Here is a 71,830-nt window from a genome sequence, read left to right on the forward strand (position 1 = left end):
ACCCTGTGGTCGGCCAGAGTTGCTTTTTCTTACACGTTTGGAAGCGAAACAATTCAAAATTCCTAAAAAGTAGCATCGAAGCGATTTTCCAAAATAAAACGCTCCTGAAATAATCTGACTGTGCTATATTACTTCTGATCGTGTTACCTTGAAAGATCAGCTCAGACTCACTCGGTCATTTAATTACTTTCCGAGCTAATATGCACGGAAACTAAAAAATACATACCATGTGATTTCTTTTAAAAGAGATAGCCTGACTCGCATGAATATTTTAAACCCCTCGATTGGTTTTGTTAGTTTTCAAATAGATTATCTTTAGAAATCGGAAATAATATTTCTCAAGTTTAAAAGCTGGCTAACTCTTGATTTTTCAGTACTCTGTGCCCCTTTTCTGATTACATGGTAACCGAGACAACTGAAATTACACAAAAAATTTTAAACTCTCCTATTTTCCTAGAGAGAGGAAGTGCTAGGTATTTGTATTAATGCCTAAACAATATTGAAGCCTCAATCAAAAGTGGTTCTGTCCAGAGCAAATAAATGATCGTCTTAAGAAGGTAATAAATAAAAAGCGATGCCCGTGTTTAGTGTCTCAGGGCAACTTGAAAACAGCTCCGCTTTCAGAGAGTTAAATTTGTCCTTTTTACCGTCAACTGCAACTTTTGCCTTCCCTTTGAAAGGACAACAAAAAGATTTCACGCGCAACTTGGCCTGAACAAAAGGACCTCACGCCAGTTTCTCTTTTGTGGGGTGACAACGGGAGGAGAGAAAAACTTTATTTTAAGCATACACGAATTGTACTTTTGGAAACCCACTGTTAAAAGGAAACGCGACTGCGGATCCACACAGCGTGAAACCGACGCTACAGGGCTTTGGGGGAGAGAAATCGTAGGACAGGTACGGAAGGAAGGCCGGTGAGCATAAAACTCATCTTCGTTCTCAGGCTAACAAGTTGCTTTATACAAGCGCAACGTTCTTGTAGAGGAAGCTGTGTTCCTGTGAGAGCCGTGCTCCAGGCTCCTCGCTTCCCCACTATTCGCCCAGAAAAAAAAAAAAAGAAGAAGAAGAAGAAGCCCTCTGATCTCTGCAGTTTCCAATCCTCAAATTCCCCTTCACTTTTTGGAATTTCATTTTCTCCAACCGTTAATTTTTATCTCCCACCAGCTTCTGCACTGGGAGCAGCCGCGAAAACAGAACCGAAGGGTGGCCCCAGAGAAGGTTGTGTGGTGGGCCCCGAATTCGGGGGAAGAAAGATATCCTGGGCAATCCCAGCACTCAACTACGGCGACAGTCACCTTCTGTCCGTCTCAGAGGCCCAGGCTCTTACTTCCGCCCAAACTCCTCCCGCGAGGGGTCGGGAAACCGGGAGAGGGCAAGAAGGGAAGACGGAAATGTGTGTGTGCGCGTGTGTGTGTGTGTGCGCGTGTGTGTGTGTCCTTGAGAGCACAAAACTCCAACAATCTCCTGTCTGTGGGAATGGAGGGGGAACGATCAAGGTCTGCAGACCTAGTCCCAGTCTTTCTTTAAAACTAGGCAGGTGGACGCTCTAGCAACTTAGACCTGCGGAGTTCGGGATTCTGGCTGTCGCTGCTCTTCCAGACCCGCAGCCCCGGGAGCAGGTGCTAACTCTCTTCCGGCAGGGGGTCTCCTCTTCCTTCTCCCCGCCCCCAAGCCCGCCCACTCCCCGCGCCCGACTACTGAGGCTGTGGTGGGTTTTGCCCCAGCCCAGCCACGGCGCTGGACTGGCCCCGCAGCCATGCTCCCCACCCTCGAATCCAGGCACTGCTCTGGGGGCCCCGAGAGAACGCTCCCCCAGCTGCCAGAACTCTTGTGGCTTCATTTTTCTTTTCCTAAGAGGCCAGCTGAGTGTGGGAAGAACACTAACACACTCCAAGTGCTCCTCCACCCCGGCGCAGAGTGTCGACCAAAAAGTTAAGGGCCGTCCCTGGCAGCTTACAAGTAAAACTGGCTTTTCCTTTTTTAACCAGATCGACGCAGGGGAGACGAGAGTTCAAGTAAAAGGACCCGTTTTGCCTCACCACCTAAAACACTTAGGGGGAAAAAAACAAACAAACACCTTTCCTAGATTTAACTGGAATCTGCAGAGTGTCAGAGAATTTCTGAGCTGAGAGGCACAAGGGAGTTAGTGGTGCTGGGCTTCGGTTTTAGTTTTCTTCTCCCTGTGCTCAGCCTGCGCTTTCGGGCAGAATAAAATTGAAGCTAATGGAGATATCAAACAGAGCCACAATTCCGAAGACTCCTTTTTCCGCCACAAGCACCCACCGTCCATCTGCAAGTGTAATCACAGAGACTTGCGGTGTCTTCATCACTATAGGCTCCGGAAGAAAGGGGGGGGGGGGAGGAGAAATTTCTCCGTCGTTAAAAGGAACCCTCTATTATCACCATTATGATTTGTGTATAGCAACATAAGAATTTCCCCCCTCCTCTTAAAATTCTCCCACAATATTGAGACAGCATTTGTTGTACGATTCATACAAACGCTTGAGGCCTTTCTGGAAAACCATTACCATTCAATGGCTAGAAAATTGCTCTCCTTCCTTTAAAAAAAAAAAAAAAAAAGACAGGCTCAGCAGCAGCTACCACGGACAACAAAAACTTTCTCCTGCATAATCCTCGCCCACGGAATGACAAAGAAATGATATTGACTTACCCCTGAACGGATGAAGTGTTTGATAAGGGGGGGACTTTTCTGAAGATTTCTTTTCGGGAGCTGCACAGACAGCTGCAATTCATGGGCGACACTGATTGCCAGAAACGCTATGGATTGGCATGGGGTCTGCAGCTCACAGATCCTGATCAATACCCCTACACTCACACGCCAGATGGTTTGGGGAAGGACAAAAATAAAATAGTCCAAATCAACCCACCATTATGTCTTTTTGTATTGCTCTGATAAACCTAGTTGCAACACAAATGTGTTCTGTCCAACACAAAACCTTCCTCAGCATTTTGAACATTTGGGTAGAAATAAACAGCCCCCCCTCTTCTTGGGATTTGGGCTGTGGTTACTGTTTTTAGTAAAAACAAAGCTGTTGGGCCCCTTGTCCAGATTGGGTTTACTTGTAGTCTGTTTATTTTAATGTGGGGTTTTTTTGGTGAATAATTTATAGGGTCTCTTTTAATTGAATGTTCACCTTTCTCTCCCTCTCAGAGCCTAAAAAAAATTTTTTAATGTGAAAACACATACGAAAAGCTCTGACAGTAAAAATGTCCAGTCTATTCCCATAATTGTTAACTAAAGTTGTTTCTTTTATAACGCACTAGCTTACATTTGTTGTCAGAGCTGCATTTTATTTACAGACTTCTTCTTACTCATTTAAGTGTCTGATTTTGAAGAAAATTGGACCTGGGGATGTGATATGTTAAGAAATGGATATCCTAATCCGGATATAATGGCTGGTACAACCGTCCACGTTTTAATAGTCACGAACTAGCACTCCTGCTACCAGATTTCTGCACAGTCTATTTGTGAATCAAATGCTGAGGAGAGGAGGGAAGAGGAGCGTAACTTCAAATTAAAAAAAAATTCTGAGTTACACAACTTCTGAAGGTTAGAGTACGTGTGCTAAACAAGGGACAGTCAGAAAGCAACTCTTCCTTTTATTAGAGAAAGAAACATCAAAGATATTTTGAAACACGCTTGAAAATCTTATTAAAACTGATATTCTTAAAATTATCTTCGGGTAGAAAATAAATTTTTTTTCCTTTTTAGAAAGAATGGGAAAGGGCATGCAAGACTAATTTAGTAAAAATTAAGATGCTGACTAAACATGCACATTAATTTTCCTTTTAAATGGGTTTTAGGTTGAAATACAAAACCTCAAACCATCATTAAGAAAAACAACGTGAAAAATCTGCTTTAATCTAGCCCAATGAAATTATACACAAAGAAGCCAATACGATTTCATGATTTCCCTGAGATCGCCAATATTGATCGAGGGAAGGGGGAGGGATGGTGGGAGAGAGGGAGGAGGGAGAGAGGCAGGGAACAAGGCAGCGAGAATATGCAACTCACCTTTCAACTCTCCAGCACGTGACTGCTCCCAGGCACACCAAAATGCAATTCCCAGGAGCAGATTTATCTTGGTAGCCTGGTAAATGAGCTTATCATTTTGAAAAATTATTTTAATGGAAATCTACATATTCAGGTTTCTGTATGGAGGCAATGCCTACTCGAGGTCCCAGCCCGGGGTCATTGGCCACTCCTTGAGCTTGGAGCCGGAGCAGGGAAGGCTATGTTCAGCTTTGGGTCCCATCAGACGGACTCTTGCCCCAGCCTTGCTCCTCTCTTGCCCTATTTCAGTCTCTGAGCACTCCTAGACCAACAAGAGGTTGCACTCTTGTGAACTTTTGTTCAACTCGGTAAGTTTTCAAACATTAACTGTTGCAAATAATCCCAAATGTCCAGCTGCCATTTGGGGAGTGAAAAGAGAGACAGTAAGAGAAGGTTGAGGGGGAGAGGAAAGACAGAGAAACAAAAAAAAGCAGTTATTTTTACCTGTCTAAATTCGTGACATTCAAGATGTGAGCAGCTAGAAAAGTATGTCTAGCAAAGTAGAGGACCGTCCACTTTCTTACCCAGGCTTTGATATCACAGAGCAGAAGCTACTTGAAAGAATGATGGGCAAGGTATTGGACAGACCTCAATAAAGTTGATCTATGAATAACGTCACTGTACATTCATGTGACAGGATGGTGTGGGAGGCGGTGGATTTTTTTTTTTTTTTTTTTTTTTTTTTTTTTTTTTTTGCTCTGTAGCTAGAAGGGAAAGGAGGGCAGCCGCAAAAGGTCACCAAGACTAAGAACTATTTTCCAAATGAATCAAACCTTTCTCTAGTACCAGGAAGACACATACAGTATCTCAGGCTGTGTCCTTGTTTTCTTATCAAGTTTTCTCTAACAGCTGGAAGTGGTTGGAGGGGGCTGTCTTAAGGAGACCCCCTGCTCTTCTTTTGACAGCTGATCAAAAGAAAATAGGTCACGCTTCTCAAACTTATGTCCACCCTGTCCTTAATTACTGTCTCTTTAAACAAAGGCAACATCTGCGCAACCTCAGCTAGCTTGAATCTTCGGAGGCAAACAGAGCGCAACCTGCCTTAAAAGAATCTGTTACTTTTAAGGGTTTCAATGCCCGGTAGCTCCCTGTCTTCAGCCACCCCTCCACCCCCACCCAGGCCTCGGAAATCTCCACCTTCTTTCTCCGCAGCTCCACTTCCAGTCCCCGACCCAGGATTACCAAACAACGGAAATTCTGGATAGACGAAGGTGCACTTTTGAAAGCTGCGGCTTTCGAGCGTTTTAAAAGTCGCCAGGATTCTTGTCTTTTCAGAAACAAGTTTTGGATACACAGATAACGGGCGAGAGTCCGTGTCATCTACCCACAGCCGTAACCTGAGGTGTTCCTTTCTAGGGATTCGAGAGAAGCGCGCGCGCGCGCGCGTGTGTGTGTGTGTGTGTGTGTCTGTGTGTGTGTGTGTGTGTGTGTGTGTGTGTGTCCGCCCGCGCGCGCGCGCGCGCCCGCGTGCGCGCGTTAGGAAAAAAATCTGCGGGTGTCGTCCCGCAAGGTTTACGTACTCCCTGCTCCCAGGAGTTTGCTCACTATAGGCATCGGCAACAATCTTGCCGCACCGCCCCCCCCCCACTTCTTTCCAAGTCGCTAATGGGGGGAGCATTTGGTCATCTTGAAACCTCAGCTCCTAGAGTTCTAGTTTTGTTTTGCAATCTAACAGGGCCCTTCTGAAGCCTCATAACTGGGAGATTTATGGGCTCGCCGGGTAATTAAATGATGTTATTGTGTTAACTTTGCTTGGATTACGGTGGCCCGCGCCGCCTGTGGGCTTGCGAAGCTGACCGCAGCTCCTAGGCGGCGAGGGCGCTGGGGTTCCTTTAGCCCAGTAGATTATGCACGCCCGGGTCTCGGGAATCTACCCAGCATTAGAATACTTAAGCGCCTGCATTTTGAAAGCCTAAACTACTGCCCCCCAGCTAGAGACGCTTGAGGAAGTGGCTTGCAGGGAGACTTGGGTTTGTTTTTAAGCCAGTACGTTCTGGCTTTCTAGCCTCCAGAAAAGCTTTGGGGTGAGGCAAGGAGAACTAAAGCAATGCCCTTTTCTCCAGATCGCAGCTGCTCAAGAGGGACACAGCGAAGCATCTTTAGCATAATTTCTTTCCCTCGCTCGCACTCTCGCCTCTCTCTCCCCACTACCCCCTCTTCCCCTCCCTCCCTCTCCTTGACGTTCGATTCTAGTGGCAAAGGAGGAAAAAAAGGCACAGAGCCGTCAGCCAAACCTGAAAAGCACAGCCCCGCCCCCTCCTCAGCCATTGGCAGCCGCAGTCGGGAGGCCCGCCCCCCAGGGCAGCCGCGTACTTGGAGTGGCTGTTCGCCGCGCCCATCGGGCGCGGCCCCGCCCCGGGTCCGAGAGGCTAGGTTGGCTGCCCCGGCGAGCGGCAGAGCCCTTCTGGACAGCTCCCGCTCACCCAAACAGAAGACGTCGGCGCCGGAGCGGGCTCGGACATGGCGAGGCAGCGCGCCGGCCCGAGCGGTGGGGCCCGGTGATCCCTCCCTCCCTCCCCGCCCCCTCCCCCTTCCCGCACGCACGCCCCGTCCGCCCCCACCCCGCCCCCACCCCGGGCGCGCCCGCCTGCCCGCCCGCAGCCCGGGGCGCACACCCGCACGCACGCTCCCCCTCCACACACTCACGCACTCCCGCGCCCTCCCCCCGCTCCCGCGACCGAGCTCCGCCACGCGCGCCTTGCCAGCCCGCCGGCCGCCCCCGCCGCCCCCGCCGCCCCCGGGCCCCGATGGACTGAATGAAGGCTGCCTACACCGCCTATCGATGCCTCACCAAAGACCTAGAAGGCTGCGCCATGAACCCGGAGCTGACAATGGAAAGTCTGGGCACTTTGCACGGGCCGGCCGGCGGCGGCAGCGGCGGGGGCGGTGGCGGGGGCGGCGGGGGCGGCGGCGGGGGCCCGAGCCATGAGCAGGAGCTGCTGGCCAGCCCCAGCCCCCACCACGCGGGCCGCGGCGCTGCTGGCTCGCTGCGGGGCCCGCCGCCGCCGCCAACGGCGCACCAGGAGCTGGGCACGGCGGCAGCGGCAGCGGCGGCGGCATCGCGCTCGGCCATGGTCACTAGCATGGCCTCGATCCTGGACGGCGGCGACTACCGGCCCGAGCTCTCCATCCCGCTCCATCACGCCATGAGCATGTCTTGCGACTCGTCCCCGCCCGGCATGGGCATGAGCAACACCTACACCACGCTGACGCCGCTCCAGCCGCTGCCGCCCATCTCCACCGTGTCGGACAAGTTCCACCACCCGCACCCGCACCACCACCCGCACCACCACCACCACCACCACCACCAGCGCCTGTCGGGCAACGTCAGCGGCAGCTTCACCCTCATGCGCGACGAGCGCGGGCTCCCGGCCATGAACAACCTCTACAGCCCCTACAAGGAGATGCCCGGCATGAGCCAGAGCCTGTCCCCGCTGGCCGCCACGCCGCTGGGCAACGGGCTGGGCGGCCTCCACAACGCGCAGCAGAGCCTGCCCAACTACGGGCCGCCGGGCCACGACAAAATGCTCAGCCCCAACTTCGACGCGCACCACACTGCCATGCTGACCCGCGGTGAGCAGCACCTGTCCCGCGGCCTGGGCACCCCGCCTGCGGCCATGATGTCGCACCTCAACGGCCTGCACCACCCCGGCCATGCTCAGTCCCACGGGCCGGTGCTGGCGCCCAGCCGCGAGCGGCCACCCTCGTCCTCGTCTGGCTCGCAGGTTGCCACATCGGGTCAGCTGGAGGAGATCAACACCAAAGAGGTGGCCCAGCGCATCACCGCCGAGCTGAAGCGCTACAGCATCCCACAAGCGATCTTCGCGCAGAGGGTGCTGTGCCGGTCTCAGGGGACTCTCTCCGACCTGCTCCGGAACCCAAAACCGTGGAGTAAACTCAAATCTGGCAGGGAGACCTTTCGCAGGATGTGGAAGTGGCTGCAGGAGCCCGAGTTCCAGCGTATGTCCGCCTTACGCCTGGCAGGTAAGCACAGAGGGTCTCCTGGAGCCAGGCTGCTGTGGAGAGGGCTCCGGGGTTCTTGTGGCCCCAAGTCAGCGCGCCTAGTCTCGGTTCTTTCCTCCTCTTCACTACGCACTTCCTATTTTCTCTCGAATTTCTTTCTTCTACTGTCATTTCCTCTTTCTCCTCCCTTCTTCCATTTCTGTTCTTTTTCTTGTGCATTTTCTTAACTTCTCTCCCCCCCTCCTGTCTTCCAGCTTTCATTGACCGACCCCCCCCACCACCACCACGTGTCATTCACCCTCCCCTGAATGTGCCAATTTTACCCTCCATTTCTGACCTTCTCTAGTTGTGGGACAAGGGACGGGGGGGGTGTGCAGTGTTCACTAGGGGCCTTCTCTTTACAAGACTCCCAGAGACTGAGGATTGGCCTTTTTCAAAGCCCTGTGCACTTGAACTCTTGTTGAGACAATACATTTCAGTTTTCCAGGCTGCCCGGTCTCACTATTTGGAGGCAGTTGAGGGGTTTTGCTCTTCAGAATGGAAAAAAAGTCTGCGTTCTCGTCCTACCCATCATAGCAGGAAAACTTCTTTAGTTATTAGCAGGAGTCACAATCTTGACCGCTGGGGAACGGGTGGCTAGGTTACAACAGCGCTTCCCAAGCGCAGCTCGGGCCTTGGGGTTGGCGTGGGGAGTTTGTGACCGAAAGAGCCGGCTTCGGCCAGTTCCCACGTCTCTGCCTACAGAAAGGGGAGGGTGGAAGGACGAAGGGTGGGACTAACACATTCGCCTCTACCAGGATTTGGGAGAAAAAACAAGAATGCAGAGCTCCCTGACGAACTCGCGGGCCAATGTTGCCCGGCTCCCAGCTTTTGCTGGGATTTGCCAAGGTTTGGCTTGGCTTGGAGAGAAGCTAGGCGCTCCTGAAGAGAGGTGCTGAAAAATTAAGATGCAGGTTAGTTAATGCATCTTGGCCACCGGCTACAGGCTCCGCCTTTGCATTAAGCGGACGCTGATTGTGCGCTGTAGCGCGGCTGCGGGGAGGGCTGGCGGCCCGCGGGAGGGGATGGGTCGACGCGCTGGTTACATTGTTCTGGTGCGGGCTTGGTTCTTTGTGCCTCCTCTAGCGGCCGAGCCGCGAGGTACAGCCCTCTATTGTTCTAGGAGCAAGGATACCTCCTGTGTGGGCGGCGGGAGCGAGAGAGAAGGACGCAGCAGTGGCTGCGACTGGCACAGAGTTGCGCGCTTTTGTGCGCACAGACCCAGCGCGGTGCGCGTGGCAATTGCGCTGCCCCCCTCCCCCCAGGACCTAGCCGCCGTCCCAGAGAGGCAGAGGTTCACCGCGCCCCACTGGGGTGGACACAGAGTACCCTACTGCAAGTCCGGATGGGCAGTTTCTCTTGGACTGGGCCCATCTCTCCAGATCGGTGGGCCACCAAAGGGGACAAATCGTAGTGGCAGTGATTTACATGGGTGCGGGAGGTGGTTTGTGCGTTGTGTGCGGCCAGCACGGTTCGGAGCCAGCTAGATACAACGCGCTTCCGGAGCCGCAAGCTCAGGCTTCCTCTCCCGCTCCCTGGGGCTTTCCCCGCACCACTGAGCCTGACTTATGGGGTGCACTCTACCGACGCCGGATGGGGCCGGGGGCGTGTTCACCCAGGCTTGGGAGGGGGCGTTTCCACTCTGACCGCCTCCGCCTTTGCCGGCTGTTGGAGGGTTCTGATCTTCAAGCAGTAATCGCCCCACAGTACTGATCTGAAAAGGCAAAAAAACACAAACAAGAAGCAAACAAAAAAAACTAGCTATCCCCCCTAAAGCTTCCCTAAATCGGTGGACTCCTAATACTTTTGTGTGGGTTTACTGATCTTTCTCTTTTAGCTTACTCTTCATTCTCTCCTACAATTTTCTCCTATTTGCTCTTGGTTCCTGGGAAAGATTGAGCAGTGAATAGAGAGCAGCGGTGAGAAATATACTGGAGGCTTACTGACACTTCTGAACAGTGTGGTGCCCCTTTGTCTTAGGCCCGAAAACACCCCCCTAGCCTCTCTCAGGTAGGCTGGCTTCCTGGGCACAGGCGACCAGAAGGAACGTGGCAGCTGGAGTGGAAGATACAGTTAAAGGCAGGATGACATCTATTCTATTCCAGACCATCTCAGAGCGCTGCCGCCCCCTCACGCCTGTCCAGCAAAGGACAGAGCTTTAGAAAGAAAAAGAAAGAAAGAAAGAAAGAAAGAAAGAAAGAAAGAAAGAAAGAAAGAAAGAAAGAAAAGGAAGAAAAGGAGAAAGAAAGAAACCATGTGCCTTATGCCCACGTATGTCTGAAAGTGATGGGGCAAGTCATGCTTTATCTGTTAGCCCTCCTCAGCTTTTCCAATGGCTCAAGCATTGCTGGGGTGAGAGAGAGTGTGGCATGCCTGGGGGTCTCCAGTCCCACCACCCACCCTAGGAAAATCACGGTGCGGGCATACTCCTGGGAGGCTGGACTCCAGAAGCATGGAGGCTTTCCTGAGAAGGAGCCCTGAAGCCACCTGCACAGGAGACTGAAAGCCTCCTTCGGCGAGTGGGAAATCCTGCTGAGGACCCCGCTTTGCTCAAGCATTCAAATGTGTGTCTGTTTTATTACCCCGAGTTGAAAAGGGACAAGAGCTTTAGCCTTTTTATCTGGCCATTTGATCAGCAACTACAAGTGTGTTGAGTGGTTATTATTACATAGGAGGCTTTTCAGTTTGGGGTCAGTAGATCAGTCTCTTCAGACACCGACGCAGAAGCTAGGACTGGTAAGTAGGTATTATGTGCTCAGGAGCGCTAGGGGACAGGAGCAAATGGAGAAGAAAAGCAGAGGCCTTCTCGCCAGGAATATCGATCGGAATCCCCGCAGGGACGCCGCTGAGGGCCCACACGGTTCGGCTCTGGGGTTAAACAAGCCCAGTGGCTCCACAGGGCTGCTGAGGCTCACTGCCAGGCCAGAGCCTGGGAGAGCTGGCTCCTGCCTCCCCACCCCCATCCCAGCTCACCAGAACTAGGCCCCATTTGTCTCCCATAATCTCCTTTTAGTTTCCCTTTCATTTTCTCATTTTTGACCCCTTTGGGTCTTGCCAGAGGCCCAAGCATACAGGGATTTGAGGGACCTCAAAATTAAGGTGTCTGATTCGGACCAGCTCCTGCAGATCTCACCTTTAGGTGAAGCAAACCCGGCACAACGGAAGCAGGTCCTCCCTCCACACGTACCTGCCTCCCGCAGGTCTGTCTCCTCCTTGCCAACTTACTTGGGTGTATCCACACCCGAGGGTGGCATTTCAAAGGTAAGGGAGAAGACATCAGGGAAACTCAAATTGTCCCAGCACTACGTTTCAGAGAAACAGACTCCAAGTAAACGGTTTCGTTGGGAAAGGGTGGCCACGGCAGCAAGTGGTTGTAATCGCACCCACTTGGGCCTCGTTGGCAGTGGTTCCAGAGGCAGGCTCCTGAAGGGCAGTTTGTGTTACCTCAGCAAGATGCAGCAAGGACAAAATCCCGCGGATTTGAACCCAGAGATTCCCTGGCTTTGAGCCCAAGAAGCCTCTGAACCAAACACAAACATGAAAAAGGAGGGACTGAAAAAACCCAGGCAAAAACTGGACGGGCGCCTCTCAGAGGAAAATCAAGGCTTTCCTGGCAGGCGAGTGGTCTCCTCCAACGCCCTGAAGACAGAGCAGAGCCTCTGAGCACTAAGGTTTCCACCCTGCAAGGCGGCCTGCTAGGAACCTGCCACAGTTCCTGGTGGTGGACAGACATAAGGCCTTCTTCAGACAGCAACTCCCAGCGGCCACTCTAGAAGCTACTCTGTTCTAACGGCCGATGCCTTTCACCAACCTGCTATCGAATCGTCTGGGCCACCTGACGCCTGCAGCGGCAGAGCATGGCCGGGACAGTCCCCAGCAGCTTTTGCCAGGAGCACCACGGGCATGCGTGTCTCCTTTGGCGCGGGGAAGTCTTGGGCTATGCTGGCCGACCGGCATCTTCTAAGCGGAGAGCCGGGGACCTCATTTTAAGAGCTTCACACCCCAGTTCCCTCCGGCTAGTGCGACTCCCCGCCCAGCTCAGCCCATTTGTCCCCGCAGTTTAGTTCGGATCCGAGCTCGAGAGACCGAGCGCAATCCCCGTCCGTCCATACGGAACACAAGATGTTTTCGCCTGCTGGCTCGTCGGATTAATAATTGAAAAGCAACTGTTCTTGTGTGGTCAAGTCCCGGGTGCCTGAAGAACACCTTTCTAACACGCGTTAGGGGGAGCGGGAGCGGGAGGAAAAGGCAGGACTCGAGGGAGGGTAGTGAAGCCGAGCGAGAGAAGTAGCCCAGGCCGCCAGGCGCCCTCGACGCGAGCGGCTGTGCATTTATTTTTATTCCAGGCTTTCCACCGTGTGGTTATGTCACTTTCTCAAACAAATGTGTATATGGAGGGAGATCGATGCTGATAATGTTTAGAAGATTAAAAGAGCATTAATGCTGGCAACAATAACGTAAACGTGTGGACCCAGATCTCATTGATCTGGAACCTGATCCGGCGCGTTTCCAGTAAGCCCGACGGCGCGCTCTTCCCAGCAGAGCGCTCGCCAGCGCCCCCGCTCCCCAGCGCCCCGTCTCCCCGGCGCTCCCGCCGCGCCGCTTTCCGGGCTCCCGGCGGACCCACGGGTCGGGCTGCGGCTTCTCCACCGCGCGGCCCCAGCTAGCCCTTTCCCAAGGCTTTCTCCAGTCGCAGAGCTGCTAGCCATCCCCGTGGTCCCCGCGCGCGCGCGCGCACACCGCGTTCTGAGCTCTCTACGGAGGGCTCCGTAGGTGGCTGAGTCCGCGAAGGAACTGCACCAGACGCGCCGCCGAAGTCCTCCCCGCTCTCTCGTTCTCGGGGGACCGTAGCGGCCCCCGGCGGATCGAACACTGTCCGGCGCAACTTCTTTCTTTCCATCTAAACCCACCCAGGAAATTCGACCTCTCTCTCGATATGCGGAAACGACCAAGCCCAACTTGGAAACGTCTCTAAAGCTGCCTGTTAAATGCGCAGCTTCCCGATCCTCGGATCCCTTCGCACCCTTCCTTGTTTTCATTAGAAGGGAACATTCCCACTGAAGTGTTCCTATTCGCAGACGTTCTACACTGATGCATTAGTTGGGCATTCAAATGCGGCCCCGGTGACAAAGGCTTGGGCTTCATCCCTCAGAACGGTCTGCCCTGGGCTAATTAGGTCAACCAGGGAAGAACCTTAGCTCCTATACCGGCTGGGGCAGGAAGGTAAGAAAATCAGACTGGGGAGCCCCACCCCACCCCTTTCCACCAGCTGGAGAGAACCTGTGCTCTGAGGGTCGGAGGTTTTCCCTGAGGCACCTGCAGTGACTGAAAAAAAAAAGAACTTTTGAGTTCTTCCTTCCTTCCCCCCGGGGGATGTCCACACTGTGCCCCACTGCTCCCCTTGCCAAATGGTGGCTTATTCCAGAAGGAACACTAAGGTGAATTTTACTGAAATTCAGGGTGAAAGAGCTTGGATGGTAATGGAGGGGTGCAATAGGAATTAAATTGTTCTGGCTTTTTGAAATTCTCAATCCTCCAACCGGTGAAAGCTAGGTTTTTCTTTCAAGAGGAGGTCTCAATCTGGAAGGAAAGGAGTGTTTTCCTTCCTTTGCCAAGAACGAAATGGGGGAAAGGAAGAAGGAGAGAGAAGAAGAAAAATCTTTCATTGTTCTGCTTTGAGGTGTGCCAGAGGGTGAACTGGTATTTCTTTCTGTCATTCCCAGAGACGGGGTTCACGTTCCCACCAGTGGACTTCCTCAAAGAAGGGAGCTTTGGTATAGCACCTGATTCCTAGTCAGGATATATCTTACCAGCCCCCCACCCCCACCCCAGACACATTAACGTTGGTCACACGGTCATATACAGAAAACAAGAATACCTGAGTGGCATCCTTCAGGTCGGGAAGACAACTGCCCCCCTCCCCAGAGGCCCCACGTGAAGAGCTCCTAGGTTCTGGGAGGGGTGAGCAGGCTTAGACTCTCCTCCATACCCATCTTAGAATCCCAAGAATAGGGCAGGGATTCTGGTGAATGGTGAGGGTAGGGCAGAGGGGAAAGTGATTGCCTCAGATTTTGTCTCCAAGAGGAAAAATGCTTTACCTCCTTCTAGAGCCACATCTGTCTGCCCAGCGGTAACAGGGGTCTGAACCCTGAGGGAAGGAGAGCCTGTTTTGCTTTCATCTTCAATCTGAGACTTTATTGTCCGGTCACTTCTTGGTTTTCCGGCCTTTAGAATCTGTTTCTAAAGGAATATCAGAGGAAAGAGGTTGAAGGAAGAAAGTACTGGACCCCACCACACTACAGCTGGTGGCTGGTGTTGGCAGAAACTGTCTTCAGGGAGAGTGGTATCGTGAAGGGGAATCCCTGGAGGAATGAAAACCTCAAAGGGAAAGCAGAGAGATTTAATTTCTGGGTTCTTGCCAAAGGAAGGGAAATGAGAAGGGAATAAATAGAAATAATTGCCTGGATAAAGGACCCTGAGGAAAAGGGTGAGTATTGAGACACCCTGGGCCTTAAACTTTATCTGTGGACTCTCTGGATTATCCTCACCCCTGACCATCTCAGAGATGCTCTGCCCACCCCCCACCCCCACCCCCAACCTGGGGAAAGTCATTTCCTCCAGGGGATACGTTTCTTGGTGGACAAAGAGAACATTATGAAGAAGCCTACTGGGGTCATTTATGCTATCAGGTGCAGAGCCTGCTCAAGATAGGCCAGAAGCCCATCAGCATCCCTCATCACCCACTCTGTTTCCCTACCCCACTGCCGTGCTTTTGGGAAAGGCTTTTTGTTTTCCAAGTCTCACTCAAGGCAACAACTGAAAAGTGTGCATAGGTTTCTGTATCAGCCCATCTGGTGCCAGACAAGGTGCAGGATGGGCAAGGCACAGAGGCAGGCTGTCGACATGCATATAGAGATGGTCTTACTTGGGAAGCAGGATTCCTAGAACTTGTGTACATTCTTTATGAAAAACTGTCCCCACGCAAATTGCCCCGGAGGGAAGGGAGGCACTGCATTCCACCCTGATGCCTCTGTTGCCATTTGAAGATCCATTACTCTTCTGCAGAAAGCAGACTTTGTTTGGGTTGGAAGCACACCTCCAACGTAATTTAATCAGCATTGGACTTTGGCTCGTGTAATCAAATATACATATACTTTCTCCTGCAGGAAGAAAAATAATTTCTCTGTAACTGGTATTGACTTGAAGTCATGTAATCTCTGGAAAGCATCACACTTTTAAAGGGAAAGGTAAAATTAAGGGGGAAAGAACCCACAGTTGTAGTGGTTTGCCTTGCCATTGCTAAGAGAGCCAGTTACCACCTAAGAAAGGGCTGCTCCAATTGTAGATATTTCATGCCAGCTGCCTCTGTGTAGTCAGCCTCCCACATTTATATAGCAGGAACCAGGGTTGACTGGCTCACCAGATCCTAGGAATCTTTGGGCTGAGACATCCTTGGAGGACCCTATTCGATGTTCCACAGGCGGCAGCAGCAGCAGCAGTAGCAGCAGCAGGATCTCAGTGGGCAGCCAGCCCCCTTCTTTAACTGCGATTGGTAGCTATTGCCAGCCCACTCCCTACTCCACCCACAGGGCCTTGAGCATGAAGCCCTACCCTAGAGCATCCTCCTGGAGCGATCCTGGACTCCCCACCCTCCGGGCGAGGCTCTGGGCTTTACCCAAGTTGAGTCTGTTAGGGAATCTGTTGTAAACACAGATCCATTGATTTGCATTTGTCAGAGAGTAAAGTTAAACCAGTGAAAAGAGAAGCCCTTACCCTTTTATGCAGGGCCAGGGAAACCTTTCATATTGATCCTATTGATCCAACCTTTCCCTTTAAGGAAACCACATAGTTAAAGACCCTCGTTCAATAGATTTACCCTTCGCGCTTGTGATATTCCTTTAAGTGTTCTCATCTAGGATAGCTGGGCATTAAGCCCACACTCCAAACCAAACAAAAATGAAAAGGAGGGTAGGAGGGGAGGGGTCAGGAGGCAGAATTGTGGGAAGTGAAATTGAACCAAACTGAAATGTGTAATGACTCGGTTGGAGATGTTTTTCTCATTCTTTTAAGATGACACGCAGGGTTAAGAACAAAATAGATGCACTTAGCATCTCTCTCTCTCTCTCTCTCTCTCTCTCTCTCTCTCTCTCTCTTCCACAAAAGAAAATCTGTTTATATGCTAGAGTAGCAGTGTTTCAAGAACATCATTTTCTACTGTAAAATTATTTCAATCAAGCCACTAGCTGGGTTCATTCAAGCTCATACTTAAAAGCAGTTAATACTTCCATAAAAATTATTTTGCTTCATTTGTAGCAAATCAGGAATACAATAGAACTGTCCCCAGAAATGCAATATTTTGGACTATGTATTTGAGCGTGGACACTGAAGTCACTTCAGAAGAAAGAGCGCTTGGAGTTTTGTGTTCTGATAGAAGTGGGTAGAAAACAGACTGATAATAAGGTAAAACTTTTTTTCTTTTTTCTTTCTTTTTTTTCCTTTTCCTTTTTTTTTTTTTTACAGAGCAGTATAGATGGAATAGGAGTTGCTAACTATTGATCAGTATCCCTCATGTTTGCAGATATGAAAAATGAAAGTCCCCTTTGTTTCCAGAACTGTTGGTACAATCCATTTCATTTCTTCCTTGACCCTTTTTTGTTCTGTAAATAATCCATGTCTGATTTTATTTTCAACATGGTACATGCATTATTCCTAATTGGCTAGCTTTTGGGTTGTGTTCAGACATTCATGTTTGTTTTCTGTGATTGAAAAATATTAATGATTCCTTAGGTGAGCTAATGTATTTATCTGCTGACTGAGTTCAAAGGGCAGAGTTCAGCTATGGTTCAGGTTAATTGAACAGGAAGCAGTGAGCTCTCCGGGCTGTGTTGAGCAAGGGACCAGTCCCTTAAAATATCACACTCAGCAAACACACAATTTCACTGTCCTCATCGTGGAGTCTGATGTAAGAGGCTCAGATCAACTCGGATTGCCTGTTTAAAAACCCAAAGCAAAGCACAGCAACTGCAACAAGCCCTCAGAGTCCCCCTCGGGGAAGAAGAGTTTTCTCATTGGCTAATTGCTTTATTGGTAGCACTGACCTGCAGAGCAGCTGCAGGGGCCTGGATGAAGGCTTAGGCCTCATAATAACGTGCTCCATTAGAACAGGGCAAGGCATTTTTTGTTTACTCAATTGGAGCTCCCTGCAAAGTGCCATTAACCCCAGCCCAATCGTGTGTGTGCTGCAAAAGCCAAAGGTCACACCAGTCAGGCTGTAGGCAGAGCCTGCTCTGCCCTGGTGGGAGGGAGGGGGCATCCTGCTGGCATTGCCTTCCCCAAGCTTGGCCCAGACCTATAGGCCCCTCCAGGGCTTTGACCACAGCAAGCAGTTGCACAATCTGTTTACATTTCCCAATTGCTGAATCATGTTATTGATGATTAAACAGTTCTGATCTAAGCACCATCAATCACACCAGAAAAAAAAAAAAAATCCTCCCACTGACCCTCTCTTTTCTATTTATGTTTTGTTCATTGTGCATTACAGTAAATAGAATTCTGCAAACAGTGCTTATTAGCAGGAATATAGTCTGGATAAGTGCTTGGATCAAGAGGAAGACAGACCTGCAAACATGGCTGGGGGTGGGGTGGAGGAGTTCTTAGCAGAAAGAAGGTTTGAGATGGAGCCCCAGCATAGTCAGGGCTTCTACAGAGAGCACCTTGAGCTAGAGTGCCACCTGCCGGGAGTCGTCTAACTGCAGTAAGCCTTGCACCTCCCACAAGGCCCAAGCCCCTTCCTTTACTTTGTTCCTAGTATCTGTGTCCCCATTCCTCACCCTCCTGACCACTACCCACATTTTCCTAGGAATTTCTTGCAGGACTTTTTCCTTTTTCCCTGGTACTCTAGCCTCTGCCTCTCCTAATTCATTGGTTCTGCTGTGATGGGTAAGGTGATTTGCCCACTCTGCACACTGAAGTAATAGTCTCCTCTTTCTTGGGAGAGAAGGGGCAGAGAAAGCAAAAAATATCTGTGGGAGAGAAGAGGAATGGTTATGTGTGTAGGAGAAATGCCTCAGTTGATGGTGCCAGTGAGAACTCTACCAACTGTAAGGTGCTCTGCAAAGGTAATATATTGTACAAAGGAGGGGAGTGGGAGAAAATTAGTACTGGCAGGGAGGACATCAGGAAAGAGATATGCCAAATCAGCGAGCCAGAGGTGGGCCCTGTGAAATCCCCTGGGAAGAAAGAAAAGTGAACCAGCCGTTTTGCAATTGCAAAGAAGTGACCCAGTGAGCTAGATTTGGAGCCAAACTGTGGAGCTGACCGTATCTCTGTGGGCAGCAGCTTTTTCCAGACTCCCCTCACATCGATCTCGGCCCAGAGCCCCTGGCTGCCTAGCGCCTGTGGGTGGGTTGCCGCCTCCGCGCCCGACGCGGGATTCAGCACCACGAACAGCGCCACGGAGCGCCCCAGAGACTGCCCGCCTGGGCTGCGGTCTGAGCGAGTTAACATCTCAACCCAGAGAAGAAAAATGGGTTCCTCTACTCGGGTTAAATTCAGGCAGGACCCTGAACAGTGGCTACAGCTCTGTAGATCTCGGCGCCCCAGACAGAACAGGGCTTCCGATTTTCCTCTCGAGCCCCATGGCTTCCGTTCTCTGTGTGAGGTCACCGATAATAGAGAGGAAGCGATGCCAAGTCAGAGGACAGAAGATGCTAAACGACCCTTTCCTTCGGAAGAGGAAGAGCATTACCTCTGTTGGGAGGGCTGAGATTGAACTGTTTTTCCCCATGTTACTAGCTTGTGCAGACACTGATTACAGCTCTCAACAAGATATTTTAGATTTGGGTTTTCTTTCCAGGTTTACAGTCTAGTTGCCCCACACAGGTGTACACAAATGGATGCTTTTTCCCCCTACCTACATGCTGATTTTTGAAAACATGGTTTTCATTATATTGAACAATATTCTCATGTTGTATCAGCACTAATGTTGCAGGGAGAGCCAACTAAGGGACATCACTACCTCCAATAAGTCTTGAATCTGGGTTCGATTTCTTGAGAGCCATCTTTGATGGGCTCCCTTTAAGAACCTCTGCACCACTCTGTGGGCCAAGGGTTGAGTCACTTCCTCTAGGTCACACAGTGGAGACAGGTGGGCCTAGCCAGGGTGAGAGCTGACATTAGGCACAGACCCCTGACTCTGGCCATTTTTCAATCAGTTGCTCTGCTTTCTTTGTATTTTTATTCCAGAGAAAAGAGACAGATAGATAGGTCCTTATGGTCTATAATAAGGCACAACTCACCTCTCTTTGGATTTCTAGTAAAATATGGCCCTTGACTTCTCAAAGCTAATTAAAATGAAACTTTTGCTTTATTTCAAGGAATTTTAGTTGAAGCCTAATTTATTGCTAAAGTGGTTTCAGGGAGGTCAAGCACAGGAACAGACAAGTGTATCCACTTTAAAAGAAAGTCAAGGATGTGATATATGAGACTGTCTTCCTTATGACAATTCATCTTCAAATTCCAAGTGGCTCTTGCATGAAAATACAGTCCAAAAAAACAGAACAAATGTGGTAGAGCATTCACTGCCAGTATTAAAATAGAAAATAATTTTCTTTGTTCAAATTTTGCCGTCAAAATGAACAGGAACATGTTTAAATCATATCTAAGAACTGGTTTTAAATCTATTTGATAAACATTGATTAAAGCAGTTTCTTCAAGCCGCATGATCCTTGAATTTGCAGACATGCATTTCTTAGTAGTTGTTGGGTTACACCATCAAAACCTTTTCCAGTAAAACACGGATTTGACAGTAAGCAAAACCTTTTTTTTTTTTCAGTCTATTTTATATGCATCACTGCATTTTATTAAAATAAGACAGTAAATTCTGTGAGGGCTTATGCCAAATGCATTTCTTTTACAGTGAACTCAGTAAGTGAACTTTTCCAAAGATGTTTCCACAAGACTGCAATGTAAACAGGACCTCTCCTAGTCTCTTTTGATTCCAAAAAATGGGTGGGGTAAAGAACTTTTTTGCTTTTCTGAAACAATGTAACAGATTCCCAAATCTATGATATTTTTCTTGGATTTAGTGGTCTCCTTAATGTATACCAGAGTCCACTTCAGTTCATGGTCAAGGCACAAGAGTGGATTCTTCATTCATCTCAATGTGTAACCTCTCTTCATTTCTCTTTCATTCTTCTGCAAAGGAAGAGACAGTTTTCCCGAGGCCAATTCCTCAACCTGATTCTGGGCGCTTGTCTCTCCTGTCCTCTCAGGATCCCAGACTCACCTGTGTTTATACCCTCTTCCTCTCCATTACCATTTTCCGATCAGCATATTTGTGCTCCTGTTCCTCTTTTTAGAAAACGCACCCCCCCCTTCCAACACACACACACACACACACACACACACACACACACACACACCTATCCTAGCTTCTCTTCCCTGTCTTCACTCCTGGAGTTGCATGAACTCTGTGTCTGTTTCTCACCTCCTCCTCCCAGCCCAGCTTTGTGCAGGCTGGTTCTAGCCACTCCTGTTTACTAAACCAGCTCTTTTTTTTTTTTTTAATTTTTTTTTTCAACGTTTATTTATTTTTGGGACAGAGAGAGACAGAGCATGAATGGGGGAGGGGCAGAGAGAGAGGGAGACACAGAATCGGAAACAGGCTCCAGGCTCTGAGCCATCAGCCCAGAGCCTGACGCGGGGCTCAAACTCATGGACCGCGAGAGCGTGACCTGGCTGAAGTCGGACGCTTAACCGACTGCGCCACCCAGGCGCCCCTAAACCAGCTCTTAAGCAGTGTCACTGTTGAGGTTCTTGTAGCCAAACCCAATGGGCGCCTCTCAGTTCTTATTTTAACTGGGCCTCTCCTCAGCATTTGGCACACTGCTGACCACCCACATCTTGAAACCCTTTCTTCTCTTGACTTCTGAAATAACTGTATACTCTCTCATTTTGCTTATTAGCATTCTGGCCACTCCTTGTGGTCTCCTTTCTGGGCTCTCCTTGATTTGTCCATCTAGCTCAGAATCGTGGCCTAGGCTATTTTTACCCTCAACATACTCACTCTGGAAGATCTCACCCATCCAGTTACCATCTCTTTATGCTGAAGACTTCTTGGTGTCTCTCCAACCCTATGTGTCTCTTAGCTCCAGGTCCTTATTTCCTTCTACATCTGAATATCTTTGCCTGAACATCCTCAAATGTAGTTTACCTCTTCTTTTATCCCCTTCCAGTAATATTACTTTGTACACAGAATCTCATGCCAGAAACTGGGAAATCAACTCAGACTCTTTCGTTTTCCTCTTCCCCCTTGAGTCGACCATACTAGCCCCATGGATTTTACTTCCTAAATATCTATCTGTCTCTCTCCATTACCTGTGCTGCTGCCCTAATTGGAGCCATCCCAACTTCAGCAGCCTCCTGACTGGTCTCCCTATCTCCAGTCCTGACTTCTCCCATCCATTTTCCAACTTAAGCCAGAGTGTTTTTTCTGGAACCCAAATATGACCACATGACACCATTATTTAAAATTCTTTGTTAGCTTCCTGTGACCATCGGATGAAGGTCCAGACCCTGAGCAAGATGTACCGGCGCCTATGTGGATTGACCCCTCCTCACATATAGTCTCATCTCACATCGTCTCCATTTCACTCTGCTCTGGCCATACTGTACTATTGCCAGCAACTCAAACACATCAGGCCATTCCTTTGGCAAAAAACACTTCTTTTCTTACTCAACTAACTTGAACTTAATTTCAGATCTTGGTTTAGATGTCCTTGCCTCTAGGAAGTCTTCTCTAGTCTCCTCAATTGGGATGCCCTTGGACAACCCCTCCCATTGCACATAGAACATAAACAGGTATCACCTGCTGATTTGTGTCTTCCTGCCAAAGATTGTAAGTTCCAGTAGAGCGAAGGTTGGATATGTTATATAATAGACAGCCAATAAGTATCTGTGAATAAACTAATAAATACCTTTCTTTTATATGACACTGTTTCTTCTCACTTACTCACCCAAGTTAGTAGATGGCATTTTGAAACAGAGTCATCATGGGAGCGCCTGGGTGGCTCAGTTGGTTACATGTCTGACTTCGGCTCAGGTCATGATCTCTGGTCTGTAAGTTTGAGCCCTGCATCCAGCTCTGTGCTGACAGTTCAGAACCTGGAGCCTGCTTCAGATTCTGTGTCTCCCTTTCTCTCTGCCCCTCCCCCACTTGTGCACGCACACGCGTGCGTGCTCTCTCTCTCTCTCTCTCGCTCTCTCAAAAATAAATAAACATTAAAAAAGAAAAAAAGAATCATCCATGTTGGTGCATCATTTTGGAGCAGTATTTCATATTTCACAGTATCAAGTTCTCATCAGTGTCATTTTTCTCCTAAGCTAAAACAGTACAGGTATATATGAGTTGTAACAGGAATCTTGAAGTGGGGTTGAGTCTTATCCAAAGCTTCAGATTATTACCAATGAGGTGAGGAATGTAAAATGACAGTCATCAGACAACTAGAATAGGGACCTTTTTTACCAGTTGACTCTGGTACTCCAAGGTAACCTGCTTCAGTCAGGTCATTTTTCTTGCTATTCTGCTCATATGTTGTCCTCTTTGCCATGACTATGTCTTTGCACACTCTTTTCCCCACTACTTGGAATGCTTCATTTTATGCCTCTTTCGGTCCCTTCCCGGCCACTTCTGATCTTCCTTCTCTAGAAGTTCCCAGCCTACTCCAGTCTCTTCATTTCTCTTTCTTTTCTAAATTCTGGCTGCAATCATCCATTCCAAACTGCATAGCAGCTTCTTAGCTATGGTCTTACCCCACTCTCTAGACCTCTTCTATGTCTCCCTCCAACTCTGGAGAGGAGATATTACATCCTGTGCCTCCCGCAGCTACTGGTCCACAGCTGACCCCATAGTAGGCATTTTTTTTCCCAAGTGAATCATTTGATGGAATCCTGCCTATCTTTATGGAATCCCCTAATTTCGGTCACTCTTGCAGGGAATGGGTTGTGTAGATTGACTTATATTTGGCATTCTTTTCTAGCCTCCACTCTTCAAAAATGAATATTCTTTTCTATAAAGGTTTTGATTGTTGACAGAAATTCTTGATTACATAACCAAAAATAGATTCCTATGTCAACCCAAAATGAGAGATAAGCTAAATACGGAGGAAACAGTGCTCATGATGGGTCAGTTAATACCAAAGGTTGTTCTACTTCCAGACAAAGCCAAACATTTTAGAACATTTACATCTGCAAACACATCAGCAAATCATAGGGACTGGTTTCCTCTATTCAGTCATTTTAATTGCCAGTAAACTAAACTTGAGTTAAAATGGCCATTATCTGATAATACTGCAAATTCTTAGATTATTGATTTAAATTTACCTATAAAGAAAAAAGCCAGAGGTCAACATTTTTGTATTCATAAGTTTATCCTTTTCCTTATCTTTTGGCAAATGTGTACGTAAGCAAAATTACCTGAGATCTTTGCAACTTAGTCGTTCAAAAATTTCCAGATGTACCAGTTCTGCCTACACAGTACTGAACTAAGTAGTTAAGAAGGGGGACAAAAATAACTTTCTTAATCTTTCATTTTACTGGATTTTTAGGATTTAAGTGAGCAAATCCTCATTTACCTTTACAATATCCATATAGGATTGAGTGAAAAGAAATTTTATTGTTATCTCAAGTTTAGTGGGAAATTGAAAGTAAGATAATTTGCTATATATCTTATGTGGAACTTATTTATTGCCTTGAGATGTTTTCTCTTTTTTACAGCTATGTTTTGACATTCATATTACATGAATAAAAAACTAAGAAGACCAAACATGTATAAACAGAATTTAGTGTTAAAATTAAAACATTCCAGACTTTTTTTTTTTCCTGATGACTTTAATTGAATGCATTGCTGTGCTGCATGATAATTAGGGATCCTCAGTAAGCAGTTGACTTAAGTGACTGTCATTCATGTGCCTTGCATGGCCCAACCAAGTTTCTGTTGACACAGAGGCAGAGATAGACAGGTTGGGCAGAGCAAGAGGAAGCTCTGGGGCCTGTCTGAAGACCTCCCAGTAGGGGCCAACCTCTTCTCTGGCTGGAGCACTATGACCTGGCACCAAAGACCACACATTGTCCTTTATTTCTTCAGCCTCCTCCCCTGCCATCCTCCCAAAGGAATCAGGTTGGACCCAAAGGAATCAGAACTGCTGAGCTCACCCCTCCCTGACCTGTTTTCCACCAAGAGCTTTGGACTCAGGCTTCCATAGGCAGATTCTGGAAATTCCATTAAAAAGGGCAGAGTGGGAGTTGGTAGGTGATTGGATTGGAGGGGAAAGGAATGAAAATCAACAGGATAAATAGGTGGGCTTTTCTGCTATAACTCATACCAACTGAGGAGCCCAAGTGTTCTGCCTCCTTAGAGCTCTGAAATTCCCTAGGATAGGCAAATCCCTATCTCAGGTTGGGGAAGAGCCTCAAGCTAAGAAGAATGGGAGTCTATGGCAGGTCCTGAGAACAGTGTCTGTACTACCCAGATCCTTCTCTCCTGAGCTATTGGGAAGGGGTTGGAGGCATCAAAAATTCTTTTTTCACCACACCTTCACCCAGCTGATCTTACAGAGGTAGGAGCAAGTTAGTACAGTGGAATGAATGGTCTTTGCTTTGGAGTCAGACAGGCTTGAGTATTGATTCTAACTCTGCCATTTACTAGCTCTAACCTAACTGCTCTGAGTCTCAGAGCAGTTATCCACCTTGGAGAGCAGATGTAAGTATCAGAGATGATCTGTATAAAGTAGCTGTCAAGTAATAGGCTGATGGACTGTCTACAGGACTTCCCCACAGAATCACTTACTTGGAGTGGTGACCTGAGGGACAAGATGACTTTGGATGTTGGAGAGGGGTTGCAAAAGGATTTTATTGAAATTCTATTATATGCTATGTATCAGTTACCTACTGCCGTAACAATGCCAAGTAACAAACCATCTCCCAAACTCATGGCATTCAACAATAAACATTTTTTTTTTCTCACAAATTTGTGGGATTCAGTTGATCTAGGCTGGTCCCTGCTAGGCTTGCTCATGCATCTGTGGTTCAGCTGGCTTGATCATGTGTCTTTGGGTGACTCTGCTCCACACGTCCCATCCTTTTCTGGGACCACTGTAGTGGCCTGAGCATGTCCTTTGCATAACAATGGCAAAGGGGAAAGCCCAAGCAATATCATACTCTGCAACATACCATTGGGGAAAGCGAGTCACATGGCTGAGCCCAGAGACAAAGTAGAAGGGTGAATTGGAACTTTTTCTTTTTTCTTTTCTTTTTGCAATCTATGTAATGCCATATATTTTAGCTCCCTTTTAATTTTGCAAGAAGCCATCCATTTCTATGGTAGGGATAGGACAGGATAAGCAACTTGGCAACAAATAGAAAATAAATGTGGAAGTATCTCAATATACTTTGTTATTTTATACTTTATACCAGTTATAAACGTATGGCCAACTTGATGGGAGCCATATTTCTTTGTACTATGTCTATCAGTGGACATGCCTGACCTGTTCTTCTAGATCATAGCAGGCAGGCCTCCTGAGCTTTGCTCTCCTTCATCTTCCCTTTAGTGCTAGTACAGGGCTTAACATGTAGTTGGCACTCAATAAATACAGAATGCCAAATGATCCCCAGGGTGACATAGCTCTAGTGTCCTATTAGGAGATCCCCTCTGGCTGACCACATATAGCTCTCCCTGTATTTATAAAAAGGCTTTATTTTCAGTGGTTCTATTTTTTCCCACTGAAATAATCACCAAATATCTGATGCCTGCAGAAGTTAAACCATTCAATCCAGATCTCAGTTATTCTACGCCCACAAAATCCAAACGATGTGAACATTTTGCTTAGAGTTTGCTAATGAAGACAGAAGCAATTTGGAGATGCTATCAAAAAGATCAAAAGATTTACTCTCATGTGACTCTGACAATGTTTAAAGTTTGTTTCTGTTCATTTGTTTGTTTTTAACCTTAGGTTCTACATCTGGGGCATTATTTTTTAAATCATAAGCAGCGTTAAAAATACCTGACAGTTTTGTTCTGATTCTTAATGTGGGTGTTAAGAGATGCTTTCCATTAGTGAGTCTGCCCCAGATAATGTGTTTATTTGCATCTTCCTTTTCTCTGCCTGTCCCCTAATGGTCTGGTACACAGAAGGCTACTTGAGCTGATTTATATGGATCTCAGTTGCTCTCATTTGTGCATACTTAATTCAGAGAGGTGATCCCATTGATTTCTGAGTCCCACTATTCAAGACATTGTACTTACATAGATATCTCAGCTGCTCTAACTACATTGTCTGAAAAGGAAAACATTTTAAACCTTTGGAAGCAATTTTGACGGACATTTCATTGTGTTCTATATTACTTACCTAATTAAATTTCCTTCACATCAAGGTCTGTTTAAAATTAAATTGAGAAATATTTTTGAGTTCCATTGGGCAGATAACTTTGTTTGGCTGGATTCGTTCTGCGTATATATGAAATGGCATCCTATGAATCAATACCCAGTGCTTAGACTTCCCATAGATGTGAAGAAATGACACCCTTACTAGGCAAATGTAGTCTCCTGTTATTATAACAAGCTGTCCCTGGTTACTGAACTTGTTTACCCTGTAATTCCAAAAAGTCCTCACAGTTTTGTGCCTGTGGTTTGGGCAGGCTGATTTATTCAGATGCTAAGCATTGCGAACAAAATTTGTAACTTATTTCATGGATTAGCTGGAGTCCTGGGACTCTTACATATAAGCTCACAGCCCAGCTCGAGGCAGCTAGCTTCCTTGGGGGGCACGCAATCTTATTTGCCTAGCCAAGAGTTTAGAATTCCAGACTGGGTTTGAAAGCAAAAAGGGTGAGTTGTCTGAGGGTTAATTCCCAGTGGAAGAGGTGTGATAATGTTTTGTATCTTTGGAAGCAAGAAATAGGAGAAAGGCTTTATCTCTCACTCCACCCACTCTGCTACTGAAGACAAGAAAAACAGACCCTCCTCATCTTTTATCCTAGCCCTCTTTGAGACAGCCATTCCATTAAATTCTGTGGCAAAGGACCCTGTGGTAATAAAGCTGTAATTGAAGAGCTGGCGCTCCGTAGGCACTGCTTTAATATTTTTAAAAATAGTCCCAAAGAACTGCTTTTTGTTGCACTGTAAATTGGCCTTTCAGCATTTCAGAATTCATTAGAATCTTCAAGGTCTTCAAGGTTTATCCTTATCTGGTCTTAGTCCATTCAGGCTGCTATAACAAAGTACTGGCAACTAGGTAGTTTATAAACAACAGAAACTTACTGCTCAGAGTTCCCGGGGCTGGAAATTTGAGATCAGGGCACCAGCATGGTTGGCTGAGGACCCCCTCCTGGGTTGTGGACATCCCATTGTATCCTCACGTGGAGGAAGGGACTAGGGCTCTCCCTGGGGCCTCTTCCATAAAAGCACTAACCCCATTGGTGAGGGCTCCGTTTTCAAAGACTCCACCTACTAATACCATCACCTTTGAGGGTAAGGATTTCAAACATATGAATTTTGGGGTCACACATATTCGGCCCATAGCAAACTCTGTGCCTCAGATTATAGGCACATCATTAAGTTACCGCGGGCCTTAAATGAGCCCATGCATATAGATGCTTAGAACAACGGGTACATCATGAATGCTTGCTAATTTCGCTGCTATCATTGTTATTCCTGTTGACTCATACTACCTTTTGTAAGTTCTCTGTATATCAGCAGGAGATTTGGCCCAAGGGACCAACTCTCCCACAATCTTTATACATGAAGAGTATTGCTCGGTGTTGTCATCGAGAGCATGAGCTCTGGGGCTAGACAGATCTAATTTGTGTCCCGGCTACACCACCTACTAGTTAGCTATGTGACTTCAGGCGAGTGATGGACTTCAGAGAGATTCCCTCCGTTACTTTCTCTGTAGAATGGGGGTAAGGTTGCCGTCTGACATCACCTAGTTGGCGTGCAGACTAAATGAGATACCACCACAGATGCTTAATGCTGCACCTAGCGCACTTAACTCTTATCTCCTCGATACCACAGATGACACCCCGTTTCACATGGACACATCTATCCTTCAGCATAATGTAGGCATCATTTTCACTGGTGGAATTTGTGATGACAGAGATTGCCAGGCACCACATTGGCCTCAGGATGCAGTCCTTTCAAACGGGTCAGACGTGCCCCAAGGTTATTTACTCCTACTCTGCCCCACGCCACCGTGTCCTTTTAAGACTCCACAATTATGGACATTCTGCTAAGCTCATGCTTAGAACATGGAAGTCTAATTTGCATGTAAGTAGGTCCTGACTGAACCCTCTCTAACTTATATCGGGATAAAGTCTGTTTTGGTGTGGTACGTGTTGAGCACAAAGTCTAGATTTGCTAGAATTTTACACGTAAAAACTGCAGCTCAGCCAACGAGGCTCAGCTTGTCTTTGTCCTCATCGTGATCACAGGTTTGGGGGTCACATCAGAAAGTCATTTTCTCAGACATCCCGGTGGTAAAAGGCTAAGAGTGCTGAGAATGGGTTTCCCTGTTAGCATCTTTTCTGGTTTCAGTATGTCTGGATCCTGCCTCTTTATCATGTTCCTCAAATCTACTCTTTGGGCATTACCATGGGTGCTCCTGTAACTCCCTGTATGACTTTTGTTGTGGTTCACACCATCATCTTTACTCCCAAAGCCAGGAGCCTTAACAAGAAAAAAAAAAAAAAAAAGAAAGAAAAGGAAAGAAAACCCATAGACACCTTGCTGTTGCTTTTTCTGAAGTAGCAACTTTTTTTGCTAATGAAAGATTTTGAAGCCATGGGCCTCTGAATTCTCAACACACGAGTCTATTTAAACAGTCTCCAGAATCCTTTCCTGACCCCAAATTACTCCCACACATTAATTGTCCTAGTGGTTTCATGGCCACATTATTTCATATTCATTAGTGTTTTCATGAAAAATTATAACGCTAATTACAGCAGCTTCCAGTTAATTCACTTGGTGATTCATTTTCTCTCCCTCTTGGTGTTCTGCGTGTGGTCATCTTGGAGAAAGCATCCAAGGGGTAATTGCAGCTCTATTCCCTGAGTGATCGCCTAATGCCATTAGTTCTGATCCACAGACGCATCTTGGGCAGCTCTGATGGGGTCTAGTTACAGCTGCACCCTGGGCCTGCCCTTCGATGCAGGGAGGGAGGGAAGGCTGCAGGGAGGACAGGTCTTCTGAAGGGGAGGGACGGGTTTAAGGAGGATGAAGTGGGAGCAGAGCTTCTTGGTGGGAGTGAGCGTCACTGTGACCTCTTCTGGAACCGGGGGTAAGGACAGGATAGCGCCAAGAGAAATCGGCCCTGAGAAGGTGTGTTTGGAAGAGACTAAGGCAAGCAAATTCTCTTCAGTTCTTGCAGATGTGTGGACAGGCCCCAGCTACACTCTGGAAGCCTGCTTCCCGCTCAGAGTTCTGATGCCAGTTCTCCTCATTAAAAGTTTATTTGACCTCACCGCCATTAGGATGGCAGCTAGCAAAAAAAACCAGAAAAGACCAAGTGTTAGATGCGGAGAAATTGGAAACCTTGTGCGCTGTTGATAGCACTGTAAAATGATGCCGCCTCTATGAAAAGAATGTGGCAGTTCCTTAAAAAATTAAAAATTAAATCGCCGTATGATCCAGCAATACCACTTCTGGGAACATAACCCAAAGAATGGAAAGCAGGGGTCCAGGAGAAGTTTGTGCACCCATGTTCATGACAGCATCATTCATAATAGTCCAAAGGTGGACACAACCAAATGTCCATCGATGGATGAATAGATAAACAAGATGTGGTATGTACATAAAATGGGATATTACTCAGCCTTAAAGAGGAGGGAAGTTCTGACATATGCTACAACATGGATGAACCTTGAGGACATTATACTAAGCGAAATAAGCCAGTCACAAAAAGATACCGTGTGATCTCACTTACGTGAGGTATCTAGAGTAGTCAAATTCATAATACAGTAGGAGAAACGGTGGTTGCCAGGGACCAGGAGAGGAGCAACGAGAACTTGTTGTTTTATAGATACAGAGTTTTCTGTCTTACAAGATGAAAATGTTTTGGCAGTTGGCTGGGCAATAATGTGAATGCATTGGACACTACAGAACTGCACACTTAAAAATGGTTACGATGGCAAATTTTATGTGTATTTCAGCACAGTTTTTTAAATGTTTATTTCTGAGAGAGAGAGACAGAGAGAGCGCAGGGGAGGGGCAGAGAGAGAGGGAGACACAGAATCCAAAGCAGGCTCCAGGCTCTGAGCTGTCAGCACAGAGCCCAATGGTGGGCTTGAACCCATGAGCTGAGAGATCATGACCCGAGCCCAAGCTGGACGCTCAACCAACTGAGCCACCCAGGCGCCCCAACAATAATTTTTTAAAAAGATTAGTTGTCATTTATATTGTAATGCTTGCTTACTATTAAAAATGAGAAAATAGAAAAAGTAGAAGAGTAAAAATGTTCTGCCACTCAAAGACAACCATATTAATACTTCGCTTTTATTAAATTTATTTTCTAGTTATTTAGGTAATGCATTGAAACATTCTTCTTGTGCAGGGAGCCTGGGTGGCTCAGTCGGTTAAGCATCTGACTCTTGGTTTCCACTCAGGAGATGACCTCACAGTTTGTGAGGTGGAACCTGTGTCAGGCTCTACACTGACAGTATGAATCCTGTGATTCTCTCTCCCTCTGTGTCCCTCCCATGCTCATGCTTTCTCTCTCTCTCAAAACAAATAAATAAATATTAAAAATAAATAAAAATAAAACATTCGCCTTATAAAGACTCACAACCTTAATGATCAGGGGGAAGTCTCCTTTGCCCACCTCCTGTAATCCCAGTCTCTTTATCACTTGCCAGCAGTGACGTTCTTACGGCTTCGATGATGTCTGCCAACCCAAGTGCTTCCGATGCATTCATTTACCTATACATGTACTCACGGAAGCGTTTATCTCAGAGGCCTGCACATTGTCCTGCCTTAACGCGAGTCCCGTAGCACAGCACGCAGCATTCTGAAGCTCGTTGCTTCCATTCAGTGGCTAAGTCCACCCAGTTTGTCTACATAACTGAGATTCACCCAACCCAGACCTGCTGCAGTGTATCCCATGGCATGGCTGTTTTCGTTTTGTTAGCCATTCCCGTACAGATGGACCGTTGGACTGTTCATCCTGTTTTGTTCTTTGCCGTATTTGCTCGGCGATGTTGAGCGAACAGCCTTGTACGCGCCTCCCTGGGTATGTGAGCGAGTACTCCCTGGGGAAGACACTGAGAAGTTGGTTGCTGGGTTGTGGAGAAGCACATGTTTGAATTTTTATAGATACCAAACTCAGCAATGTGGGGAAGCACCTGTTTCCCCCACACTTGCCAATCGTTAATATAGTATTTGTCGCCTTTTTATTTTTTTGCATAGTTGATGGGGAAAAATGGCATTTTGCGGTTGTCTTATTTTACATTTTCTTGATTTCTAATGAGCTTGAATATATCCATAGACCTACTGGTTATATGTATTTCCTTTTCTGAGAATGTTCTGTTCATGTCCTTTGCCTTTTTTTTTTCTGATTTTTCTTTTCTTTTTCTTTTTTTGTACTTCTTTGATTCCGGATGATGGTAATTCTTTGTTTTATATACTGCAAACATTTTTTTCCCGTGCTTTTTTTTGAAACTTCATGAGGTTTCTTTTAACTTTCATGCAAATTAGTCTTTTTGTGTTTTTATTTTATGTGTTTTGCTTCTTGGATAACTTTTAAACATTCGCCTGTTTATTCTTTGAAGACTTTATGTTTTCTACAACACTTTTAGGTTTACAACATAGTGAGAAGGAAGCTACCGGGATTTCCCGTATACCTCTTGCCCCACACATGCATTGCTTCCCCCCTTATCAACACCACTCACAAGAACGATACATTTTTGTTTATTGACATATCAGAATCACTCAAGTTCATAGTTTACCTGTTGGTAACACTGTTGGTGTTGTACATTCTGCGGGTTTGGACAAATGTATGACATGTATCCATTATTCTCATACAGAGTATTTTCACTGCCCTAAAAATCCTCTCTGCTCTGCCTCTTCATCTCTTCCCCTTTCTACCTCCAGGCAGTCAGTGATCTTTGTATTGTGTCCACAGTCTTGCCTTTTCCAGAATGTCATATAGTTGGAGTTATGCAGTATCTACTCTTTTCAGATTGACTTCTTTCGCTTAGTAATATGCATTTAAGGTCCTCCGTGTCTTTTCACGGCTTGCTAGCCCATTTCTTTTTAGTGCTGAATAATAAATATCCCATTGTCTGAATCTACTATAGCTTATTTATCCATTCACCTGCTGAAGGACATCTTGGTTGCTTGAGTTTTGGCAGTTAGGAATTAAACTGCCCTGAACATCTATGTGCAAGTGTTTGTGTGGACATAGTTGTCATTTCCTTTGGGTAAATACCAAGGAGTGCAACTTCTGGATCAGATGTTAAGAGTATGTTTAGTTTCATGAGAAACTGCCAAATTGTCTTCCAAAGGAACGAAAACTTTGCATTCCTGCTATAGCAACGTCTGAGAGCCACTGTTGCCCCGCATCCTCGCTGGCATGTGAAGTCAGTGTTCTGGACTGACATTAGAATTTCGGTCTTTCTAATGGGTCTGTAATGGTATCAGATTATTGTTTTAATTTGCACATTTCCCTGCTGACATATGGGGCATTTTTGCATATACTTGTTTGCCATTTGCCGTCTGTGTATCTTCTTTGGTGAGGTATCTGTTAACGTCATTGGCCCAGTTTTTAATTGAGATGTTTGTTTTCTTATTGTTGAGGTCCCCCCCCCCACTTATTGTCGAGTTTTAAGAGTTTTTTGTATACTTTGGATAAAAATTCCTTATGACACGTGTCTTTTGCAATCATTTTCTCCGAATTTGTGGCTTGTCTTCTAGTTCTCTTGATATTATCTTTTGCAGAGCAGGAATTTTTTTTAAAAATTGTTTTTAACGTTTATTTATTTTTGCAAGACAGGGACAGAGTGCAGGTAGGGGAGGGGCAGAGAGAGAGGGAGACATAGAATCCAAAGCAGGCTCCAGGCTCCAAGCTGTCAGCACAGAGCCCAATGTGGGGCTCGAACCCATGAACCGTGAGATCATGACCTGAGCTGAAGTCAGATGCTTAACTGACTGAGCCACCCAGGCACCCCGAGCAGGAATTTTTAATTTTCATCAAGTCCAGCTTACCAACTGTTTCTTTCATGGATTGTGTCTTTGGTGTTGTCTCCAAAAAGGCATCACCACACCCAAGATTGTCCAGGTTTTCTCCTTTGTTATCTTTTAGTTTTATAGCTTTGCTTTTTACATCTAGATCTCTGATCCATTTTGCAGAGGCCAGATTCTTTTTTTTTTTTTTTTTGCGTCTGGATGTCCAGATGTTCCAACCTATTTGTTGAACAGACTATCTTAGCTCCATTGTATCACCTGACTATATTTATGGGGGTCATTTGTGGGCTCTCTATTCTGTTCCACTGATCTATTTGCCATTCTTTCACTGGCTGGGCTACTGTCGCTTTATAGTAAGTCTTGAGTGTCAGTCAGTTCTCCAACTTTGTTCTCTTTCATAATGGTCTTGGTATTCTGCCTCCCCATATAAACTTTGTTTGTTTATATCCATAAAATAAGTTGCTGGGATATAGCAACTGGATCTATGTATCAAGCTGGGAAGAATTGACATCTTGACAGTATTGAGTCCTCCTATCCATGAACATGGAATATCTGTCCATTTATTCAGTTCTTTGGGTTTGTTCATCAGAGTTTGTGCTTTTTCTCATGGATCTTATGTGTGTGTGTGTGTGTGTGTGTGTGTGTGTGTGTGTGTGTAACAACACTGTAAACAACTCTGTAAACAAAGTTTTATGTCTTCCTTCTCAATCTGTATACCTTTTACTTCCTTTTCTTGCCTTATTGCATTAGCAAGGACTTCCAGTACAATGTTGAAAGGGAGTGGTGAGGGCCCTCTGGGTGGCTCAGTCAGTTAAGCATCCAACTTTGGTTCAGGTGATGATCTCACAGTTCATGAGTTTGAGCCCCACATTGGGCTCTCTGCTGTCAGTCTGGAGCCCACTTTGATCCTCTATCCCCACCCCTGCCCCCACCCCTCTCTCAAAAATGGATAAACATGAAAAGAGAGAGAGGGGGGTGGGTGAGAGGAACCACTTGTCCTGTTTCTTGCCTTGTACCTGATCTTAGTGGGAAAGCTTCAAGTTTCCTCCCATTGAGTATGTTGTTAGCTTTAATCTGTTCTTTCATTTGTCAAGGATTTCTTTTTATAAGTGATGTGGGTTGGGATTTATTTTTTTTCCTCAAATGGATAACTACTTAATCCACACTAGTTGCTGAACAATTCATCCCTTTCTTAGGATTTGAAATACAGTATTTTATCATGTATTAAACTCACTTATATACTTGGGTCTGCTTCTGAACTCCATTCTGTTCTATTGATCTATTAATTCCCATGTCAACATCACACTATTTAAATTATTTAATGTCTTGAGGTCTGGTGAAGCATGTTTTACCTCTTCATCTTTTGGTTGTGAATTTTCTTAGCCTTTCTTGCACTTTTATTCTTCCATAGGAATTATGGAGTCAGCTTGAATTTATATATCATTTTGACCTTTTTGATTTTATAGGGCATAGAGTTCACTTAGCTAAATTTTTGTTTATATTTTCATTAAGAAAAGTTTTAGCTTTGGTCTTCCTATTTTTTTGCTAACGGTTGTTATTCCTAAGTACTTGTGTCATTGTGAAATTTTTTTCTGTTGCATTTTCTAATAGGGCCTTTCTGGTGTAAAGAAAAGCTATAGCTTTTAAAAATGTCTTATTATAGGGGCGCCTGGGTGGCTCAGTCATTTAAGTATCCAACTCTTTGATTTCAGTTCAGGATATGGTCTTGTGGTTCATGGGATCGAGCCCCATGTCAGGCTCTATGCTGACAACGTGGAGCCTGCTTGGGATTCTCTCTCTCCGTCTCTGTCTCTGCCCCTCCCTCACAAACTCTCTCTCTCAAAATAAACATTTTTAAAAATGAAAATAAAATAAAATGTATTATTATAAAATAAAACATATACACAGGGAGTGCATGAAAAATAAATAGGTTGCTTAATGAATTATTGTAAAGCAAATTGAATACTGCCAGCTCTCCAGAAGTCCTCCATATTCCCTTTCCTTGTCAAAAACCTATCCCTCAATCATAAAATTTAAGTAGTAACCTGCCTTTTATGGTAATTGTCTCTTGGCTTTGTTGTATAGTTCTTAACACTCATGTATGTATCCCTAACTAGTTTTGCCAGGTTTTTAAATTTCATTATCAATAAACTCACTCAGTATGTATATCTTTATGCCTGGCTTCTTTTATTCAACATTCTTTTCACTTTGTTACATGTAGCAGGAGGAGGAGGAGTTCTTTCTTTTTCATAACTGTATAGTATTCCATTAAATTAATATGCCATAATTTATCCATTCTCCTGTTGGTGGGCACTTGGACCATTTCTACTTTTAGAAAAAACAGCTGCTCTGAACTTGTCCAGTCATGTATCCTAATGTACATGGCATATATTTCTGTAGGGTTTTCTTCATTTGGGTTCTCCCAAAAGCAGACTCTGAAACAAGGATTCTAGTACAGGTCATTTATTTGAATGAGGATCCCAAAAAGCACTGGTAGAGGAGTGGAGAAGTAAGACCAAGAAGGGAAGAAACACAGCAAGTGCTGTTGTATCAAGGACGTTCCCACAACAGGCAACCGGGGCTCAATCCTACTGAGTAATTCTCTGCAAAACACGCCTCAGAATCCTTCCACCTGGAAAACAAGGGTGTTGGGGTATTTATCTGGCAGATCTCATCATTCCCTGATTGGGAGAAGCTTGGGGGAGGGGGACATCAATTCCCCAGCCTTTCTGGCATGACCTGTGTAGGGACATAGCAGCGTCTGGCAACCAGAGAAAGCCATCTGACAAAGCGATAAAGTTGCTGGCGGCTGGGGGTTGGGCATGCACGACAATGGTGACAGCCAGCGGAGTGTACTAGCACATGAGAGCTTCTGCAACAAGGCAGTCTATCTAGGAGCAGAATTTCTGGGTCATAGGGCATGCATGTAGTCAGCTTTATCAGATACTGCCAAATAGTTTCCCAAACGATTGTACCAATTGACACTCCCCCAACAGCATAGGAGAGTTCTCCTATCCCGGTCAGCACTTGGTATTGAGAGACTTTGACAATTAAGCCATTTTGGTGGGTGTGTAACATTGTTTTTATTTGTAATTTCTAGATTACTAATAATTGTGTCTTTCTAAATATTGTTTACGTTTATTTTTGAGAAAGAGAGAGACTATGCACGCACTCACAAGTGAGAGGGGGAGGGGCAAAGAGAGAGAGAGTCCCAAGCAGGCTCCATGCTGTCAGCACAGAACCCGATATGGGGCTCAAACCCACGAACCATGAGATCGTGACCTGAGCTGAAATCAAGAGTCAGACGCTTAACCAACCGAGCCACCTAGGCGCCCCTAATGGTGCCTTTTTATATAATTACTGGAAATTTGGATTTCTTCTTCTGTGAGTGCCTGTTCAAGTCTTTGCCTGTTTTTGTATTGGGATGTCTGACTTCTTCTTATGGATTTCTAAGAGATTTTATGTATTCTGGATTCAGACCCTTTGTCTATCATATATGTTGCGAATATCCATGGCTCTCCTTTTATTCTCCCTTTCTCCCTTTTTTCCTTTTACCCTCTTATTGGTGTCTTTTGATATACAGAAATCCTTAATTTCAATATGCTTCTATTTGTAAATCTTTTTTCTTTGAGTCTTAAGAAATCTTTCACGTGATTGTAAAGATACAACCCTATATTACTTTTATAAACTTTACTGGTTTGCCGTTAACATGAAGGTCTATGTCGACCATGCAGAACTTATTTTGTGTGTACGACAGGAAGGTAGAGGTTAAGAATTAAGCCCTGCCCCAATGCCTATCCAGTTACCCCAGCTCCATTATTAGAAAGAACACACTGTCTTCATGTTCTCCAGTGCCACTATCATTAAATGACACTTGTCATTAAATCAAGTGTCATTAGATCTTGTTACTAAATCAAATGTCCATGTGTGTGTGGATCTGTTTGGGGGCTTTCTGTTCTGTTCCACTCATCTAGTTCTATACCCTTATCCCAGTACTACACCATGGTAGTCTTACTAAAGGTCTTGATGGCCGATACAGCGAGTCTTCCTATCTCTTTCTTTTTATGAAGAATAGCTTGACTATTCTTTGATTTTTTTGCACTCTCATAAAGGTTTTAGAACCAGCTTGTCAAATCCCCCCAAAATCGGAAAGGCAAGAAAGAAGAAAAGGAGGGATGGAGAGAAATCTGCTGGGATTTTCATTAGAGATTTGATTGGGTCTATACGTCAACATGGAGAGAATTGAACTCTTATCATACTGAATCTTCCAATCCCTTTATTTAGATATTCTTTAATTTCTCTAACAAAGTGTATAGTTTTCTCTGTCAAAATATTGCATACCTATTTTGAAATTTATTTCTACATGCTTGATGTTTTGATCCTATTATATAAGGGGTGGCCTTTTCCTTTTCTGTTTGTTGTGTGATATCGGATTTTTGTCTACTGATAATTCTCATTAATTCTAATAGTTTTATCTGTTTATTATCTTGGATTTTCTATGTGTACACAATCAATATTGATTTTTACATGTTCATCTTGTACCTGAGCACCTTCCTGAATTTTCTTATTGGTTCTAGTAATTTGAGTATTGAGGTTTTGGGGTTTTCTAGGTTGAAAAAATCATATTAACTCATAATTATGAGTGTTCTGTTTCTGCCTGGAGAAGCAGTACAGGGTAGCTGTTGGGTACAAGGAGTTTGGAAGCAGACCACCTGAGTTTGCATCCCAGTCCCATTACTCACTAGGTAACCTTAAGTAATTTGCTCACTCCTCTGTGACCCAGTATCATTATCATTAATCATCAACTCTTGGGCTGATTGTAAAAATTAAGTGAGTTAATACCTAGCAAATAATGTCTATCAAATAATGAGCACTCAGATTATGTAGACTTCTGTCATTTTACCAGTTTCATTCCTTTCTAAATTTTCACTTATTTGTTTTTTTCTTATCTTTATTGCATTGACAACTTTGCCAACATAATATTGAAGAGTAGTGGTGCCTTCATGCCTCTCCTGAAACCGAACACTTTGGAATATTTCCTTCTTTTTCTTGTTGTTGTAGGCATAATTGTTTTCTTTTTCATCTGTTTCACATACATGAAATCATCTTTACTTGGATTTATGAATCTGATGTTTCACTCTGGAAGAGGGAGATACTTTCCCAGAGGATTTTTTTTTTTCCCAGCCGTATACTTCACATAATGATGTGAAACATTAGTAATGGAATTATTTGTTTTTAAACATCACTGAGATCCTGTTGCAAAAGGAGGCACCAACTGTCCTACCTTCTTACAGAGTCACTGCCGTAGCCTTTCCAAAGAGGTGATGTTTGTTAACGTATCCTCCTTTGGATACTCCTTTGGATGTTCGGGATGGGTTCGGGAGTATTCACAGCCACATGGGGCTGTTGACCAGTTCTTTTCTAGGACAATAGAACATTCTTGACCTTATGTGTTCGGTTATTTTTCTTGTCATAAAGAGTCTATAGATCACGCTTTTCTGAGTCATGATGTAGCCAAGAATGCCTCCCAGTAGGAAAGACCCCCTGAACTGCAGAAATTCTAGCGTTACAGCCATTGTGCCCATTTTGCCCTTTATTTCCTCCAATGCTGTGTATTTTTCTCCTGCAAGTTTCTATCTCATCTCGTCTTACTGTTTTTTATTACACACTGTTACTTAGGGACTTCTGTTTTCTTAATCATTTTCCATTCCTGGTTCATAGAAGCCATCTCCTTGGGCATTGTCTTGAGACATACCACCTGATTCCCTAAAATATTTTTGAAGCTTCTGTAAGATGTCTTCAGAAGAATTTCCTCTGATTCATGCTCAGACGAGAAAACCCCGATCGGGCCTGATGCAGTCGACAAAAAAAGGTGTGTGTTTTCCTTACCACTCATTTCTGGGTGTCGGTGCATTCACCCTCTCGGCCCTGCTCTGAGTTGCCAATCGATGCATCTAACCCAGCTCCTACTATCGAACCAGCTTTCTTTTATTTTTTTAAATTTTTTTTTTCAACGTTTATTTTTTTTGGGACAGAGAGAGACAGAGCATGAACGGGGGAGGGGCAGAGAGAGAGGGAGACACAGAATCGGAAACAGGCTCCAGGCTCTGAGCCATCAGCCCAGAGCCTGACGCGGGGCTCGAACTCCCGGACCGCGAGATCGTGACCTGGCTGAAGTCAGACGCTTAACCGACTGCGCCACCCAGGCGCCCCTACCAGCTTTCTTTTAGTTTGGCCCTGCTGGACCGGCAAAGACTCGTGGCCCGCACGCACCCCCGGGCTGCATGCGGACAAGCTGGTCAAAGGGGGTAGACGCATCAGTCCCCACACACTGCACACCGAAGCCTCGCCTTGCCCCACGTTCACCTAGAGCACTTTTTGGAAACTGAGCCTTCCACGCTGTGGTCTACCACTGCTGGTGTTCCTCTTCCACCCCCCAGCCCTCAATTTTTTTTTTCCTCATTATTTTCCGAGAGTTGCAGTTCTGCATTAGTAAGTAGGTAGGTGTGGCAAGCACGCTGGCCGTCTCAACAGAGACCTACCAAGACAAGGGACGGTTGCTTACAGCCGTCTTGCCGTCCTCTTGCTGAGCAGCCGGAGGACTCGGGTGCTATTTTTTCAATTCGGATACTATCTTTCAACCTAGTTCCATCGGCCTTGTGTTTGAGGGGCAAGTGCCTCAGAAATTGCCCTCACACAGGTTGACCGAAGTCCTAGCTTTCAGTTTGGTGAGTTTTATCTTCTAGGTTTTTGAGATGATTTTAAGTGGGAAGTTAGCTGGCTCTCTTCACCATTTTAAGCCAGACATTTGCATCCAGAATTAAATACTTGTTTTAGCAATTCACGACTTCCTGGATAGCTTGCAGGACAAGCAGCTATGCCACAGAATGAAAGATCTTTCTTTGGGCGCCTGGGGGGCTCAGTCGTTAGGCATCTGGCTTCGGCTCAGGTCACGGTCTCATGGTTCGTGAGTTCGAGCCTCACTTTGGGTGAGCTCGCCCCCTGCTTCGCGTGAGCTTGAGCCCCGCTTTGGGTGAGCCCTGCTTCTCTCTCTCTCCCTCCCTCTCCCTCTCTCTGCCCCTCACTCACTTATGCCCTGTCTCAAAAAAAAAAAAAAAAAAAAAAAAAAAAGTCTTTGCCAGACTTCAGTATAGGCAGAATTAAGAACCGGAAATTGTCATTTCAAAGGCTGAATGCCCCCAAAAGGCTTATTCTAGTAGGAAGATAGGAAGTAAAAGCCCCCTGGACTAGGAGTGAGGGCATCTGGGTTCTCAGGGCTCCGTAACGGACTAGCTGTGACCAGTCGTGGGCTACTCGTGGCACCTCTAAACGCCTCAGACTCCTATACCCAAAATGAAGGATTGGACCAAATGGTCTCTAATGTCCTGCCATTCTGAGACTCGGGGATTTTACCAGCTGTCCTGGAACATCTGCTGTTTAGCAACCTGTCCCTCCTGCGGTCAGAGCTTCTGCTGAAAGGGAAGCAGAGACTGAAGGCACATCCGCACTGGGTGTGCAAAGCTCCAGCCATGGGCAGAACCTGCTGGGGGTTGTGGCGGGGCGGGGGGGTGGGGGGCAGCAGGAGGAGCGCTGGACAGCATGTGGTGCTGAGGTCTGTGCCCTCTTTTGGAAGATTCGCCCTCTGGGGCCACCTGGGCCTTTTTCTGGCTCTGCCTCTACTTAAAGTTGTCAGGCATCCAAGGGTCCTCATTTCCCAAGTCCCCTTCAGTGACTTTGCATTGGCGGTAAAAATAAAGACGGGAAATAAAATTTGTTTTCTGCAGAGAATGTCTGTGAGGCACAGGAACCGAGAATAGTGGCTGGCTGGCTGCCTTTTATTTGACAGTAAATGGACATCCGGGAGTTGCTGTAAGGTTTCTCAGGACCAGCCTGCTTGGAATCCCCTCCCCTCCCCCAACACCCCAGCAAAAGCAGGGGCAGGACACAGGAGGAGCAGAGATTTATCAGCCATCAGACGGGAAGAGGGTACTGCAGGGTTACCTGGATGGCCCGGAGTTTGCCCCATGTCGGAAGGGAAGGCTGAGGTGTGGCTCAGGCGCTCAAGGGAGACACCAAGCCTCCTGGGGCTGCTGGCACCTCTGCACTTTGGACATGACCCCCTTCCAGCGTCTCCAGAATGAGGGGTATATGCGTGTGCATGGCCCGTGCTTTCTCGATCCTTGTCCCTCCTCTCTCTCTCTCTCCCTCTCCCCTTTCCCTCCTGCTTCCCCAGCCCCCAGCTCAGTTTTGCTCTAATAAGCCAGGCAGCAGCTCTGTCACTGTGTAAGCTCTTCACCCCGGAGTGCCTGGCTGTCTGGGATGACTTGACAAATGGTTTCGAGGTCTCTCTCGCCAGGGCTTTGTCTGCACTCACAGAAGGGAATGAAGGAAAGATGAAACCCAACAACCAAGATTGCCTCCAAGTCCATCTATGCGCCCTCCCTGTCTCTGCTCTTGGCCTCTCCCATGGATGTGGATCTGGATGTCACTGGCCCCACTGCCAGAGTGCATTGGCCTCTGTTCGGTGAGGGAAGCCAGCTCCCAACCTGGAGACAAAGCCATTAAGTTTCCCGTCTTATTCAGGCCAGAGACATTTGCAGAAACCAGAGTGAAGTGAGGATTTGGCTCTCAGGGGCCAAGTTCACTACACTGGCTCCCTAGTAATCTGGCCTTTGATAATAAGGTCAGGAATCAGAGAGAAGCAGGGAAAATTGCCAAGCGTTTAATTGCAAACTATTTATAGCTTCCAAATTTTATTTATTTTTATTTTTTAATGTTTATTTTTGAGAGACAGAGAGAGACAGACAGAGAGAGAGAGAGAGAGAGAGAGAGAGAGAGAGAGCAAGTGGGGGAGGGGCAGAGAGAGAGGGAGACACAGAATCCGAAGCAGGCTCGGGGCTCTGAGCTGTCAGCACAAAGCCTGACGTGGGGCTCGAATTCACAGACTGCGAGATCATGACCTGAGCCAAAGTCGGATGCTTAACCGAGCCACCCAGGTGCCCCTACAGCTTCCAAGTCTCAGACAGCACAAGGCAATTCAATAATGATTTGAAAAGATCGAGTCCCTTGCAGCACCTCCCCCTTCATCAAGCCCTCCCACATCCCAGGTGGGTGATCAGTGCCCCTGTCAGGCCTGGCCCTCAGGGGCCAGCGCTTAGAGCTGGAGCCCTACGTCTTGTGTCAGACCCCCCAGCACCATGTTCCTGTAGCAGTGTGCCAGCACATAATTCCTGTGCTGCCCGAGGAGCCTGCACTGGCTAAGACTTATCAGCATTGATGGCTTCCTAGCATTAAATATGTACCATCAGAGTATGCAACTCCTCTATTCTCGCTTCCCTATTTGAATGCAGGGGATCTTGTCTTTGTTTTAAAAGCTCGTGAATATGCAGATTCGTTCCTGAGGAAGGGCAGCCTCCCAGGACACCATCCCCTCTTCCATGGGCTTGCTTTTGTGTCACCCGCCAAAGGGCCGCCTCTTCAGAGCAGGAAACAGAGGGACTTTATTTCGCTTCTCCTTACTTCAACACCCCACAGGTTCCTCTGACTGACCTACCTATTTCACTTAACATAGTAGTACTCTCTAGCACCATCTAGATCTTGGCAAATGGCAAGTTTTCATTCTTTTTTATGACTAATATTTCATTGTATATATCTGTATGCACACACGCACATATCTTCTTTATCCATTCATCAGCCAGTGGACAGTTGGGCTCTTTCCATAATTTGGCCATTGTACATAATTCTGCTATAAACATCAGGGTGCATTTATCCCTTTGATTTGGTATTTTTGTGGTCTTTGGGCAAATACCTCACAGTGTAGGGTAGTTCTGTTTTTAACTTCTTGAAGAACCTACTGTTCTCCAGAGTGGCTGTACCAGTTTGCACTCCCACAAACAGTGCCAAGAGGGTTCCCCTTTCTCCGTATCTCGCCAACCTTGTTGTTTCTTGTGTTGTTGATTTCAGCCATTCTGCCAGGTGTGAGGTGGTATCTCATCGCAGTTGGCACGAGATTTGCATTTCCCTGACAATCAGTGATGTTGAGCATCTTTTTGTGTGTCTGATTTCACTTGTATGTGGAATTTAAGAAAAACAAATGAGCAAAGGGACAAGGCGGGGGGCAAACCAAGAAACAGACTCTTAACTAGAGAACTGATGGTCACCAGAGGGCAGGTGGGAGGGAGATGAGTTAAATAAGTGATGGGGATCAAGGAGTGCACTTGTGATGAGCACAGGTGCAGTATGGAAGTGGTGAATCACTATATTGTACCCCTGAAACTAATATTACACGGTACGTTAACTAGAATTCAAATAAAACTTTAAAAACAACCCTCGGTTTCTCAGAACTAGGCTGGAGCTATAAATACGAACTTTTGTAATTGGTTTTTCCAACACAACCCAGTTGATCTTTCCGGCACAGTGCTCTAGCCCTGGTGTGTGTGCCCTCCGTGCCGGAGAGGGGCCACACTCCCACTTTGCACGAGCCCTTGGAAGAGGGCAGCTTTGGGCTCTCCAACTGAAAGATGCAGCACTTCTCCTTAGCATATTTTCCAAACCGGTATACTTGGAGGTGAAGTGACCGCTGACAAATGCACACACCCACCACCCCCCCATGACTTCCTCCCCACCCCCACCCCACCCTGTGCCTTGGCAAGATCACACTGAACTATTGAGGGAAAGTATTTACTGAATGCAAGGAGAATATGGCGTTTCTGCATTATTTATTAGGGGCTAACAATACCCATCATATGTAGAATGTATTTGGACATAAATTAGTGATGTTAGGAAGCACCAGTGGTCCCAAACCTATTAGGATCTCTGACACATATATGAAAACACATCACAGTCTTACCTTTTCTACAAGGCTGGGAATTGGCTGTGAGACAACCTCACAATGAAAACAAATTTCTTTAACCTTTTATTTGCCATTAGCCCCCTGAGCACTTCATCTACCATTGAGTAAATCTTGGAAAACCATCTCAAATTATGAATTCCTAACCTTACCTTCTAACATACCTTTTCTCTTCTTTCTCTATGAAAGTAGAAAGAATATTTACATTTGTTAAGCACCTACTATGTGCCACGTGTCACAGCTAGCATCTTGGTGTCTGGAGAGATGGGCATTGGTATCCCCATTTTATAGATTAGGTTACTGAGACTCAAGGTCATGCAGCTGATAACCAGGTCTGTTTCAAGCTGACTTTTCTTCTTATCCTACAGTTGACTTTCCCTGGGCAGGAAGGCAAAGGTTTGTCTTGGCTTCTATATCTGTCACCACAGTAATGCTATGTAGCACAGAACCACAAAGCCAGTGGCATAAAGCCATAAACATTTATTTTTGCTCGGGAGTCTGTGGGTCCACTGAACAATTCTGCTGCTCCAAGCCACGCTTGGGTGGTCTCAGCTGGGCTCACTCATGCACCTGCAGTCAGCTGCTGGGGCCACCAGGGTCGGTTGACCCAGGCTTGCCTGGGCCGTCACATGACAGCCAGGCAGAATTCCAAGAACGTGAACAAAGCACATGGCTTCTTGAGGCCTGGGCTCAGAACCGCCACATTCGTTTGGCTGAAGCAAATCGTCCGGCCAGCCCAGATTCCCAGGAAAGGCAGGCAAACACCATCTCGTGCTGGGAGGAGCTACAGAGTCACGTTGCAAGTGGGTATAGATATTGGGAAGGGAAGAATTGGGGCCAATTTTGCAATTAGTCTGCCTCAGTTCCCACTGTGGGGCTGCTCTGCCCCCTTGGGGGCACCTGCTTCCCGTAAGCCTCCACTCCCCTTGTAAAGCCTGCTCTAGGAGCCTCTCCTCACTCACACTAAGGGGCAGGATGACAGTGCTGTGGAGAATTTAAAATGACTCCCTTCCCAAGAGGAAGGAGGGCAGTCAGTCTGGCAGGGGTTAAGTCTTCAACTCATCTGATTAAGCTAAAGCAGGCACCCTGGCATCGGCCAGCATGCAGAGGGGATTCTGGGGGAGTGGGGACAGAACTTCCAGAGCTCTTGGAAACCACAGAGCTAGATCCTTCTCCACCTACGCCTGAGATTGTTGCTTCTTGCAGATTCCCCTTCGGAACTGGCTCCCCCTTGCCCAGCCCCAAGCATCGCGTTTTGCTGGTGGAGCCAGGATGCCCCTCCTCTCCAGGAACTCAGCAGTTCACCTTCCCACCGGCCTCTGCAAGGACCTCTCTGGCCCACGTGCTTGTGGTTTCCAGGAAGGTTGGAAGGACAAATCCATTTCCGCAGGGCTCCAGGGCCAGCCGGGCCCACATAGGAAGTGATGTTGGATGGTGGGCAGGTGCTCAGTGGACGGAGGAGGGGAAAGTAAGTGCTGGAGCAGAGGTGGCAGGCACAGCTGGGTTCCAGGAGGACGGGGACGGGCCAGGCCAGGAAGCTCATGAGAAAGAAACGACACTTTGAGAGGAAACTGGAGAGGCAGGAGTTTAAAAATCCTTATCTCTGAAAGAGCAGAGATAAGAGGAAGAAGCCATGCACAACCTGGAGACCAAATCAGACCACACTTGCCCTGCTAACTCACACTCAATGCCTTCCACCGCAGATAACTCATGAGCGCCCCCTGGGACCCTCGAGAAGTGGTCCCAGAGGCCAAACTCTGAAGCTTCTAGTCTGGGAGGGAAGAGAAGCTCCTGATTCCACTTTTCACTAGGTATGTGGTGTAAATAGCCCCCAAAGAGGCACCTGCCCAATTGGAACTTGCCAGGCAGAACAGATTGTGTATATTAACACAATTGTGTATATTAAGCTTGCAAAAGTTCCGTAATTCTTCTGACCACCAGAGGGGAGATGGACAGATGATGTCGCTGAGAAAGACAGCATTTGCCTTTGGTTTGGGAACATAAGTGGCGGAGGGAGAGGCCCGTGAAGGTTAATCCACAGCAAAGGGGGGAAGGCCCTAGGCAGCCATGTCCGGTCCAGTGAGCACCAGGAAAGGGAGGCACAGGGAGGCCCGGGGACCACACAGCCAGGGGATGGCAGGGCTGGGCTTTGTACTTAGGTCAGCACGAACTGCCAAGCCCTCATCCATCTCTGTCTCCTCCCCCGGTCGGCTGCTCCAGAAAAATAAAACTGTGTCTCAAGTGTTGGGAGTGTAACTCATTTCCGTGAGACATTTTCCTTTCCTGTCCATTGAGGCTGGTATACAGAAGCCCGAAGAACCTCCCGGCACAAATTCTGTAGCAAACTGTCAGGCTGAATTCCGCAAAGAAGAGTGTTCCAGCCCAACAGAAGGGGTTGCTTAATAGGGGCCTGAATTCACAGGCCAACACCCCCACACCAGGGTGAGAAGTTTCAGCTCCAGAGCAGGGGTGGCCAAAGAGTCCGATCCGGAATTGGGTTCCTCTTCCTTCACAGCTTCCCCAGGGACCAGGCGGGCTGGGAAGGGGTCTCTGGGCCTACGTTGTAGCTCCAATGCTTAGTTATGTCACCCTAAGCAAGTCCCCGAACCTTCACCAACTGTTAGATGAGAAGCCGCACCCCCACCCCACGTTCCTCTCAAAGATGTTGTGGAAAGGAAGTTCTGATGGGGGTTCAGCTTTTAGCTCCAGCTCCCCACGTGGACGTCGACAGCCCCGGGCCAGACAACAGCCCTCACGTTCCGCAGCTCAGCGATGAAGCGCCACCTGTGGCGGAAGATGTGCAGGTGCCATGAACAGCTGCCACCGCGGCACCTGTGGGACCCGGTGTCACGATGAAGTGTGGTTCCAGGACGACTGTGGCCTGTGTCTGCCTCACAGAACCGAGTTCCTCCCCCGCCCCCCGACTCTCCACGCGTAAGCGCACACGCGCACACACACACATGCACACGCAGCTGAGGTCACTCACCTGGGACACCGGGCCCTGCCAGGAAAGAATGAAAGGGAAAACAAGCAGGCGGCAAGTGTCAGGCAGGTGGGAGCCTTGGGCCTGCCCCTACTTTGCTTCTCCCTAACACTCGGTCTTCCCTCCCCCACAGAGGCCCTGGCTTCCCACAACCCTTTATCTCTCAGCATGCAGATACCAAGAGACCTTTGTCACAGGAAGGAAAATCAGCGGTGGGTGCAAACCAACTTTTCTGTCGGGAGAAACTGCGTGGTCACTGACCTTTGTGGCACCAGGGCCCCTCCTCCACCAGGAGGAAAAGCAAAGCACAGATGATTCGGGGCTGTTCTTGGCCTTTTTAATCTTTCTTTAAATGTATTTTCAGAGAGAGAGAGCGGGCATGCGCACGCACGCGAGAAAGCAAGCATGTGGGGGAGGAGCAGAGAGAAGGAGAAAGAATCCCAAGCAGGCCCCGTGCTGTCAGCACAGAGCCCAGCACAGGGCTCAAACCCACCAACCATGAGATCATGACCTGAACCGAAATCAAGAGTCACAACACTTGACCAACTGAGCCACCCAGGTGCCCCTTGGCTTCCTTAATCTTCTCTAATCCCTGGTATTGACCCTCACCTGGTCTCACCTCCCTCTGAACACCCTCCTGATGTGAATCACCTCTGGCTTTGTCACCTTGCTGCGTGCCCTGACCACACACGATGGTGCCCGTGTGACCAACCCCTGGCGTGCCCTCCACCCCCGCCTCTGCTTTTCTCCTAGAGGAGGGAGAAGCAGCAGACCCAAGTGGTCTGCAGGAGCCTGGGCTAACCTCAGACCTTCCAGAAATATGAGACTCAACCCGCCCTCACCGCTGATGAACACCTGCTGTTGGGTTTCTGACACATTCCTGGGTCATAGGGAGCTACGTGGCTTGTTCCTAGCTGTTTAGAAACGGGTATTTGACCACAGTGTAATATGTTCACACCAAAGCCATTCACACTCGACTCGTGCCTGTGGGGATAGCTGGCTTCGCACCTCATACCAGCTTCCAGGCATCATTTGGGCTTAGATTTTCAAAACAGGTGTTCTCCCTCTTGTTTTTAGTTCCCTTCAGCTGCAGATCAACTGCTTTCGTAAGAATCGTGGGGTGAATGCTGTCAGTGGTGTTTTTGTTATTTCAGTAACTGTCGGGGGTGGAAAGCAAACCTGCCTCTTGGAACCGTGAAGAAGTAAAAAACTTACGGCACCAAAACAGAAGTGTGGGGTGCCAGCTGCCAGGTGTAAGGACTCTGAGCCGGTTATGTGCCTACTGCCTCGGTATTTGGGGCTTTTGGACTTGCCGTACCTTTGCAGACCGCAGGCTGCATCTTTGCGTTGGTTGGTGTGAACCCGGTGGATTTAGAAAGCTGCTGGAAAGGGACACACAGGATCTGTCGGTTGCTGAACGTTGTGCCTTGAACATCTTTCTCTTAAAGTGGGGGATCTGAAGTGACAGTGTAGTCAAGCATGCTGGCTCCCCGTGTCGCGGAGGGGTCCAAGGAGGTTTATAAAAGCACAGATTCCAGTACCCTGCCCCACACAGTGAAAATCAGAATCTCTGGGGGTGGGGCCCCAGAGACTGGCCTGCAAACAGATCCCCCCCTTACGGGCCAGTGTCATGGATGCTATTTCGGTACAGGAGAAAGACGGAGAGCCGGAAGACAGGATTCTTACCCTGGGTTTGGAGCAGACTTGGAATGGTACCTACCCCAAGCCTATCGCTCACCCCCTCTAGGCCTCAATTTTCTTCATTTTAAAATGAAAATAGAGGCGGTTAAGCGTCTGACTTCGGCTCAGGTCATGATCTCGCAGTCCGTGAGTTCGAGCCCCACATCGGGCTCTGTGCTGACAGCTCAGAGCCTGGAGCCTGTTTCAGATTCTGTGTCTCCCTCTCTCTCTGACCCTCCCCTGTTCATGCTCTCTGTCTCAAAAAATAAATGTTAAAAAAAAAATGAAAATGAAAATAATTCTGCCAGTTTACTTGCCTCAGGATTCCTGAGGGGGGGGTGGTGGGAAGGGAGCCCTTGTACATGCTCTCCTGGGCCTCTGCAGAGGTCAGCGTCACTACATCCACTGGATGAGGAACGTGGGCTCTGATAGGTGAAGCAGTCTTCCGAGGTCCCAAGTCCCTGTAGGTGAAGAAGCCCGGCTTTGAATCCAGGTATGTCTGGTTCCAGACCTTTCCTTCCCATCAAGGTGCTCCTCTGAGATTTTAGAGATGAGGCGTATGCTTAGCAGTCGGCTGAGGCATGTGAACCAACAGCATTTGCCTGGGAGCTCATTAGAAATGCAGGTTCTCAGGCCCCACCCCAGACTGACTGCATCAGAATGTGCATTTTAGCAAGCTCTCCAGTGATTCCTGCGCACCTTAAGGTTGAGAAGCACTGTTGAGGAAGACTTGAGATTGAACAAGAGAGAGTAAGTCTGAAGACCACGGTATGGTAAACAAAAATGCTCACAGGGATGAGCAAGGAGGCCGCCTTTACTGGGAGGCTCCCGTGAGGAGTGAACAGGCGTGGACCATTTCAGCCTTTCTGTCTGAGCTTCTGTTACCAGGGAAGTACGCCTTATCTAAGAAAGTCTGGGTCTCCAGGAGAATGGGTTTTAAGATGGACACAAATTGTTTTTATAGGTGTGTGTATATTTAATTTTCAAAGATAATAGGATTACTTCTATTTTAAAAAAGAAAGACGAAAAAATCAGGAAGAAAGCGTTTAGCGAAGTGTCATCACTTTTCATGCATTTCAGAAGTGACTCCTTTATAGCAGATAGTACCCACCAGGGAGGATGGTCAGTTGTGGGGGGGGGGGGGGGCGGGGAGGGCAGGGGAGGGTGTGCTCAGGGTCCTGAAGATCTTCTCTATGCATGCTGGTCCTCAGGTTAAATCCTAAGACCCATCAGTTTGAAGGAGGGACCCCTGATACGCACACTGTAGCGGCTCCCCAGCACAAGATGCTCCCTGCAGAAGGCAATGCCCTGACCCAGGGCTCAGAAGCGAAACTGGCAAACCTGGGCTTTGAGCAATGTGGGAAAACCTCCATGCAGCCTCCCAAGCTGCTAGCTTTGGGGGAGTGTCAGTCCAGTACTCAGAACTTCTCAACCTGGGCCAGATCTCACGTTTCAATTCCTGATTTGTATTCACTGTGTTGTTTACCCCTTACAAGTCACTTTTCTGAGGCCAAGTCCATCTGTGAAATGCACAAATCCCCCGGAAGTGTCTGGGCACCATGTGTCATTGGCGTGCCGACCACTCATTTACACCCGTGGCTCCAAAAGGAGCCAGTCGGGAAGATTACGCAGACTTGCTCCCTGCCTTCTAGGAAGTTGTATAGGGTAAGGCAGACAGGGTGACATACGTTAATGTCCCCCTAAGTCTGGGCTGCTTGACACCCTCAGCCCTGGTCTTTTTGCATTTGCTTCACTTCAAAGTACCCAAAGTGGAGTGGGCCAAACCAACTTTTCTTGTTTCAGTCTTTCCCTCCTTGTTGTGTTGTTGTTTTGTGTTTCCTTAGTTTTTCAAAAGGCTGCAGGAATGGGGATGGTACTCCCATTCTGTTACTTCTAATTCTGTTACTTCTAATTCTGTTACTTCTAACAATTTTTTGAATCACGTGAGCAGAAGCTTTGAGGTTGAGAAATTACGCACTTTCAAGTTTTGATTCCAGAAAGTCATGTCAGCTCAGCTGTAAACACTTCTAGAAGCTGAATCTGAAAGAGGAACTGCCTGCCCAGGCTTCCCCTGGGGAGCTGGAGGCATCGCCCCCTTCACGGTGCCTGATTTCCAGAGATCAGGAAGTTTAAGGGTGTGCCGGGAGGCAGGGGGTAAAAAAGAAAGCAACTGCAGTTGGTTTAAAACCACACAGTGCAGAACAGTCCTGGCGTTCTCGCGTTCCTCCCTTCTGCCACTAACTGGTGCCTTCCATCACCCGGAGACGAACCGGGAAGGCTGGTTATTGACAGCTGGGCAATTTGCACAATAAAGTTTAACGGCTTACATCCCCTCGTAGGACTCTGTCAATGTTTTCAACGGATCACCTTCTCAGGTGCTGGTTCTCACGCTCGTACTGACTCGCTCCTTCTTCTCTTTCCCTTCAAGCGTGCAAACGCAAAGAGCAAGAACCAAACAAAGACAGGAACAATTCCCAGAAGAAATCGCGCCTGGTGTTCACCGACCTCCAACGCCGAACGCTCTTCGCCATCTTCAAGGAGAACAAACGCCCGTCCAAAGAGATGCAGATCACCATTTCCCAGCAGCTGGGCCTGGAGCTGACGACCGTCAGTAACTTCTTCATGAACGCCCGGCGCCGCAGCCTGGAGAAGTGGCAGGATGATCTGAGCACAGGGGCCTCCTCGTCCACCTCCAGCACTTGTACCAAAGCGTGATGGAAGGACTCTCGGGCGGGCACAGGTCGCCTCCGGATGAGGACAACCGACACCAAAAGAGAACGCAAAGGAAAAAGACACCGGATTCTTAGCTGGGGCCCTTCACTGGTGATTTGAAAGCACAATTCTCTCGAAAAGAAACTATTCTAGCTGTAATCATAGGCCAGGTGTTCTTTTTTTTGTTTTCTTTTGTAATGGCGATGGAGTCCAAGTGCAAGCTGAAAATTCATCTCTTTGAACCGGACATTGTCCTCCGAGCATGCTAAGCGTCCCAGAAACCCAAATGGGGCCTTCCTGGAGCGAGTTAGTTTCAGTGTGGTGTCAGCCAAGCTCAGGATCACTTCCAGTGTCAACGATCTCACTTTGGGGCCCGTTTCAGTCAGGGTTCCCCCGTGTCACAGTGGGAATTCGGCCTGCGGAAGGATTCTGAGATTGGGCTCCCAAGACGCTACTATGAGAGATACTTCTGGCAACAAGAATGACCTCATTTGCTTTCTGGGTGCTTGGCCTCATCATACCACAGTACACCAAAGTTCACAGCCATAACATAGAAAAAAAAAAGGCAAAAAAAACCCCAAAACATCAGAATGATAATTACTGAGCACAACTTTTAAATATGGAAATTAAAAAAAAAAAAATCCAAGGACCTGTTTTTCCAACTCAGGCATCGTTCCATTGAATGGTTTAGAGAGCTTTAAGTTGATCCAGTTTACAATTTTCTTTTCCTTACCTCCTGGAAATCTCACGTGGTCTTGGATCCATCAAAAAAAAAAAAAATCAGTTCTCTCGAGCTCAACGTATCAAGCACAACGTAGATAAACAGAGAAGTAAGGAAGGTTCTGGATTCACCACATCTGGATTTTCAAGACGCTGATTGTGAAGTCATGAGGGAACCGTTGGGAATATGGCTTCAAGCACATTTTGCAGTTTGCTACAAATTCTGTTTGTACATAATGCAGACACGCACACTCAGGAGGCCAATTTAACTGTTACGGTACATGGAGCAAATGCAGCATTTTAAAAGATCTAGATTTTTTTAGATCATTAATGTTCCTTCTCAGTTATCAGTCACCTGGTTCCTCCTACTGTGCATTGTAACCACCACGTAATTCATTCTCACTCTTTCAGACTTCAGTTATTTCCACATCCATCCCATTGGTAGGGACGTTTTTCAGTGTTTTCTAGCAGGAAAAAAAAAAAAAAGAAGTAATTCAAACCACCGTACGTGTTACTCATGAGGGTCATCTAGTCCCAAATCTCTTCCATTGTCGAATCATCCTCGCAAAACAGCTGAGTAAATCTGGAGAAAACACAGCACACCAAAGAAGCAGAATACTGCAAACCAAAGACATTTATTACTTGCCATTTTCTAGCCTAAAAATACTGTGATTACTTTTAGAAATCAGAAAACCTCTGCGACTCCGAATGGCATTCAGCTCTTGCATCTGGCTCACCATCGGGCTGAGCGAAGCGGCTAGCCAAGCCACCCAGGGAGCGGCTTTGCCGCGCCAGCTCTGGTTCCCGGCTGTCACCTTCCCACAGCGAGGGGAAGAGCGCCCACAGAACTCTGGGAGATTGCGAAGGTCACGATGTGCATACTTACCAGTGAATGGCCCCAGGGGGGCACCATGGGGGTGTTCAAAGCAAGCCAAACGCTGCAATGATTCTTTACAGACACTTGAGACTGACTTTTTTATGAATTACTTAATCGAAACCAAAGAAACTTTTTCTGCACCTACTTCTGCAACAAACAAGACTGTTCCATTAAAATGAATAAATAAATAAATACGTAAATCAATGAAAATCACCACCACCAAGAAGGAAGCACGCCAGAAAAAAAACAAAAACAAAAACAAAAAAAAGAGCGAGACACACTGTGTTTAAACAGACCTCTTGGGACATTTTTTGGAAGCAGATTGTAAAGAAAGGGTTGAGACAAGAACAGATCTAAGGAAAAGCCTCAGCGGCTGCTGCTTCATTTGACAACTCACGCGGTAATCTTAAAGTTGAAGATTGTCTTTAATTTGTGCCTATGCAGTTTTTCAAAAGAACACGGAACAGAGCAACAGAAACCTCAACAGCTACAATACCAAAGATGAGGATTTCTCACATCTTTTGTTTCAATTCATTATCTCCTCTTGTCTGGCTAAAATACTAATAGCGTCATTGATCTGTGTAAAGGTAATCAATTTTGTTTCCGAGCAACAAAAGGAAAGGGTCATTGATTTGATTTGATTGTTTCCCTTTAATTTTGTTTTATGGCTTTTCTACCCCAACATGGAATCTCTCAAAAGCTTCCATGGACTCCAAGTTTAAGATGTTGGGATACTGAACTATTCTCTCTACTCCTCAGAGTATGGGGAATAATGTCACTTGAATGTTCTTTGCTTATCCCTTAGACTTGGTTCCTTCTATGTTCAGAGTCTCAGCATCAGGGGAGGGAAGGGGAGTGAGGGTCAGGGTTAGGGGTCTTGGTGACACATCCTCTCCTGAACCACAGAACCAAAGAGTTTATAGAGGAATCAGCCTCATGTTCATGTGATTGCTACATCATAATGGCTTCATTTGGGGGTGGGGGGAAACATGTAAAAATAATTGCCAGTTTCTACTTTTCTATTAGCTTTTTAAAAATCAGCTGTAAAGTTGCATTTCTAAAGAAAGATATATATATATAATATATGAATACATATATAGATTCAACTTGACATTTGGTGATAACCCAAAATTATTGCCGTCCAAATCCATGTCTTGTTTTGGTCAAGTGCTTCATTTATTAAGCATTCGGTTCAGAATTTTGCTCATCTCTCATGACATCCCAGAGTCCATCTTCCACTGTGGGTGATTTGGAGTATTCAGATTTCTGTGGAAATTCCCAGGAAAGGTTGAAAGTCCAATTCAAGCATTTCAACATTTAACCTGTTGATCAATGGATTCATGGTGCAAATGAGTTTTACTTGTACTTGGGCTCATCTCTATTCTACGCCTCAACCACGATCAAGGTGGCGAGTGAGGTCTGTCCGTGAGACCCGGTGCGCAAGTGGGGCAGGGCCAGTGGGGCGCTCGTCTTCTGTAACTGCTGGGAAGGCTCAGTGGGCCATTCCCACTGGCTATGGAGATGAGGCCAGCCCAGAAATCTGTTCTCCAGGAGCTACTCTGTCCCGTCAGGGTGTTCCAGATCCCCTCAGTGAGCAGATTCACCAAAGGGAATTCTCACAGGGGAGGTCCAACTCCTGTTGCAATGGGTTGATCAGTTTCCTCAGGGTGGTAATTACCAATTTGTATTTGACAAGCCTGTGTGCAACCACAGCGGGCGCTGGAGTGAGGCAGTGGTGCTGACTGGGGGCTTGTCTTGATCCCGGAGAGAAAATGCAAAGCAGGGTGCAGGGAGAATCCCAGAGTCCTGCCCCTGGGAGCCCCACCGTCCATGGTGCCACCTCCTTGCTCCCGCCATGTGAGTCTCCCTTTGCAGGGGCAGCCGCCACGGAGCCGTGAAGGAACGCGACCCTCCAAGGCTTTTGTACTTCATCCTACCTCGGATGTTCCGGGACTTTCCCCTGTATCCTTTTGTCTCTTGCTCATACCCCATTTCCCCTTTGTCAAATGACCTAGGAAAGAGTGTATTTCAGCAGGGGAATGCTCCGTATGGGTTGAGAAAAATGAATTTCAACTTGGCTATTTCTAAATGAAATCCTTGTGACTTGTGGCCAACGTTCTGGAGACTGGATTGGGGACCAAGCCTGCTCGGTTTGGTTAGTGATCCTTGGCAGGCTAACCTCACTGTTTGGGTTCTGGCATCCTCTGAAGAGGTCAAGACCAAAAGAGGCTGCCTCTGAGGCCTGAGATTTCCATACTGGTAAAATCTGGTGTAGCCACATACACCCCCTCAGTGTTCCTGGTGACCTGAGGAAGATGTCATCATGTAAAAAAGGCAAGAACTTCCCTCCAAGGACTTCTGTTAAGTGTCCCCTACTGGATAATGTCATACCGGAGAGAAGTGCTTGCCTTTAGAAACGAGTTACATACATATATAAATACATAAGCGTATTCATATATTTATGTATCAAAATTTTAAGCCCGACAGAATTTCAACTTGTAAAAGTTCTGAAAGAAAAAAAAAAACAACCCTGCTAATTGAAAGGTAATGGAATTTGACTCAGTGGGTTTCCTCAAGCATTTTTTTTTTATAATTTTTTTTCAAAGTTTATTTATTTTTGGGACAGAGAGAGGCAGGGCATGAACGGGGGAGGGGCAGAGAGAGAGGGAGACACAGAATCGGAAACAGGCTCCAGGCTCCGAGCCATCAGCCCAGAGCCTGATGCGGGGCTCGAACTCACAGACCGCGAGATCGTGACCTGGCTGAAGTCGGACGCTCAACCGACTGCGCCACCCAGGCGCCCCTCCTCAAGCATTTTAAAATTTACTTTAAGTTAATGATCTCAGAGAACATAACCATTTGGGCTTGGACTTCTACTTTAGCGTCTGTTTCTTCAAGCCAAGAAAAATTCCAAGCATGCCTCAGCCATTAGCAACAAAGGGGACAGTATGAAGGGACAGTTCTGAACCAAAATTCACATTCTTGAGGCAACAGAAACCTAAAGGCTATTGAGTGGAAAACTACTTTTCTTTATTCCTGTAGGGAAATTGGCTCACTCTTTTGTTTTTAACGTGATTTCGGTACTGGGGATATAAGTCTTTCATTTCAGGGAATTGTTTAACGGAGCCAGCTCATTTCTTTCTTAAAGGAAAACAGCAACAACAATAAAAGCTCAACCCTGATATTTAAAGACTTTTCCAAAATGTAAAATGGTAGGTTGTACCCCTTGAAGGTAGAGGAGAGAAAAAGAAATGAAGGACCCAGCATGACTCTGTCTCCGGATACATCAGAGCATCACCTCTGCGTTTTTTTTCCCACAGGCTCTTGGCAATTGTGGGCTTAGGCAATTTAAGCAATTTTTCATTCTAGCTGAAAGGAAATCAAAACTAGGAAGGTAAACCTGACTCACACACACACACACACACACACACATATATTCATATTCATTTTTGTAATTCCAACAGTGTATTTCAAAGCCAAATATAATCAATCCCTTAATCTTACCTATGCCGGGCACCTACCTTTTAATGCCAATCCATTAAAGCTGAACAAATATTTTAAAAAATCACTACCACCCGGTACAGGCGGGGACACTTTCCCACTTTTGAAAATGCTGGCAGAATTACTGAAGTGTCTGATTACCATTACCAAAGTGTCATAAGAATATACCTTGGTGGTGAACTCTGATTTTCAGGAGGTTGTACAGTAGGAATTTTTAAAAATATAAAAAGAACAGCCTGAGTCCCAATATTGTTGAAGAATAATGGACTATATTAAAAAGCAGAGAAAAAGAGATGATCATGTGGTTAAGGTTGACCTGAAGGCCCCAACATGAATACTGTGAAAATAACAGTCATGATTCTTAACAGATCAGAGATGGTTTTTTGTTGTTGTTGCTGCTGATGCTGTGTGATTCAGACCTGTTAGCCTAACCGGGGGGAGTGAGTACGCAACGATAGAGGGAGGTGGTGTGCCTAGAACTTTCTAATATTCACGCGCAAGACTGGTAGCTTAGTAATTTTGTACACTTAGCTAAGACCAAGTCACCTGTAAAACAACAGGAGATTCTAGCTTTCAAGTAAGGCCACGAAATCATTCCTAAAGGAAGAAGTCCCATAAATTAATGACATTGGCTTTAAATAAGGACGTCCCAAAGCTTATTTTCCGTCCATGATTTATTTCCTTCCAAGGGGGGGGGGGCAGGGAGGGGGGGTTGTTTTAGAAAGCCTCAGAATGTGTTATAAAATACAAAAATAATTATTAAAATAATATAAGGCCTTACATATGGGTAGACACAAAGCCTGTAATTGAGGCCGATGGGCTATCGCATGAATCCCACCGGGACCAGAAAGGCTCATGGTTCTCAGATACCAAAATGACTCTGACAGTCTGAGGCAAGTTAAAGCTACAACCCCAGCATTCCTTATAGGGTTTTGAACTTGGTTGACTGGAATTAACCAGCTAAGACCTTTGTAGCAGAGCAAATGTGTATAGGAAAAAACACATTGCTACAGGGGTGTTCATTCCATGGAAGCCTTCCATTTCACAGACACTTCACAGAACATAAACCTTGGTAGATCAGTTTGCCTAAAGCTTACACAGTCTGTCAGCGTGGATGTATATGGATTTAGGGATGTCTCTCCACATCCCTATGTATCCCTGTAGCAGCACATATTACCTGTGGGTATCCACGCTGCAGACATGTGTGCACAGACATCTCCATACATAGCTTCTGTCATCTGTTACAATAAATGAATTTAAGTGATCATTTAACATCTACGTGAGCCTTCTACGATGTACCTTGCTGTATTTATTATAACGTTGAAAAAAACTGAAGTGCAGGAAAGAAAAGTATCCCAGCATCCTCGTGGTGTACACTCGGAATTACTTTCATTTGGGCACATCCAAGATAAACTCAACTTTCAAGAAACCTTGGATATTGTTTAATCATCTGAGGAAGAATGACACATATGCTTGATGACTTCGGTTGAATAGCTTTATTCTGGATCTCTCATAACTACGGCTAAATCCAAAGACCTGGAAAAAGACGAGAAAGAAAAAAAAAAAAGAAAAAAAAACAAAAAGAAAGAAAAAAAATAGCAAAACAAAGTGCAAACTAACAGGAGGAAAGTGAGCTCTGGTCTCCAGGGTTGAGACAATGTGCTGTGGTGTTGTGGGGGCTGCACCAGCTACAGGGGGAAAGCGGGGATTTTTTCTTTGTGCTTGTCACATCTCAGTGGTCTTTATGAACATGAGAAAGCTTGAGAGGTTATGATTTCCTGCTTTATTTTCATTTAGACTTTCGAAAGAGGCTATACATTTTGTCCCTCAAGAGAATGAAGACAGTTAAAAGAAACTCTTTTCTCCCCCTTGTCTCTTTGGGTTATGACCCAACAAGCTATGTACCATTCATGTAATTAATTTATTTAAATTAGTTTCTAGCACACAAACGTGTAGGATTTGGGTAATTATTTAATCGTCTTACTTTGATTTTACTCCTTGTACTTATTTATCAAACTATAGACCAACGGTGCATCAGAGATGCAAGCTTTCATTTAGAATTCTCTTGAAAGGTAGTTTGCTTTATAAAGCAGTGAAATTCTGTTACAGACAGGGAAGAAATACAGGTTACCAAAAAAAAAAAAAAAAAAAAAAAAAGGAAAGAAAGAAAAAAAAATCAAGGTATTTTTCCTTCTTGAATTAACTCTGGAAATAGTTTAAATAGTGATTATTAAATTATTTAATTTAAGTTTGCAGCCCCACCTGGTAGCAGGCAAACTTCACCTTTTAATTATTGGGGCCCTCAGAGCCTTCCTATCGTAACTTATTTATTTAACTTATTCAGCATCTACAAAAGGTGCGCCGTATAGTTTATATTTTTTATTTAAAACAATAGAGAGCACTGCAGCTTGTTTGCTGTCAGAACAACAGAGCAAAGTGTGTGGACGAGCAGATGACTATTCAACCCGAACCTGTACATTCAGACCCTGCTTCACCAGCCTGGATTTCAGGGCGGCTTCACAGAAACTGGAAAAAATAAATTGAAAAGGTCGTAACAGCAAAAAGAGAGAAAACCCTTACACTAGCTGCTTCCAACAATGAACTCTGTGTGTGTGTGTGTGTGTAAAACAACAAAACAAAAAAGGGAAAAAAAAAAGCAGAAAAAAAAGGAAAAAAAAAAGGAAAAACTTTCTATTTCTAGTGAGAACCAAAGAAGGCTACCTCACTGACTTTTTCCATTTGTAATTTTAATCGTGTTGAAGACACCAAAGATACCAAAGATTTCTTTCTCTGTGCGGTCTGCATTTTGCTTGTGCTCTTTTATAATTTTAACTATTCTCTCTGACATATGGTATTTGCAGCGGCTCAGATACCCCAAAGAAATAATTATCTATGTGACGGTGGCTGCTAATTTGGAAAGGGATATTTTCTGTGTTTCTCTCATTTGTTCGCTGTCCCCTGCACATGTTCAGATGCTGCTGTAATTGGATTCCTTAAATCCCAGTTTCAAATTGGTGAAGAAGGCTGGATGGAAGTGGCCTTCAGTGCTAGCCACGACCTCTGTCCCCGCTTTGGAGCTGTCACAGTAAAGATTTCTAATTCCTGAACCACAGAAATTCTAATCCTTGAGGGGAAGAGCTGGAAGGGACCTTAGAAATCACGTGGTCCAACCCCCAGGGGCCTGGAGGAGTGAAATATTTACCCAAGTCCAACAGCTGTCTGGAGGCAACGCCCAGACGGGCCTCCTGCCCTCCTGTTCCAGAGCTGCACCCCCGGCTCAGTGCCACCTCTGCATGAGACGGGCCACATGGCAGCAGAGAGGAAGGTGGCAATCCCGTAGCCACGAGCGGAGCCTGGGGCTTGTCACTTAATGTTTTCACGCTGTGGAAGAAGCCCCAGGTATTACAGTGTTTGTCCAGTTAAAATCTCAACGTGATGTCACCTATGATCAGTCGCTTGTAAAGGTGGTCGGTCTTGCGGTATTAAAGCTCACAGAGGGGTTTTCACCCTAGCAGTGTGCATTGATCCGGGTGACCACTGTTGAACCTCTGCGTTACAAAATGTTGTATATATAAGCATTGAATTCAGCGAGAAGAGAAAGTTCATTCTTGGTCTGCTGAGTTTAATGATTATGGATATTTTTAGGTCATATTTATCAGGAAAGGGAATTTGAGCAGTACACGTGTGACACGGAAGGGGTTCGGCTTTTGGCCTCTTCCTCTTGATTGGTAGGTGTGTATACTTTGTTTCTAGGCCAGCTCTGTATTTCTGAGAAGTTTAAGCCTCACATCCTTAGATCCTTAAGGATTATTCATTGTAAATGAAAGATGACCCTAAAAGTTCACAGGAATAGACAGGCCACTTTAAGAAACAATTGACTTGAAGTTGCTTCTCTCTTCCCTTCTTACTCATAAAATGAATTGGTCTTTTTAAATTTTCTTTTGGGTCCATTCAATGATTAAATCACCATTAAGATCCATTCATCAGAGTGATTTGTATGTTAGCCAATGAATCATTCGCAGCTTTTGACCAAATGGGTTTTAGACATAGGCAAAGATCCCCCTCTAGTCTTTATGGCTCTTTATTGAGTACTAGTTATTTCCCACTTCACATAATAGAGTTATCTTTGAGCTTTTAAAAAGACCACTAGGCAAAGAAGCTAAGAAGGGAAAAGCCCAATCGGCTCGTGTGCCCCATGCATCAAAAGACTGTAGCTAGTAGAAGACAGACTGGCAGGCCAGGAGCCGCTTACCCCTTTCTGCAGTTTCCAATACAGATCTATTCGAAAGTCCTCTCCCGTCCAGACAAGCTCCAAGCTCCATCTTCCCCCATACAAGGCAAACTCATAAGGCCTTCCTTCCATTTGGTTTTCTTCCCCAATTCCTATTAAAAATAGAATCCTCAGAATACCGGGGAGACATGAGAAAGAAGATCCGACGGTTGAGCAAGGGTGCTCCCCTAGAAGCAAACACCTTCTTCCCCAGCCTTCCTACCACCAAACCCCCACAAGAGGGAACCTAGAGAGAGCGACTGCAGCCTGAACACAGAAAACATCCCTCGATTGGCAGACCCCTCCTCAGCAACACCCCCGCCCCCGCCCCCAACCCCAGCCTCATGCTTCACTTGCAAAGTGTGACATAACCACGGGACGAGTGCCTTGCTTGAACCAAAGCAACGATTTAGCCAGTCTGGACCTCTCTGTGCTTTTTTTAATCCTTCCTGTGAATACCTCAGCTTCAACTGGGCCTCCATACGGTAAATTGGTGGGCTTATTGTACTGTGGTGCTTTGCAACGCAACCCTGCAAAGAACACGATTTGTACTAATACCAAAGGTTCTTTCTCTCTGTCTCCTCCTTCTGCCTCCCCCGTTCTTGTCCCTTTTCTAGTCCTTCATGGTTCCAAAGCTTTACTATGAACCTGGGCATGTTGGCAATGCAGACCGCGCAATTCCTTACCGAATTTTCTCAGATATACCTCATAGATAATAGTGTTTAGAGTAATGTTATTATAGCGTATGTAATAAATTATTCACTGTTTCTTTTGGTAACTGTGATTTAAAAAAAGAAAAAAAGAAAAAAAAGCTTTATACGTTTTAGGTTGTGCTTTTGTAATAGACAAAAAGGTGCGCTTAAAAAAAAATGTATGTTCTTTTTTTGTTCCCCCTTTGGATTTTATTTATTCTGGATTGGGGAAAGTTGCAGAATGAGCCCAAAGTTTACAGTTTCATATTTTGCTGAAGAAACAATCTGTGTTCATTTGCTCTGTTGAAAAAAAAAAATTATTTTCTACATTTGTGCTACTTGGTCTGAACAATTAATTGTTCTGTGTTAACAGTGTAGTATTATAATTAGCAACTGCCAATCAGTGCTATAATTTTATGCATGAGGCTAAAACTTTAGCAGTGTGATGCATTGTGGTCTTAATAGCAACATTTTTCATTTTGAACTAGATCTTCCCCTTTGGTTCAATGGACTTTTTTTATGCATGGGCGCCCATCGTTTGTTAGCAATTGTGGAACAGTTGTGTATACATTAAACTGTGAAAATGTACACAGTTCAGCCTCAGACATTGGTAATATTGCTTTTATTGGGAGATGTCTCACCTCAAAAATACGCTTACATCTGTTGGGATTTCAAAATGAGTCAGATGGAATCAAGTTCCAATTTTGCGAGAAAGTTCATTCCAAGTTTGAGTTACCAACTTGCATTCCACAAATTGGGATCCTCATGACCCAGCAGTATCACTGTATTTGAGAGGGGTCTGGAAACAAGCGCTGAAAAACAACTCTGCATTTTTAATGTCCTCGGAAAGGAGTCACTTTGGCTTTATGTTCATGACCTCGGACCTAACTGGCCTGTGTATTTGGAGATGTGAATTCATCCAGCCCTCGCCTCTCCTAGATCTCTGCCTGGGAATGGCCACTTTCTGCTTGGTTTCTTCTGGTATTTTGTGGTCAGGTCAGTTCTCGGTAGCAACTCAAATGGAGTCAATATCGGCAATTACTCTCTGGCTTTGTTGTCCATTCTCCCGGACAACCCCACCAACTGTTCCAGTGATTTAGGCCAAAATGGCCATTTCTCAAAACACCACCTGTGCAGCCAAATCATGCTTCTTGCTCCCAAGAGTCAGAGGTGACTCTGTTTCCTGCCCAACAATTTTATGTTTGTCCTAAAGGGAGTATAAGAAGTTTTGAAACACAGTTTTGGGAAACCATCTTGGTTTAAACTCCCCAATTATCTGAGGCCGCTGTATCTCAAAAAGTATTTTACAGTTGCAGTGGGTCGGGCAGACTTGTTCTTCCTTACATTTGGGGTCTGAAACTCATTCTCAAGTTTCATACCTATTTCCCAAATCAGTATGCTTGACATAAAGCCAAACCAACTGCCAAGCACACTTTATTCTGCGTAGGAGAGTGCAGTTAGGGAAACAGTGGTGGGAAAACAGCCATCTGCTATGCAAAATATCGGAAATCACCAACAGTGGAACATTCCTATTATTGGTCAACGAGAATTTGGGGGAACGCGCTTTCATCACCAATAGAAACAAGCATATTTTTTATTTGGCCTTATAAAGTAGCTTGTGATAATAAAAGCTTTGTAATATATAGTCTTTTTAATTTTTTCCCCGTATTAATTTGCCAAAGATGGGAATGGATAGAAGAATTTTCAGTTGGCTTTTGTAAGACAGTTAATGATTGTAATAGTGTTCAACCTTCCAGAAAGCTTTATATGTTCTTCTGCAATAAACCGAATCAATTGTTTGTTTCAGTGAAGTTCTCCTCACATGCGCAAACCCGCAGATATCTTGGTGCAGATTTTGTAACATCTACAAAGTTCAAATGCATTTGCGATCCAAAGTAAACAGAGGAGTGTCTGAGACATGAGCGTGCCCAGCCCTTTGTATTACAAGCAACGCATGGGTCTTGCTCACTAGGATTTGCCAAGAAGACTTGTCTTACGAAACTCGAGGTATATTTTGTTATGCCATTTTATGTCCTTTTTTTTAAAAAAAAAAAAATAACTTTGTGGAAAGTGATATGTTGAATCAAGTGTAAGCTGAGTTTTCCAGACAACTGAAGTAGCTACATCGTGAATGTTATTTTGTTATTAAAAGGTTTTTACTCAATGCTTTGTGCCCGTGGACGTCCTTTCCTTGGAGACACAGAACTATGGAATTTCCTCAGCTTGGCCTGGATTCTGCTCCTGCTCTCATGGGGGAACGTGGCCATGGCCTGAAAAATTAAGGTCCTGGGCAAGAAGGTAGATTTGGGCTCTAGGAAGAGATCTCCTTGAGTGTCACTTTAAAGAGAGCTGGGCCAAGCTTGCTAACTTTATACTCTCTCTTTCTCTCTCTCTCTCTCTCTCAATGCCAGCACTTCTCTGAGATCCCTTGTCCTTGAGCACATGCCAGCATGAAAGCAGACCCCAATTCTTACAGGAAAGGCAAGGAAGAAAGAATAGCAATCCCCAATCTTCAATGGCCCACCAAGCACCCATCTTTCCCCAGGTGGGGCTCTGCCAGCCAAGGATGTGGGTGGCCCATCTGGTTGGCTTCCCCACCTTAACTACCGCAAAGCATACAGGTCCCACAGTCCAGTCGGGCTCTTTCCAACCAGAATCCCCTTTACCACTCTTCCTCCGCATCCTGGTTTAGTTATGCCATCCACTTTTGTCCACTTTTGCCTGACAGTTATGTGGAAAACAAAGAAAGGTATGAATGGGTTTTTCTGTCATTTTGTTTCTAATTCGTACTTCAGCTAGTCCCAGTTCTTTGATCTGGAAAAATACCAGAGAGAAAAGAACCCCTCACTGCCTCTTTGTGCCTTGCTGCTCTCTGAGGGGGCCATGCACATGCCCTGTGCTATTGATCTTTTGTAAGGGGCCGGCGGAACCACAGCAGTCAAACCAACCAGGACATGGCCCGCCAACGCATACTTTATCTCTGCTTGAAAGTCCTATTTAAGAAGCTGTACAGCTTGGAGTTTCCTCCATCTTCCTCGCTTTGACTCACTTTGGCATTTAGTTTCAGAGTCAGTTTGCTCTCTAGGAAAGTTTTTTTCAGATTATGACAGGGAGCCTGCTACCTAGGAAGAGAGGTGAAGTATTCAAAGGCTAGCTATTGGGTAGGGAGTCATACCCGGAACAGATACTTCCTTGAAGACAGAATATTATTTCCTTTCTTTACTATGCCACTTTGTGTCTAAATGGTGCCGGCAAACTTTTCACCACACAAGGTTGTAAGACGTCTGCCAAATTGGAATTCCTGAAAAAAGAAGACAACCTTCACATTAACGAAATGGTAAGGAACATCTAAGTTTGGCAGGCAAGGACTGAGATAATGCAGGCATATTCTTGGTGCTGGGTTTTCTTCTAATCTAGATCGCCAACATCCAGATCTTATTTCCCCCCCTTCATCCTGGAGCAGTTCAGGCTTTTCTCTCCCAGTCTAGGATGCCAAATAATTTTATGGGCAACAATAATAGGGACTGACCAACGTTTCAATTAGTTCTCTTGAGACTTCATCCTTTGCTTTTCTCCAAGAAAGTGTTTTCCTGGACTGCTGAGAAAGAGCCTGGCCAATTTTTTTCATCTTTCCTATTTGCATATTTCTACCCAAATTAACATTTTATTAGTACAGGTACAATAGATTCTTTCTTGGTCAATGAATTCTTACTAGAGAAGCTATCCTTCCCCCAAAGTGAGTGAGAACAAGTTCTAATGTCTTTTCTTTCATGGGCTTTTGTTCTCAGGATTGAGTGAGTCCTGGCTGTTTTCTCACTTTAGACCCTGATCTCAAATGTGTGTATTTTGGGTACTAAAAACACGTATTAGTATCACATGCTGGCCTGTGGAGCTTGAATCCTTTCTTGCAATCTGTTGGTTGCTTTGTGGTTTTAAAGGTGACTAAGATGAGGGAAGGGAGGAAGAGGAAAAGAGAGAAGAATTTGCCCCAGCTCTATTTAAAGTTTTAAAATGTAAAGAGACTTGTTAAGCCATGGGAAAATGGCTGTAGAGGGTTAACACTCCCCTCCCTCATTCGGAGCCGTGTTCTGCCACACGACTCACAGGTCAGCTCTTCTAGAAATCCAGCCTTGTTGTAGAAACCCAGCTACCTTCCATAGACCTCTATCCAGATCCAAGATGACAAGAAATCAAAGAGTCATGTGCACACCTCTTGTTCTGTTTTCCTGATTTTTCAGATATTATCTCCAAGAAAATCACAGAGGAAAGCTTTACACTTTATTGGTCAATCCTTTTGACATCGCTTCTCAGATTTAAAATCGGTAAAACATTAAAACATACCCCTAAAACTTGAACTCCTTTTTATTTTGAAAAAGAAAACCCACACGCTAGTTAATCCACATTCTTATTTTCTTTACACCCTGAGCTATATTTCCAAAGCATATTCTATCCCCGATTTTGCCCCATCTCAGACATGTTAAGTCGGAATGTGCTGAAAGATTTTCCAGGGATGGTCAACAGGGTATATGTTCAGTGGCTGCCCTGAAATCCTGGTGGGGGTGAGGATCACACACCATTATCGAGGGGCCGCTCACCCCTTGATAAGCTCCCAATCCTTTGAAAGATTTCTTTGAATGTTAACTGCATTTTCAATTTTGCTCATTTCCCACTCTGATGTTTTGTCCACAACATTGCTTACACTGGATTCTTTCTATTTTTATTCCTATCATTAAATGGTAGTGCTGTAAATTCTGCAATTAATGTCAAATAAACTGCTTTCATTCATTGACCATGGCTCAGTTGGCTTCTTTCTCTTTCCATGAAAAGGATTAAGCATCCTTCCCCTATCACATCCCATCATGGTTTCACAAAGAACAGTAAAGTTGCTCTGCCTTAAAGATTGCAACTTCTTTACTGCTGACAGGACGCAAGACACATTTCAGAATTAACAAATCTGTCAACCGTGTTATCAACCATAAAGGTTTGGGGATGCCCTGTAAAGACTGTCTTATTCTTAACCCATTAAAACATTAGAGATGACCTATCCTAACCTTGTCCTTATACAGATTCCGTTTGAGGTTGCATGTGGTGAATTAAAAAGGGGATCCCTTTATTGTCACCATACGGAAGAATGAAAACAAACAAATTTGGAGCCAGAGACCTCATATGGAATTTAGGCTCTGACATAAATTATATAGTTTTCAGGAAGTCACTTACACTCTCTGGGCTTCAATTTCTCCAACAAGGTTAAGGTTAGGATAGGTTATATCTGAAGCCCTTTACATCTCTGTCAAGAGCTTTTGAAGATATTTATATTTTTGGCATAGGTCATATCTTGGCATATTATTTTTTAAATTTAATGAGTTACAGAGTTCTTTAATCCATTTTAAACTTAAACGTCCCCAAGTGGCAAAGGAGTTCCACTGGACCTTTGGTCTAAATGAAAAACCCACTTATAACCCAGCCCATGAAGCAGTTAGTGCCTTTATCTAGGCTAGTGGTTTTCAATTCTGGATACATTAGAATGACCTAGAGAACTTCTAAAATATACTGATACTGAGGTTCATCCCAGACCAATCAGATTTGACGGGGTGGACCCCAAATACTTATGTATCAGTTAGCTTTTGTCATATAACAAACTGCTCTGAAACACAATGACTTAAAAAACAAAACAAAACAAAACAAAAAAACCATGTTCATGGGACGCCTGGGTAGCTCAGCTGGTTAAGCGTCTGACTTTGGCTCAGGTCATGATCTGGCCGTTTGTGGGTCTGAGACCTGCATCGGGTTTTGTGCTGACAGCTTGGAGCCTGAAGCCTGCTTCAGATTCTGTCTCTCTCTGTCTCTCTGTCTCTCTGTCTCTCTGCTCCTCCCCCACTCATGCTTTGTTTCTCTTTCTCTCTCAAGAATAAACATTTTAAAAAATTAAAAAAAAAAAACATGTTCAAACACACATACACACTCAAAGAAGCCACCATGTTGGCTGTCAATTTGGACTGGTCTCAACTGGGTGTCTCTTCTCGTCTTGGCTGGCTCATGTAGCTGCCTGTCAGCTCCCCAGGGGGACCGGCTCGGTCCCGCCCAGATTCACAGGGAGAAGAGTGAAAAGAGACTCTAGGTCTTGATGGGAAGAGGTGCACAATCACATTGCCAAAGGAGGAGTGAAAAACATGCACTTTTTTTTTTTTTTGCAATCTTCTATAATCTATATGTTTTAAAGTTCTCCTAGAGACTCTAAACGAAGGTCCAGCCAAATTTGTAAAACACTACTGTAAAGCCTACTGGTTCTCCTTTTTTTAATTTTTTCACAACTCCAACCCTAATCTGTGCCCACTCTTTCAAATACCTTTACTGTATAGCTTGGACTCATTTTATAAGAAAACTATTTACAACTTCCAAACTTGTAGTGCAGGTTATCACCTGTAGGCTGACTTTACAGGATTGAAAAAATCTGCCCAAACACAATGATTTAGATGCTTGTTTTGTTGGGAAATGAACTACCAGCCTCAGCTACTGGTATCTGCCCACTATTCCATGTGCAGGGCTGGTGGGAAGCCCTGGGAAGGCAGGAGCTGTGCACGGAGCTCTTCCTGCTAGAATACTCTGGAGGAATTCTGGGCTACCTCAGGCACATGCAGGGAAGAGCACTGGGCCAAGCACGACCTTGGGGCTAACCATGGAGATCTTGAAATAGCATGGCCTTTGGTTCTAAGATGGAATCCTTCTTATCTGCTATCGGCATCTTTCTTCCCCAAATGGCATGCCCTTATTTATTCAGGCTTCTGGACAAAGAAGACCATCTTAGAGAACAATAAACATGTCTAAACTAGATGATCACCAAAACCTCTTCTACCTCTGCTATCTTCTGCCTTGAATAATCCATCACTGTTACTCAGAAAGTTAAACAGTGGCTAAAGCTGGAAAGTTTCAAGTCTCAGAGACGTCTGGTCTCACTTTAGCCTCATCAGGACAGCAGAAACAAAAGAAATTTGTAATGTAGGTGGACCCTTTGATTGACTCTTTGGATTGGACTCATTGGAGGGAAATACTTTCTGTTTTGGGAAGCTTGTTGACATGAGACCATCTGTCGAGACTTTGGTTGGAGTCATTTGATGGGAAAGGGTATCCTTAAGTCAAATACCCAAAATTATTTTTTTAATTTTATTTATTTTTGAAAGAGACAGAGACAGTGCAAGCAAGGGAGGGGCAGAGAGAGAGGGAGAGAGAGAGAATCCCAAGCAAGCTCCACACTGTCAGTGCCGAGCCCAATGCGGGGCTTGAACCCACGAAACTGTGAGATCATGACCTGAGCCAAAACCCCGAATGAACCACCCAGGGGCCGCCAAAATACCCAAAAATATTAGCCACAGTCCTTACAAATCCCTTCTCTTACTTTTATCTGTTCCCTGGACTCTTTAATGGGGCGATTTTTAAGAAGGGAAAGTACTTGTGAAAGGAAAAGAAAAAGCAGGAACAAATTCCTGGAGACCTATCAAGCAGGAGGAAACACTGGTCAGTCCACAACTGTTCATGGAGAATAATTATTTCTGGAAGTAAAAATAATGGTGGCAGCCAACCCTGGAAGCACTCACTATGCTGTCACCTCCATAACCCTCCTTCCTTGCAGTACATGGCAACCTTGTGCAGTAGGCTGGGGCAGGGACCGTCATGCTACATGAGGCTACATGGGTAGAACCAGAGTAAGTGGTAACACCAGCATTCGGACCCAGACGTCAGAACTGACCCCCTTGGACCTAGTCATTCAGTGTTGTATGTACCACAGGGACCGGAGATTCGCGTGGCACGCTTTCTCTGGTTGCAGTGATGAAACATACACCATGAAATCACTATGTCTATGGAGTCATCTCTGCTAGATGCCAAATAAATGGCACAAACAATCAAAAACTGCCCAGAATTCAGAAGAAATGGGGATCACCCCAAACTGGGCTGCTCAAAAAAAGGCCTCTCTCGCCTCATGTAGGTTTCTAAGTACTACATTTTCTTAACACATTCAGCTGAGCACCACTCAAGCGTGGCCAAGTAATCTGGATTTGGAGGAAGAGATAACATCCCTCTCCCCACATAACCAACCTCAAATGCACAGTATGCTCTTCACATGATTAATATTTAGATGTCTGCATCATGTTTCCATTTTTACTTTAGCTCTCGCATGGGAGGGAAACCAGGGTTTTGAGTCAGAAGATCTGAACTTAGGCGCCAGGTCCACCTCTTGCTAACATAGGCAAGTCGCTTAAATTCTCTGATCTTCAATTTTCCTATCTACTGGGCATAAGAATATGACAATATGCTACTGTCCTGCCTAGTTGGCAAAGTTATTGTGAACATCAGGCAGCGTGATAGGTATGGATGTGAGCTATTGAAGATAGCTATCATTTCATAAAAATAGAAGTCTGAGGCTCAGGAGGTTAGGTAACTTGCCCTGGACAACACTAGTGGAGCTAGGATATTTGAGCCCAGGACTATCAGTTTCAAAGCCCACCTGAAAATGCCTATTTAAACGTGGATTCCCCAAGGAAAGGAGAGCCATGTTGTGGCATCTGTACAAGTGCATACCTGTAAATACCATGTCATAAGACGTTACTTAACAATTAGCCCCGACAATAGAAGTGTAACTAGAAGAATACATTCGCTTGTTCTTTTTTTATTTAAGTTTTTTTCTTTTTTTTTGAGAAAGACAGAGATGGTGCAAGTGGGGGAGGGCAGAGAGAGAGGGAGACAGAGAATCCCAAGCAAGCTCCGCCCTGCTGGCTAGAGCCCAACACGGGGCTTGAACTCACAAAATCCTGACCTGAGCCGAAACCACGAGTTGGACACTTGACTGAGCCCCTAAACTCACTTGTTCTGCCCTGCAAGAACTATTCATAAAAATTGTCATGAATTGACTAAGCCAATTTGGTCCTATACAAAATTTGGGTTCTTTGTGGTTGCTAATCATAGCCACCCAAAGTCTCTAAGATGGGCAAAAGTTATCTACATCCCCAAACTCCCTGTCAGATTTTAAAGAAAGTGAGTCTAAGACCAAATACTGCCACATAGGAGAATTTAACCAATTCTATTGAGCAAATTAGTCACTACGCTACGTATATTACCTGTTGTATAACCTCAACGAAGTCTGAGTTCTCTGTCCTACAGGGACCTCTATCCATATTCTGGACAGACCCAGCAACATTCCAGAGGCAGGCTTTTGTTAGCCCTTGGGCAGCATCAGACAAAAAGCAACTTCCTCAACCAAGGATGGAACACAGGTCTTCTAGGGATCAGACCTCCTGCATATTCCTCAACAGTGCACGCTGAAGGTGCCACTGGACTCTTACACCCTATGCACGCAAAGGAGGGTGGGAGGGGCTCTCCAACCCAATTACCTTAAATACCTTTAATCTCTCACACCAGGGTCCATTTGTCACACTTCTCATGATAATCAATAGTCTACTATTTTCACCATTAAAACGCCACTTCTGCATTCATTATGCCAATGAGCAGAGCGGGTGCTCACTGAGATGGTGGCTGAAGAGTACTGGTGTGAGTGGTGGCTGCCCTGCCCTTCAGAAATGCTGGTCACTCACCATCCAAGGCTACGCACCCTTGATGAGGATGATTTACTGCCCCCAGACTGAAGCGTGAACAAGCTGATACACATGACTGAACTATCCGTGCTAATGTCTCTTAAAATGAGTCACAGTCATTACAACCAAAGTCCATGTTTTTTTTTAATTTTTAATGTTTTTATTTATTTTTGAGACAGAGAGAGACAGAGCGTGAGTGGGGGAGGGGCAGAGAGAGAGGGAGACGCAGAATCCCAAGCAGGCTCCAGGCTCCGAGCTGTCCGCACAGAGCCTGACGCGGGGCTCGAACCCACGAACCATGAGATCATGACCTGAGCTGAAGTTGGACGCTTAACCAACTGAGCCACCCAGGCGCCCCCCCAAAGTCCATGTTTTATCCACATCCTATGTTAGAAAAGACTGGAGAGCATACGTTCATTTCAATATAAGTTATAATCCTTTATATCGCATTTATTCATCTCATTTTCCCCTACAACCTGGAGCACGCATATTATTATCCCCATTGAATAATTAGGTGCCAAGAGTTTAAATCACCTTCTTCACACTCATCTATTCACAGTTGAGGTGGACGAATATTTACTATGTGCTGGACATTGTGCTGAACACTTTACATGGTTTGTCTTTTGTTCTCCCAACTACTTATGAGGCAAGTACTGT

The 71,830-nt window shown here is 45.8% G+C and overlaps 1 protein-coding gene across 1 annotated transcript; it reads left to right on the forward strand.

Annotated features, from left to right (window-relative positions):
• The first annotated feature begins 6,807 nt into the window (after window positions 1-6,807).
• Window positions 6,808-53,762, forward strand: ONECUT2 (one cut homeobox 2). Its single transcript, XM_043558957.1, has 2 exons — window positions 6,808-8,059; window positions 51,246-53,762. The coding sequence occupies exons 1-2, from the start codon at window positions 6,832-6,834 to the stop codon at window positions 51,530-51,532; spliced, it is 1,515 nt and encodes a 504-aa protein (XP_043414892.1). The 5' UTR covers window positions 6,808-6,831; the 3' UTR covers window positions 51,533-53,762.
• The last annotated feature ends 18,068 nt before the right edge of the window (window positions 53,763-71,830 follow it).

Source organism: Prionailurus bengalensis, chromosome D3 (genome assembly GCF_016509475.1).
Source record: "Prionailurus bengalensis isolate Pbe53 chromosome D3, Fcat_Pben_1.1_paternal_pri, whole genome shotgun sequence".
Taxonomy (NCBI): domain Eukaryota; kingdom Metazoa; phylum Chordata; class Mammalia; order Carnivora; family Felidae; genus Prionailurus; species Prionailurus bengalensis.

Bases quoted from the DNA above. Each gene is read 5' to 3' on its own strand.
- ONECUT2 (XM_043558957.1), top strand. From the start codon at position 6,832: ATGAAGGCTGCCTACACCGCCTATCGATGCCTCACCAAAGACCTAGAA. The intron at 8,060-51,245 runs GTAAGCACAGAG...TTTCCCTTCAAG, and splicing joins GTCCGCCTTACGCCTGGCAG to CGTGCAAACGCAAAGAGCAA.